General features: G+C 37.3%; 1 annotated feature.

Moving 5' to 3' along the window:
- Positions 24,303-25,502: an enhancer, noted in NCBI's record as "MED14-independent group 3 enhancer chr3:28992829-28994028 (GRCh37/hg19 assembly coordinates)". NCBI's record gives its function as "activates an origin of replication core promoter dependent on BRD2, BRD4, P300/CBP and CDK7 cofactors, and independent of MED14, by STARR-seq in HCT116 cells {active_cell/tissue: HCT116}" and the evidence as "EXISTENCE:reporter gene assay evidence [ECO:0000049][PMID:35650434]".

Consider the following 72,089-nt stretch of genomic DNA (forward strand, 5'->3'; position numbering starts at 1 on the left):
CTATTGTGAACAATTATTTTCACCTGGGATAGAAGTCTCTTTCATTAATTTCTCAGATGTGATTTTAGTTTTTGATTTTTTCCCTCTATCTGATCTCACTTATGCTAGATCTTGCTATAATTGCTCAAAATTTCTTGCCTATAGATAGCATTCTTACCTGGTTTCCAGGGCCAGGGAAACATTTTCCCCATTTTTACTTTCTGATATTAATTTCAATAGCAATTGGAGATGGAGAAGCTCAAAAATATGCATTCAATTTACTACAATGAACTAGGCCCTGAAAACATGACTTTATTGACTGTACCCTTTTCTGATGTGAGAGTAGATCCTAATCTATTTATATTTAATATTATTTCTATTTTTTACATTCAATTTGTTTCTAAATTTTGCTTTAATAATTAAATTAATTTTTTATCTATAACTTTATCTGTATATCTCGAAAGTTTTCTCTGTTTTGTATTTATTTCCTCTTAACTCTAGGAAACTCAATAATACACCATTTTGAGACAGCTTATAAAGTGACACAAAAAAAACAGAAGATAAAGGGAGAATAATGGTGGCTAGTTTTAGATCAGAAAACTAATCCGTTGGAAGTGTACTTGTCTCCTGGTCTCTTGCCTCCGCGTAATTCAAACTGAGAACTGTGGAGGAGGACTTAATAAAAGGTGTAAATTTCAATAAGACATTTGTATTTCTGAATGCCTATAGTGTGTATCATTTCAGAAACTTACAAGAATCAAATCTTTAGCTTATAAAGGAGACAGGGTTTGAGTTAAATTCAAATAATATTTATTAAATATTTATTATGTGCCAAACAGTGTACCTAATAAAAATAAGACAGGAAATAAAATAGATAAGACAAGATTCTTGTTCTCGGGCCTATAGTGGTTTCATGGAAAAGCAAAGACATTCAGTTTTGAAACTTCACAAGTATCAAAATGTGTTAGCCAAAATCTATCTGTACAATTTAAAAAATTAACAAATGAGTAAGAAGTATTGGTGGCTGATTGAAATGGACACTGACCAATTGTTTGAAGGATGGGTTGTGGTCATTACTATACCAAATTAATGGATTCTGGGATGGCTTTGTACAGCCTCTTTTATTTTTACTCTATTTACTTTCAATTACTCAAGTAACAACTGCATATATTTTCACAAAATTCAAAAAATAAAGAAATATTTAGAGTAAAATGGATAGGTTTTTGCTTTCTCATTTCCCTCTCTGGAAGTAACCACTTTGTATATACTTCAAAAATGTTTATCTACATAGAAATATGTGGCTATATTTTGTGTTTTTTAGTAATTCTGGAAATTGAACCACATTGTATGTTTTGTTCTGCAAGCACCTTTTTTGTTAACTTAATAAATCTGGAGGGTCTTTCATGTCAGTAACTACAGATCTATGCTAATATTTTAACTGCAAATTACAATTTTATGAGCTAAATAAATGAGTGTCATTGGGAAAGTTGTTTACTCAGCAGTACAGAAAGAGACCATCTGACCAGAATTGGGATTTTGCAAGACTCTTAGCCTCAATTTGTCATCTTCTGATTTGATGTCTTATACACATTTTTATGTGTGTGTATAATGTATATATGTATACATATATATATACACACACACAAGCATATCATATGTATGCTTTTCACTTCTTTAATAGCACCTTTTTAATAACTAGGTGTTAAGTAGACTGGCAGGGATTAGAGTTGGAAGGAAGAATAAATCATTCCTGTCTTATGGGATTCGTTTTCCTAGGTACATTGCTAAAAGTCTGATAAAAGTGAGATTAGGGCCCCCAAAACTGTGATCTGGGCTATTTTTCATGGCATAATATTATCCCTGCCACAAATCGTATATTTGTAAGAGTCTGTGTGGTCCTAAGTAAGGCAGAGACAGGAGTTTGTGGAGTACACACAGCTGTTAGTCAGAGAGTGTTAGAAGATTTTGTACCTGCTGGTGGTAGCAATCTTGATCTTTTTTCCTCTGCCTCCTTTATAAAGCTTTTTTTTTTTTTTTTTTTTTTTTACTTCATTCTTCCTCTCTCAAGCTTTCTCACTTAACCCCCAAAACAGCTTGATTCACAGTTGTTTCTGTCCACCTGATCCTACCCCAAATGGAACAGATGAGCCTGGCTGACAAGTGAGTTTTACTTCTGTCTGCAGCATCAGCTCATAACCCTTAGGGTATTTTGCCATCAAATTTTAGTCATATTTATGTGTTGGAACCTAGCTACCCTGAAAAGAGATCCATAAAGGAACCAGACGTGCTTTATTACATGACAAGTATTCCAGGGAATACTAATGGTGGAAGGTAATGCACTGAATCAGAAAAGAAGGGTTTTCCCCAAACTTTGGTACCCAGTGGTTCCTTTTAAAGTTGAAGTTGTGCTCCACGGAGAGGTAATAAAGTCATCTCTCAAGGACTGATACTTTTCTAATTCCAAAATCCTTTCCTCGGTGTATAATAATCAAAAGCAGAGGCCTGCCTTCCTGGACTTCACATTTTTCCTTTTATGGAAAACATTCAGCACTTTCTTGATGGCTTCATGAGCAAATAGTCCTTGAGCCATGACCTGAAGAATTTAGCTGGATGAATTTTTAAAATTAATGAATATTCAACTGTTTTATTCAAGGTTTACAAGAAGAGTGAAAAAAAATTCGGGGGGGTATTCATATAACTATGGAAACCTCGCCGTACTGAGTGAGGGCTGGGAAAAAGAGTCAATGACAGCCAGAAGTCCATTGAAAGAATCTGGGGGACTGCATCTTCCTCATAAACACATTATGGATTGTGGATTCATCTGCTGTGATGGTTAATATCCTCTCACCACTCAATTTCTCTTTTCTCTGGGCTGTTCTCACCTCCATCTTAATTGCAGGTTACATGTTTCTTAAGTGTTTTCTTTTGCTGCTTAGAGATGTGTGTCATGTCTAAGCACTGAGGGTGAAGCACATGTTACTCTTGCCATCTGAAACTGGCCCTGGTATGGGCAGCATTGAGATCAGAGGGCTAATCTCCACCTCTAGTAACCTTCCGCTGAGGCCTACTTGGCTGCTGGTGTTTTGTGTTACAATCCAACAGTCTCCACCATCTCCACAGTTGTGAGATCACTCAGCTTCTTGGAATAGTTTGCTAGTCAAGAGCCAACCTTACCCCTCTATGAGCATCTAGTGGTGAAACTGGATGATGGTTACTCTCAACTCATCATCCTAAGAACCAATGACTGTGCCAAGCATTAAAAGTGCACTCACAAGAATTTAAAATATTCAGAAATTTACTAACAAGGAGTTGATCCTTCTTTACACCTGAATAGGGGATGGCTAAGAAGAAATAAGAAAAGCATCGAAGGTGAAAATGACAGGAAAAGGAAGATTTTAGAGAAGAGTAATTTCTTCTTTTATCTACCACTTTGAGAAAAATCATAAAAACAGCAATTTCCTTTTGAGGATAGAAACTGCTAATTGTACCAGAATCTCTGCATTCCTGATTTTAAATATGTCTGAGATTCTGTTATGCTCTTTTAAGAGAAGGAAGACACAGACACTTTAATACCTTAATTTGAAGAAAAACTATTCTGGAAACAAATTTGGATTCTTGCAATTGAAGAATTAAGTAAAGTGAAGTCCCTTCATCATCCCCAGCATCATTTCCTATACCTTTCTGGAATTTACTAGTATTTGCAATTATAGGCTTAGTTCCCATCTTTAGTTTCAGAGCCAGTTCTCTTTGAAGGATGAAGCTCTTCTTTCTGCCCTCCACTGTGGTTGGAGAGGTGCATTAAGCCCCCTTTCCAAGTATACTGCCCTGAGAAGGAGAGTCATGAGGCTCACCAAAGACAAACCTGAGACTCATTAAGGCAGAATCTCAGTAATTCTCACTGTCCTGCAATGACCCAGTTCTGATCATAGGATTCTATAGCATAAAGGTACTTTGTTGGCTAGCCTCTGTAGAACTTTCCTTCTTTCTCATACCTGTCCTGAGTTCCTTTGTAAAGATTGTAGTCTTCAGAGTCTCCTTATTGCTTTAGCCTGGTTTTACTTTGCTCTTAACAGAGCCCCTTTTGGCAAATGATCTAGACACGTCCCATAACTCAGCTACCTGTCTGATTTTCTGAAGTTTAGTCATTTCCTCTGTTTTCAGACATTGAGCCTGGTCCAACTTCTGAGACCCCTTGCAACATATTAGACTAGATGTTGCAAACTCACATAGAGACCTCTGAATGGAGAGGGCTGGGTAAAAACCAAGGTGGACTGGAAAGAGCGTGCTTCATTTAAAGGAGGTAGTCACAAGTCATATCTAGCTGATAGCTGCAATTTCAAGAGAAAAAAAAATTATCTGAATTTTGGTGTGAAATTTCCTGATTTGAAAATGTTTGTGGCCGGGCATAGCAGCTCACTCCAGTAATCCCAGCACTTTGGGAGACCAAGGCAGGTGGATTGCTTGAGCCCAGGAGTTTGAGACCAGCTGCAGCAACATGGTGAAACCCCATATCTACCAAAAAATATAAAAATTAGGAGGGTGTGGGGAGGCATGCCTGTAGTCCCAGCTACTTAGAAGGCTGAGGTAGGAGGATCGCTTGGGCCTGGGAAGAGGAGGTTGCAGTGAGCCATGATTATACCACTGCACTCCAGCCTGGGCAATAGAGTGAGACCCTGTCTCAAAAAATATATTCACAACTAGTTCTTTTTATTTTTGAAATAACACGTGTGCCAAATAAACTACGTCTGCAGCCTGACCTATGACACCTGACCTATGACTATATATGTGTGATTTCTATTTCAGACCATGTTCTTAAATGCTGGAATAACCCATGTGTCTGTGCTTCTGTCTAGGTGGATAAACCTGTGCTGTCAGTCTTTAAGCCCAGGACATCACCTCACTATCTATTTTAGCCAAATAGATGGTTGGTCTCCAGGACCATCCTGCTTCCCCTGTATTTTCCATCTTGTTGTGTGTTGGGTATCAACATGTTTCCCAAGGGGCATTTCCTTGGCAAACGTGATTTTTCCAGCCCAGGAAATTATTATTAAACAACTCTAGTTTACTAAGTACTGTGATGTTGCTTTAGGATATAAATATCAAATACCTCTAACACATTGCACTTGTTCTCTAGCTGTAGGGAGGACACAACCTAAAGTGATCCTCCAATAAGTAATATCTTTGCATAATCTGCTCCCCTTGAGAATAGGCAAAACCTATGACGGACTTGCTGCTAAGCAGTAGAATATAGCAAAGGTGATGGGATGACAGTTTCTTGATTAGATTGAGTTAAATGGCAGAGGTGGGGGGTATCATAATGCCATGATTGCATTATGTTATAGAAGAGGCCCTTTTAGCAGACTGGAAAAGAAAATCTCCTACTGGCTTTGAAGAAGCAAACCATCATCCTGTGAACTTTCTACACAAAGAGCCATGTAGCAAGGAAATGTGGGCAACCTTTAAGATTGCTAGTAAGAAGTTGAAGGCCCTAGTCATACAATTGCAAGGAAAGGAATTCTTCCAAAAACTTGAATGAGCTTCAAAGTAGATTTTTTTCTGAGTTAAGCCTTCAGATGAGACTACAACCCTGGTCAATACTTTGAATACCACCTGTGAGAACTTGAGCCAGAGGAACCACCTAAGCTGCACCTGGACTCTTGTCCCATGAAAACTCTGAGATAATAAGTGTGTGTGGTTTTAAAGCATTAAATATGTGGTAATTTGTTATGCAGCATTAGAAAATACAAGCAGTTTAGAGCCTACCATGGAAAATGCAATAGCCCATATGACATATAAAACAAGGTGGAGAAGCATTTACTTGCTTGAATTCATTTTAGGAAAAGTACTTGTTTGGGGGGAATAAAAGTAGAGAGACTTTGTTGAATGAGCCCCAGGGCTGCCCCCAAGGCTACTGTACAACCAAAAAGATGATGGTGTTTTTTTATTAAGAGAAAGATGTATGCTTATGGGTATTCCAGAGATCATCAAGATTTTGAGTGCTTCTCCCCCTGGCACATGCTCCCTTGAAGTTTGCATCTCACTCTTGCTTTGCTCTGATCTGTATCACATAGGGAAGATGGCTCTTTGAATCTGCTTCTTGCTGGATACCACTAATAGGAGGCACTGGAAGGAGATTGGAGTGGAAGGGTGATAGGGGAATGAGAGAAGTCAGGGACTGTCTTCTGGTCTTTCTCGAGGTCTGGTGGCATCTGAGGCATGAGACGCAGTTCCAGTTCCAAAGGGAGTGGCCTTCCATTGTTTCTAGAACTTCACTGAGACATATGGTAGCCACTAATACATATATAGTTATAAGTAGCTATACAATGTTAAAATTTTAAAGTTCAGTTCTTCAATCACATTACTCACATATCACTAGAGGCTACCACGTTGAATGATGCAGATATAGATCATTTACATCATTAGAAAAAGTTTTATTGGACAGTACTGTGCTAAAGAGTAATCCGGTCCATGGGCTCTGGTAACACTCCCTCCTGTCTGCCATTCTAGCCTACTGGTCGATGTGGTTGCTTGGTGCTATTAATTGCTATGTTATCTCACTGTCCTCCCTGTTCTCAGCATTTCTATCACCCGTGTAACCAATTCCCTGCATTAAGAGGGAACTGTGTCCTAAATAACCAACTGATTTCTTTTCTGGTCAAACTTTCATTGAGACATCAGAAGAGGAAAGAATAGGATAATCAACATTCCTATATTAGCTACTTATTGTTATATAACAAATTTCTCCCAAACTTAGAAGATTAAAACAACAATTTATTGTTTCATAGTTTCCGTGACTCAAAAATCTGGGTAGCTTGGCCAGGTGCAGCGGCTCATGCCTGTAATCCCAGAACTTTGGGAGGCCAAGGCAGGCAGATCACCTGAGGTCAGAAGTTTGAGACCAGCCTGGCCAACATGGTAAAACACTGTCTCTACTAAAAATACAAAAATTAGCCAGGCATGGTGGCAGGCCCCTGTAATCCCAGCTACTTGGGAGGCTGAGGCAGGAGAATCGCTTGAACCTGGGAGGTAGAAGTTGCAGTGAGCCAAAATTGTGCCACTGCACTCCAGCCTGGGTGAGAGAGTGAGACTCTGTCTCAATAATAATAATAATAATAATAATCATCATCATCATCATCATCATCATCATCATCATCATCATCTGTGTAGCTAGGTGGTTCTAGCTCAAGTTCTTTAATAACATTGCAGTCAAGATTTTAGCAAGGGCTGCAGTCTTATTTGAAGGCTGAACTGGAGGAGGATTTGCTTCCAAGATCACACATGTGGTTGTTGTCAGGCTTCAGTTCCACACTGGCTGTTGGCTGGAACTCCTTGCCATTTGGACTTCTCAATTGATTGCATGAGTGTTGTGTCGCATGGCACTGGATTACCCCAGAACAAGTAATCAAAAAGGGAAAGAAGGAACAGTAAGAGGGAGGCAGAGAGAGATCAAAAAAGAAACTGATAGTGAGAAAATGTTTAAAGTGGAAGATGTCATCTTTTATAATCTAAATTTAGAAATAACATGCCCTCATTTTGACTGCATTTTATTGACTATAGAGATCAATTCTGGTATAGTGTAGAGGAATACATAGAATGAGAAAGCCAGGAGACATAAATCATTAGGGGCCATCGTGGAAACTACCTGCCAGAAGTGCTTGAGAGAGGTGAGTGGGTTTGATGTATAGGGAGATTGTTTAGCCTCTCCATGACTTAAATTGTGAAGGGAAGAAACCACGTAGCAAAAGGGTAAAAGGCTGTCCTGGTATAGAGGAATTTTATGGGAAAACACTAACATTTCTATGATGCTATGTCACTTTTGAACTGTATGCAGCATTCAGAAGACTATTTGATTACTGTTTCCATTTAAATCTAGGACATGATAAAAAGTATAAAGATGTTACAGAATGGTACTTACTTTGGAAAATAATTTGAAATCATTAGCCCACTTAAAATCAAGATTTGGGGCAAATGTCTTAACATTTAGAAGGAATTTTAAAAACATATATGGCTAGTGCAAAGTTGATTATAAACTTTTGGGGAGGCTGGTTCAGGGTTTGCATTCTTGCTTGATGGTTTAGTAGTGGATGCTCAGTAAGCTTCAGGTTGCTCTTGGCTACATAGAAGTTTTCTGCGAGGAAAGATTTAGAAAGCACAAATCTTTATCTGTCAGCTGACAGATTATGAAGTCAGGCGCCTGTGTGGATGAGTTAGGATGAAAGGAGAGAGCAGTTTCATTTCAACTCTAGCCTGTGGTAAGGAGAAGGGGTGGGCTGTTGAATGCCAGCTTGTTCTTTTCTGATGAATATAAACCTAAAGAAGAAAATGGCATTGATACCCATGTGTTCAGCTGTATCACATGCAGTCCTTGTCACTTCATGAATGAGAGACATCCCATCTTCTCTGCAGTCAGTTATGTTTATGTTTAGCTGAACACAGCCTGCCTGGAAAATGGCCCAGTTCAAGAAAATTGTCATTTTGAAGAAAAAGTTACTACACACTATTCACAATAAAGAAGGGAATTTCTAAGAAGCATTTTTATCTTCTTGAAAGCAGGAAGTGACAGAGAATGAGAATGAGAAAGAAAGAGAATTGTAGCCGAAGTAAGCCCAGGATATAATTTTTGAAAACCTAACAAACTTTAGTGAATAGCTTTTTTTAAAAAAAGAAAAAAATTAAATCAAAATGCATTTTTATGTTTGAAAGTTTCAAGCTGTAAAAATAAACCCTGGAAGTAGATTGCCTGGAGTAAGATTTAATTAAACACTGTACAGTAAATTAGCAGAATTTAATGAGGATCAGCTTTAGTTCCTAGAAACTACAATAGGTAGAAATATTCATTTTGTCATATATTTTAAAATTCCACTATCTCATATCCAAACTGTAGTTTTAGAAAATAAAAACTAAACAAAGTATTACCAAGAAGAAGGCAATTTATTAGGGAGATCATGTATTGCTGCTGGGATTTGAGGAGGGTCTTACTTCAAATACTAAAAGTCAGAAGAATGCTTTTTGTAAAACAAAATATATTGAAAGATGAGTTGAATTTTTGAGCCTGAAGCAGAAGGGTTATCTAGTATTATATTAATACTTCCCTAGGCTGTGGCTTAACTAGAATTTCAAGGAGAGCTCTTCCTTCCTTCCTCTTTTCCTCCCTCTCTTTATCCCGTTTTCTCATCTTCATTTATTTTTTCTTGATCTCTTTCTAAACAGAAAGACTACTGTACATCATAGTTGAGAGGTAAAGTTAAAGGAAGACAACCAGTCATACATACAACAAACCTTCCTGGAACATAACTACGTTATTGTTGTTTTACCCCTGCCTATAATTCACCAAGCACATGTCCTCAGTATTACTCAATATGCATCATTTGTTTTGCCTAAGGAACCACCTGTACTCAAGAGTTACAGTGGACTAGAATACATTCACTGGGGGGAAAAAAAAGTTCTCAGACAACTAGGATCCAAAGAAACCTCTCTGATGGGACTTTTTAAAAGTGAAATGAGAGAACTCAAATCACTTTACAGAGGGAGCAATGTGATAGAATGGCTAGACTGTGAATTTGGGGAATTACAAGTGGGTCTTTATTGTGGGTGCATTCTTAGCACTAAGAAGGATGCCTGAAACATAGTTGAGCCTCCCTAAATGTGTGTTGAATAAAATTATGGATGATGCTTTGCACCATGTGTGTGGTTTACATGAGTAAAAAATTAATGCATCCTCATGTGTCTTTCCTTAGTTGTAATAAATTTTAGAAGTAGAGATTTGTCTTTCTGACTTCAAAGATTAAATTCCTGGAAATCCCATAGTGGGAAAAGTAATGATTGAGAAACTTCAAATTGAAAAGAAATCAAGGATGTGAGAGATTTATATGCAAAAACTGTAATGATGAAACAAATTGAAGGCACAAACAAATGGGAAAATATCCCATGCTCATGGACAGGAAAAATTAATATTACTAAAATGTCCATGCTGCCCAAAGCAGTATACAGATTTAACACAATCTTTATCAAAATTCCATTGACATTCTTTACAGAAATAGAAAAAAAATCCGAAAATGTGTATGGAACCAGAAAAAGACCCACAATTTCCAGAGCAATACTAAGAAAAAGTTGGAGGCATCATACTTCCAGATTTAAAATTATGCTACAAAGCTATAGTGATAAAACAGCATAATACGGGCATAGAAACAGAAACACAAACCAATAGAACAGAATAAAAGCCCAGAAATAAGTCCAAACTTATGCAGTCAACTAATTTTTTACAAGGACACCAAAAGGACACAAAAACAATAAATGGTGCTGGGAAAACTGAATTTCCACCTGCAAAAGAATGAAATTAGACTTTTATCTCATACTACACACAAAAATTAACTCAAAATGGGTAAAATACCTAAATTTAAGATCTGAAACTATACAACTCCTAGAAAGAAATAGGGGAAAAGATTCTCTATTTTTTTTTTTTTTTTTTTTTTGAGACGGAGTCTCGCTCTGTCGCCCAGGCCGGACTGCGGACTGCAGTGGCGCAATCTCGGCTCACTGCAAGCTCAGCTTCCCGGGTTCACGCCATTCTCCTGCCTCAGCCTCCCCAGTAGCTGGGACTACAGGCGCCCGCCACCGCGCCCGGCTAATTTTTTGTATTTTTAGTAGAGACGGGGTTTCACCTTGTTAACCAGGATGGTCTCGATCTCCTGACCTCATGATCCACCCGCCTCGGCCTCCCAAAGTGCTGGGATTACAGGCGTGAGCCACCGCGCCCGGCCGAAAAGATTCTTGATATTAGCCTGGCAATGATTTTTTTGGATATCACACCAAAAGATCAGGCTACAAAAACAAAAATAACTAGGACTACATCAAACTAAAAGCTTCTGTGTAGCAAATGAAACAACCAATAAAATGAAAAGGCAGTCTACAGACTTGGAAATCGTAACTGCAATCCACATATTTGAAAGGGGTTAATATCTAAGATTGATAAGGAACTCTTACAACTCAATAGCAGAAAAATAACTCTATTTAAAAATGGGCAAAAGACTCAAACAGATATTTATCCTATTAAGTAAAACAAGATTGACACAGAAGTTAAAGGAAATAGGATTTATTTGGGAAACAAAGAATCAGAACTCAGGTCCACTGAGTAAGGACAGTCCTGAATTGTGTCCTGCAAGGGAAACACAAGTGAGGTATTTTATGGGGGATTTTCGTGAAAAGTTATTTTCAGAGGCGGTTCACTGGCTTGGCAGAAATCTTAAATTGTAAACTATTCTGATTGGTTAGTTAATATACTCTCCGCTGAGAGACACTGAAGGCCAAAGGATACTGACTTTAGTTGTTATTCGTCTATTACAAGCTTGTCCCACCTGCAGCCTTGGGGCCACATGTGTCCCAGGACAGCTTTAAATGCAGACCAACACAAATTTGTAAACTTTCTTGAAACATTATGAGATTTTTGTACGATTTCTTTTTAAGCTCATTAGCTATTGTTAGAGTATTTTACGTGTGGCCCAAGACAATTCTTCCAGTGTGGGCCAGGGAAGCCAAAAGATTGGACACCCGGTCTAGTGAAAATCCTGTGGTTTGACTTTTAGCAGGTGTTAGTTCAATCCTCCCACAATCTCCTGACTCCCCTTAAAAGCATTAGCCTTAATTACTTCATTTTCTTTCACACTCAAAAGAAGATGTAAAAATGGCCAACAGATATATGAAAAGGTGCTCAACGTTACTAATTAAGAAAATACAAGTTAAAGGCACCATGATATATCACCTCACACCAGTAAGGATGACTATTAAAAAGACAAGAGATAACAAATGTTGACAAGAGTGTGGAGAAAAAGGAATGCTAGTGCACTGTTGGGAAGGTATATTGGTGCAGCCATTGTGGACAAGAGTATGAAGCCTCCTTAAAAAATTAAAATTAAAACTACCTTATAACCCAGCAATCCCTGTTCTGGGTATATACCCAAAGGGGATGAAATCACCACCTCAAAAAGATATCTACACTCCATGTTTATTGCAGAATTATTCACAATAGACAAGATATGGAAACAACCTAAATGTTCATGGATGGATGAATTAATGAAGAAATATTCAGCCTTTGAAAAAGGAGGTCCTGCCATTTGCCACAACATGGATGGACCTGGAGGACATTATTCTAAGTGAAATAAGCCAGACACAGAAGGAAAACTTGTGTGATCTCACTTATATGTAGAATTTGTAAAAGAGCTCAAATACACATATATAATGAAATAGTGGTTACCATGGGCAGGGGAATGGGAGTAGGGAGAGGCAATGGGGAGATACAGGTCAAAGGGTACAAAATAGCAGATATGTAGGAAGAGCAAATCTAGACATCTAATGTATAGCATGAAAACTAAAGTTAATAAAATTATACAGTATTAGGGATTTTTGTTCAATGGATTTTAGCTGTCCTTATCAGAAAAAAGTATGAGATGATGTCTTAATCTGCTTCACTGTGGTAACTATTTTAGTGTCTGCATGTATATCCTAATATGTAAATCTCAAATATGCACAATATTTATTCTAAAAAAACAATCAAGATTTTTATTTTATTTTATTTTATTTTGAGACGGAGTCTCACTGTGTAGCCAGGCTGGGGTGCAGTGACGTGATCTTGGCTCACTGCAACCTCTGCCTCCCGGGTCAAGCGATTCTCCTGCCTCAGCCTCCCAAATAGCTGAAACTACATGCGTGCACCACCACGCCCTGCTAATTTTTGTATTTTTAGTAGAGATGGGGTTTCATCATGTTGCTCAGGATGGTCTTGATCTCTTGACCTCATGATCCACCCACCCCGGCCTCCCAAAGTGCTGCTGGGATTGCAGGTGTTAGCCACCGCGCCTGGCCAAAATGTGCACATTTTAAGGTGTTTTCTCCCCTTAGTGTCTAGAATATCTCCTAAATATTGAATGCCTTTTGGATTTCTTTGGAAGTTTATAGCACAAATGTTTTTGGCCACCTCTTTCTATGTCCCTCCTGTAGCCTCTCCTTGGCCTTTAAGATGCAGAATAATGTAGTTGTTGAGATCTTCCTGATATAAATTTATGCCAAGTATACACATCAGCAACAATTGTACATATCACTGCTTTCCTCCTTCCAACAGGTATAAGGACTTAGTTCTCAGTCCTGGGTTTCACTTCACTGCATGCTGCTTTGTGCAATAGTTAGCAAGCATTTTAGGGGACTGGCTAAGCAAAGTTTCCAAAAATAAGAGAAATCTAGAGGCAATGAACTTCTCCAAAATTTTGAAATTAAAAACATCCTCAAAACCCAAGAAGAAACTAGTTTAATTTTGTCAAACATTATACCTAACATATAGGGTATAAAGTTGTTGTTTTGAATTACACATATCATGAGCAGCTTATAAAATTCTTTTTAGTAAGTATCAGTCCCTAAAATCTTAATATGACCCGGATTTAACCTCATCTTTCCTGTCTTTTCTCTTTCCAGATTTTATTAGCAAAATTTCTCCACTGATTATGACTTTTGAGTTACCCCTTCTTCCTCTGTAAACACTGTTTTTTTTCTATTTTTTCTAGTTATCCAAAACTGGAGTAATTGGCAAATCACTTGCACTGGAACTCAAATTCTTGTGGGTTTGCTGAGAAAAGGTTATACAGAAGTAAAACCACATATACTTGAATTTTGCATAAGGGGAACTCCAGGCCAGGGAAAGATTGTGGTTTTGTAGGAAGATCACTCTCACCCTCAAAAAGCCAAGGGCATCTTTTCTTTAAAAGAGTTCCCACTTTGTTTATGTGGGAAATTGTCCAGGGCACAGCAAGTCTCTGGCAGGACTTTGCTGGCCTTTTGCTTTCTAACTGGCTGTTGTAAGCAAAAACAGCCCTCCAGAGTCTCTGTGTTTTGGTGACATGTGCAGCTGCAGTTTTCAGGGGAGGAAAGGGGCAGGAAAGAAAAAGGAGGATATCCTAATTCCTTTCCCACCTGATGTTCTAAAATGTTGAGATTGGGTCCTTACAGCCAGGGGTCATGAACCTAAATAAAGCACAGGGTAGCCAGCAGTGCTAGAATATCCACTCCATTTTCCTTAATTCAGTCTATAAAACAGAAGTATTCTGAAGTCTGTCCATGGATTTGATTTCCTGCAGTCTGAGCTCTACTGAGAGAGAGGTGGTGGAGCTCCTTCCTCTCTGTGGTGTCTCCAGCACCCTATAAATCAGCAGCTGGCTCACAATGTGTGCCTTTATATCCCATGGCCAAATCTCTACTGGCTACTTAAGGATACATTTCTGGGTCTTTGAGATGAGAAACTACACAACAGATGAGTGAATTTTAAGGATCCTATCGGTGTAAAATATATTAGGATTTGAATTAGAATATAATGGGGGTTCAGAACCTAGACTCTAGTCTGACTGCCTGGGTTTCACATTTCAGTACTTACTAGCTGTTGGACCATAGCTACGTTTTTGTGTGTTTGTTTGTTTTTGAGACAGAGTCTGTGTCACCCAGGCTGGAGCACAGTGGTGCAGTTAAGGCTCACAGCAGCCTCAAACTCATGGGCTCAAGCGATCAGCCCCGACCTCAGCCACCTTGAGTGGCTGGGACTATGGGCGTGTACCACCACGTCAGGCTAATTTTTGCATTTTTTGTAGAGACAGGGTTTCACCATGTTGCCTAGGCTGGTCTCGAACTCTTGGGCTCGAGCAATTGGCCTGCCTCAGCCTCCCAAAGTACTGGGATTACAGGTGTGAGCCACTACGGCCAGTTTTTCTTAAAAAAACTTTCCAAGCCTCTGTTTCCTCTTCTATAAAATGGTAATAATAATAGTACCTATCTCTTGGGTTTTTGTGAGGTTTAAAAACATGATTGTTGCAAAGCCTTGGGAACAGTGCTTGGCAATAATAAACAGTAAATTTAAGTGCTGTTGTGCTTGTGGTGGTTCATAATATTGGTATTATTATTATTATTATTATTATTATTATTATTATTATTATTATTGAGATGGAGTTTCACTCTTGTTGACCAAGCTGGAGTGCAATGGCATAATCTTGGCTCACTGTAACCTCTGCCTCCCGGGTTCAAGCAATTCTCCTACCTCAGCCTCCTGATTAGCTGGGATTACAGGCGCACACCACCATGCCTGGCCAATTTTTCGTATTTTTAGTAGAGACAGGGTTTCGCCATGTTGGCCAGGCTTGTCTCAAACTCCTGACCTCAGGTGATCCTCTCACCTCGGCCTCCCAAAATGCTGGGATTACAGACATGAGCCCCTGTGCCTGGCCTGCTATTATTATTGTTATTCTATTGGCGTAACATAGATTAGGTTGTCCAGGAGTAGAGCCTGAGACAAGAATTCTGGTGCAGGTATTTATTGAGGAATTACTCTCAAGGGAAACCTGTAAGGAGTGAGAGAATTAACGTAGGACAAGGAAGAAACTAGGCAAAGATGTAGTTTTAGCAGAGGCCTCACTTCAGCCTGATCCCATGGGGACATCTTGAGTAAGAATTACAGCAAAAGTTGTCCCACTGTAAGACAAGGTGACCAAATTTGTACCCCTGAAACAATTACTCATTGGTTTTAGGTTGCCTCAAGTGCAGAAAGCATAATTCCCAGCACCTTCTGAGGGGTGGGGATGGCCTGGAAGAGGATCTGAGTAAATTAGCTAGAAATAGTAATTAATTAGGAACCAGCAGAAAAAGTCTATGGGTGCATCTCATTCATATAAATATTTCTATTGAAGTAATCATGTGCATGTGTGCCAGAAACCAGAGCACCAAAAGCACACAGGAAAAGCTGAAGGGAGAATCTTTTACAGACTTGCTTTGGGCTCTTTGGATGGAGATTAAATATACTCAGTTTGGATTTTTATTAGTATTTAGAATTTGCAACTTAAGGCTCTTGAACAGCCTCACTGAATCAGAATTAGTGAATGGCTTCTGGACTGGGAACTCTGGTAGAATGATTTATTTGCCTCTATTCCCTTGCTTCTTGTTGCTGTTGCTCAGAAATCATGCGCAGTGGGTTGTTTTAAGGTAGAGTATGCATCATAGTTCCCAGAGTTTGAAACCTGCTATTTTGAGGCATGAGGCTGTTTTCTTTGCTTTGTTTGCTCTCTTTAGGAATGAAAAAAAATTGGATAGTGAGGAGATGCGAACCTGTCACAATTCTTAAAGTGATTGGAATATAAAATAAAATTTTCAAGACTCCTCCCTACCTACTGCTGTGGAACCTCCTTCCTCCTTCAACTTCGGAAGCCATTCATTGAAAGGGACCCTTTCATTGTACACCATGCTGGGCTTAGTTCTTCCATTAAATTCCTTCCCTGTGTTACTTAGAATTGAGGTAGAAAAAAAATATTTCCTTTGCCCTATGAATGTTTGACTCAGTTGAGGAAAGCCCTTTAATTAATGCTTAAATTTTGTAATTAACGTGCTCTACTTAAAAGACCAGTTTAACCTTGGATTCCTGACTCTGGAATTAATGGAAACTTTTGAGCAAAATCTTTTTCAGCCAAAACCTTCCTTATCCATATATGGCTTGTCCACTTTGTAGGCTTTTCTTTATTTAAATTCCAGACTACCCCCACCCACTGCATCTTGACCACTGCTTTCCACTGGCAGTTGGTGACTATTCACAGTGTGCCAAGTAATTTTAACATAAGCCCAATCCATGATCAATGAAGAAAGGAAGTCAGATAAGATAGGAGAAAGCCTCAGTGTTTTCCTAAGCAAATATAAAAGTATGTTTAAGTACATTATGTTTTAGAATATCTATGCCATTGCTTCTTCCCTATTAGTATGTGTTTTCAAGAGTTGGTTGTAGCAAAAGTAGACAAATAGGATTGTATCAAAAAGCTCCTACGCAGCAATAAAAACAATAAACAGAGGAGACAACCTATGAAATAGAAAGTATATTTGCAAAGCATACCTCTAAGATTAATATCCAATTAATTGTCGAATTATTGGGACTAGTCTAGAGGTGAAAACCTCAGTATCCATCGACAGATGAATGGATAAAGAAAATGTACACACACACACACACACACACACACACACACACACACACACACACACACACTGGATTTCTATTCAGCCTTAAAAACAAAGGAAATCTTATGCTGTCATTTAGGACAACGTGGAAGTAACTGGAAGACATTATGCAAAATGAAATAAGCCAAGCACAAAAAGATAAACACTGTATTATCGCATATGTGGAATCAAGAAAAAGTTGAAATCACAAGAGCAGAGGGGATAATGGTGGTTGCCAGAGTCTGGGGAGTGGAGGAAATTGGGAAATGTTGAAACAATAAAAGATTTTAAAAATTTGGTTTTAAATGCTCTACTGGCCATTGGTGAGTTAATGATTCACAAAATACCCTCAGAGAACTCAAGGCTTTAAAAAAAACACACTATGTGGAAGCTTGTAGTACGTGTGTATGTGTATGGTTTTTTAAATGAACTTTTATAATAGTTTTTGATTTGCGTAAAAGTTGCAAAGAAGTTTTCTGAATACCCCATACTCAGTTACCCTATTATTAACATCTTACATTAGTAGGGCATTTTTTATTGTTAATGAATTATTATTTTTAGATGATTATTATCTAAAGTCTATGTTTTATTAGGATTGTTTCCAATGTAATGCCCTCTTTTTTGTCCCAGAATCCCCATTCAGAAGACCACTTCACATTTAGTTATCATGTCTCCTTAGGTTTAGACTGTGGTAGTTTCTCAGACTTTTCTTGTTTTTGACGACCTTGACAGTTTTGAGGATTAGTAGTAGATATTTTGTAGAAGTCCCTTCAACTGGGTTTTGTCTTATTTTTGTTTTCACGATTGAGGTTTTGGATTCTTGGTGGAAAGATCACAGAGGAAAAATGCATTCTCATCACATCATACCAAGAGTATATGCTCTCAACGTGACTTTTCTCTGATGATGTTAAATTCAATCACCTGCCTGAGGTAGGTTTTTCCGCTATAAAATTACTCTTTCTCTCTACCCCAACACCTTTCCATACTATACTCTTTAAAAGGAAGTTACTATGTGCAGCCAACATTTGGAGGTCTTGGGGAAAGGGTGTTGTGCTCCACCAACTGGAGAGGGGGTATCTATATAAATTACTTGGAATTCTTCTGCATGGATATTAGTCTGTTCTTTTCTGTTTATTATTTACTTATTTGTTCATTCATTCTGGTTTAGACTAATGGATATTTATACATTGAGCTCTAACCCAGTATTGTATTATTTCGTTTGTTGCTCAAGTTATTCCAGCTTTGGCCATTGTGGCCATTTTTAGTTGTTCACTGATGTGCTCCTTTGACATACCCCCATCATTTTGTTTTCTGAGCACTTCCTTACTTTCCGGCACTACAGGGAACTGCAGGCTTATTTTAGATATTCCATGCCATACAATCAGCCATTTCTTTAAGGAGCCCTGATTCCTTGTATTGGAGAATGGTATTAGAAACTAAGATCTGGGCACTAGAGGTTCTCATTCCTGCCAGGATGTCATTTTTTAGGCCATTTCAGTCTATCCGGGCTTGAGAAAAAAATACACACGCTAGCATAAATACATGTATCTAAAATTATTTCTGTTAATCCATTTGTGCCTGTATGTAGCTAAATGTGAGCATATATGGATGTAATACTGTAATTCAGTATTACATGGTTTATTTTAACTTCCTCCCCTTGCTTGTCTGTAAATTCCCGTTCCAACAGAGAAAATCTCGGCTCCCACCATCCACCCCTAATTTTATGTTCAATCCAATATACATGTACAGTGGTTTCACAATTGGTAACCCATACTCCCATGAGAAACAACTTTACCAACTAGAGTATTGTTACTATGTAAAGTTCCTTTTACTTTAACCTCATAGTCTTCACTCATTTCCAAATAAGCACCTATTTCCCCCCCGCCGCCTCCCTTCAGTGTGGTTTGGTTGTCATACATTTGCTGTATAGTTAGACTCTTTTTCATGGCCTGAATTCTATCTTGGACACCCAGATTTTTTCTTTTTACCTTCTTGTAAAGACCTCAAATATTTCTGAGAATTACCTGATATTGTCACCACAAAATTGAATATAGCAATGATGCAAGCAAATGAGAATCATAAATTGACAAATATTGAGGAGAGAATACAACTTAGAGTAAAAAGCAAACAAACAAACAGAAGCACTTTCAAAGTCCTAGCTTTGCATGACTTCAAGCTAGCTGTGTCCTTCGGCAAGGTACCAAATTCCTCTAGGCCTTCAGTTTCTTACCTCTACAATTGGGTGCAGTTTCTCTGGATTGTTATGAGGATTAAATCAGAAAAGAAATATAAGAGTTTAAATGGTATACTATATTTTAAAGTACAATTATTAAATGAAATAAAGGTAAATTCCAAACTTCTGGCAAATAAAGTTTGGGTCAATAATACGGCTTTCATATATCTGGCTTATGTATGGTAGTTCTCCAACATTTGAATGAAAGGATGGTGTGTAAACATATTACCATTTATATTTCCAGGGGAACCCAAGGGACCACTTGGGGGTTTTGGTCCTATTAGATGCTTTGTTGGCCTCACTAACAAATATTTAGAGAGGTAAGATTTAAGAGTTTAAATGTTACACAAAGCCATTTGGACCTTTTTGGTTACTTCTACTTTTATGTACCTAGAAGTAACTCTTTTTTTTTGCACTCTATGGCAAGCTAATTTGTGTTGACCATGTCTCTGGGATATTAATTCTTCTCCAAGAATTAAAAAACATAATGTAATTCAGAGACATAGGGACTGGACATGCGTTTTGGGTGTAACACTTACTGGATTGGAAGGATATATGAACTTGAAGAATCTACTATATCAGTGTAGCCAAGTTGAGCAAAGTAGAGCCAGTGAAGAAAAAAAATGGACAGTCTCTCCTTAAGGCTACATATGTACATTGCACATTTTCAGAGGCACCATTCCTGTATATTAGTGTGAGTGGAATCCCCAGAATGGGCCAATATGCATGACATCTCTGGAGATGAAGTCCGTTTTCTTGTTGGTGTAAGGGAGAAAATACATTTAAAAAGCACACATACACACACACACACACACACACACACACACACACACACACAGACTACCATGCTTCCTATGATTTGACGATTGATAATTCTATAGTATATTTTATACTGCTTCATGGAACATTTTGTGTCTCTTTTTTAAGAAAAAATCATGATCTTAATGATCATGTGAACATTTTTGAAAGATGATACTTCTGCAGAATGTGCTACTGCCAACTCCCAAGGGTACTCCTGATTTATGATCTAAGCCTGAGTTTCCTCTTCATAAAATGAACTAAAGAGGCTGAAATAAATAATGTATAATAAAGCATTTGGTAAAAAGCAAGACGATTGGCATCAATGACCTGCTCTGACTCCACTTCCCATTCAGTGTTGTTCATACACTTCACAAATACCCAAATTCATCTTACCTACATCTCTCTCTATTCCTTTCATGTGTTTGACTTCTCCCCATGCAGTGTTTTATTGTAAATACCTCTTGTACTTTGATAACTACATTAAAATGAAAGCAATGTTTGTAGCAATTTATTTATACAGCTTTTTACTTTCTTTCATCTCAGCTGAATCCATAAATAAAAATGTCTTCTCTTTCAAGCAGTTGCCTATAAAGATATGCATATTTAAGAAAACCTGCAAAAGAATATGCTATCTTTATGATTTATTAAAAGAAGATAATTGAGGAGTTAAAAAATACCTTTCAGCCTACAATCATGAACTAAAGAGGGAAAATGTGTCGACTGGTATATATGCCAAGAATTGCTAGAAAATTATAGTTTTATTACTCAAGATCCTTTTCAGACAAATGGTTGGAGACAAATATTCCCTGTACTTTAACTGTGATTTATTTTACAAGTAAAGCTCTATCTATGCAGCATAACTTAAAGTTAGGATTTGAGTTAGATTGCCAGTTGTACCCAAGCCAAGCAATTCAAATTGTGAAGTGAAACTTTGAGTTGAATTCTCCAGCTTGTATTAAGATGGAAGGCTACTATATTGAGACCTTTCTATTAAAAATACAGGAAACACTTTTCTTCAGCTATTTTCCATCCCGGGTTTTCTGAAATAGACCATCTGCATTTCAATACTCCTTCCCATTTTCCCCATATGTATATCCTTTCCAATCAGAATATATGTTCCTATTTTTTGTTCAGCAAATGTAACTGCCATGTATGTTGTAAAATCTATCTTTTCCACATCTTAGTTCACTTTTAGAGACCACCCTTTTAGCAAGATTCGTCATTTCAGTAGTTTGGAAACAATAGCTTATTCAGGCAGCCACTTTTGATGGGAAATAGCATGGAATAGTGCAGGGTTTCCTAAACTGTGTTTCCCTGGGACATAGTTTCACAAAATGTTAATGAAAGTTTTATAGAGCATGGATTATTTGACTAGATACATGTAAGAATATTAAATTGAACAAAATTAAACAGTTTCTTTTTTGACAGGAGTTCCCAGAACTTTTGATAAGCACTTATGCATTGTGAATCTCAAGATAAATTTATAATTTCAGTCTTTCCAAAATTGTTATATATGTGGAACTCCCATTTTTCTTACAGGAAATTTTAATCTCCCATTTATTTATTGCTGCATCACATAACATCCCCTGATTTAAAACAATTTATTACTATCTGTCATAGTTCAGGCTTACTGGGTTCAATTGGGTGGTTCTAGCATGGATTCTTTTTTGCAGTTGCAATCAGATAGGCTGAGGATGAGTTATCTAAAGATGTAACTAGCCTACACATTTATGTGAATGGCAGTAGATGGTGGCTGTTGCCTAAGACCTCAGATGAGGTTGTCAGCAAGGACACTTATCTACATCTGTTTTCATGCTTTTGGCTTCTCTTACATTCTGTGAAGGAGCATTCTTGGACTCCCAGGGGAAAGCTCCATGGCTTCCAATAATCCAGCCTTGGAAGTCCCAGAACATCATTTTTGACACAGTTGTTTGGTCAAGCAAGGCCCAAAACCACCCTAGATTCAAGGGGAGGGGAATTAGAATCTATGTCTTGATAGAGACATGTGGACATTCAGGAAGGAAAATAATTCATGGTGGCCAACTCTGCAGATTATCCACCAGACTTTAACACCTCATGAGGCACTGAAATTCTGTGGAAAAGTTAGGGTAGTGGTGAATAGAAGTGTGTTGGGGAAATTGGTGTACAAGAATTCCCCATCAGGGAAAAATACTCTGTCATGGACATTGTTTAAAATTGTAGGTGTATGGTAATAACAAAAACATGCCAGCTTTTAGATAATTTTATTCTCATTTTAAAATTCCCTACAGAAGGGGTTGCCAGGTGAAGAACAAGATGCCCAGTTAAATTTGAATTTCAGATAAACAGCAAATAATTTTTTAGGTGTGGTATGTCTCACATATTGGACATACTTATACTAAAAAAAAATGGTTATTTATGTGAAATTCAAATTGACCTTTTGTATTTTTATTTGTTAAATCTGGCAACACTGTCTACAGATAACATATTATTTTATTGTTAGTGTTATTATTAGACTCTTCCTTCTGCCCCGCTTAACATTGCTACACCATTGAGTTTGTGGATAAAAAAAATGATGTCGCAAAAAGAACTTAGGTTTTAGAACCAGAGATATCTGATTTCAGATCCTAGCTTTGCCATGTACCAGCCTTATAACTGTAAATTATTTAAGCTCAGCAAGCCTAAGTTTCATCATCTGTTGGGACTAGTCATAACTACCTGGCAGAATTGCTAGGTGCTTAGATGAGATGTCTTCTGTAAACACCTAAACCTGTGATTGAGGTATAACAGGCATGGAGCCAAAGTTAATCTTGGTTCCTGTTTCCCTGCTAAAGCTGAGGCAAGAGGAAAATTCTGCTTAGTTTCCTGGATGGTGTTTATTTGATGAAGGATGTCAACTGGTAGAGATCTAGGTGGGACTTTTAATTCTTGCAGGTGAATGGAGTAAGTAAGATGTCATCTTGGGAGTTGAAAGTTTGATGGGAAGAAAGATATGTTTAAAGTGATGATGGCAACTGTGCTGTCAACACTGTGATCATCCCATAAGGTCTATTATGTAATCCTCTGAATTACTTACTCAACAATATTTTTATTTTGATTTTATTTGCTTGCATATCCATACTTTTATGTAGATTGTTACTCAAAATCTGTTATAGTATAATTCATTATGGGGTAAATTCCATATCTGTTATTCTGATTAACCACACCAAGAAAAATTTGGGACAAGTGAAATCTGAATTAATACAGTAAAAGCAGTATCTCTTGGATAAAACTCGAATATGCAGGGAAATATTTAATGAACACATACTGTGACAAACACTGTGGAATTCTCTCTGAAATAGGTTGTGGTTAGCTCCATGTTTATAGCTAGGGAAATTGAGGCTCAAATTGGCCTGAAAAGAGTTACAAGGCAAATAAAAGCAAATAAACTCCTCCCCTCCAACTCTTTTGTAACACCCCTTGTTTAGGTCACCAATAGCATTCATGTCACTGAGTGCAATGGACATTTCTCAGTTCTGATATTGGTTGACCTTTCAGCAGTATTCCACAGTGTTTACCATGACTCCCCTGTTTGAAAGACCCTGTTCTGTTCTCAGTAATACTTCACTCTCCTGAGTCCCTCCATCTTCTCTGGCTTTTCTTTTATTTCTTGGAGGCTTGTCTTTTTCATTAGGTATGTTTTGAAGTTCCTCAAGACTGGGCCTGAGGCATCTTCTCTTCTATTTTTTCTCTTTTACCTTTAGGGGAAAAGAAAAGTGATAGGTGATTTATTTATTTATTTATTTATTTATTTATTTATTTATTACCTATCACTAGGTTCATGGCTGTGGTTCTTAAAGATTAATAAGAGACAATTATACAGATTTATTTAATGTAAGTTTTATATGACATGAGAACCTTCAGAAATGGGGAGCCAAGGAAACAGGGAAAGCTGTACATTTTTATGTTAGGTTTGACAAAGAAGTCAATAGTAATGGATAAGTATGATTGGACAAAGGGAATACCATTTAATGATAATACATCAACTTAGCAAGGCCTATTTGTTCAGATTCTTCTCAACGTCCCTGATTCTTCAGAGATAGGGATGTTCCTTTTCTCCAGGTATGGGGGGGTATCTTTTGAATGATGGTCTTATGACCTGCTTCAGGGGAGAAGGAAGGGAGAGGATCAGAGAGTGACCTTCCTAGGTTTTATGGCTTACTTCAAGGGAGAACGGTGATAGGAAGGTGGGAGAGACTTCCTTGCTTCTGTTTTCTCAGATACCAAGGTACCACATTTTGGGATACTGTATACTGTTCCCCATCTTATCTCAATCACATGTACAGCTTCAGTTAGCACTTACCATAGTTCTCCGGGTCTCACACATCTCTCCACTGCCCACACCAGGGTTACACCTTTATTTTCATTGGTTTGCTTATTTCTTAATATCTTCATGTCTGCTTTTACTTACTGTCAGATCCTTAGGGCCTTGCATTTAGTGGTCATTTTACATAGACTTGAGGATTGAAAGAATACATGAATGAATGAACCCAGATTACTGTGACCTGAAACCTCTTTTTTTCACTCCCTACTCTGCATCCCAAAGAACTTTAGGCACCAGAAAATCCCAGAACTTCATTTTGTACACAAGGGGGCTGAAATTCAGAGAAACCTAAAAAGTTTGGCAAAGTCACATAGCACTCAGAAGCTGGGTCTAGTATTCTGCTCTCTCAAAGACTGGGGCTGTGTGCCTCTCTGTAGATTTGATCCCAGCTCACCTGCATGACTGAACATGTTCACAAGAATGATGGTTTTCCTTTTCTGGTAATGGAAAAGTGGTCTTTAGCAACTGGATTAGCATATGTTCATTCTATAATTCATCTCTGCCCTTTAGATGCAGCCAGAATCTGAGATACGTACCTGTATCACTTTCCCAGCACTTTCCTTTATTGGTTTGTCTTTTACAATGACTCAGCATTTTTCATCATGCCTTGTTTTCCGCTCTTTACTGTATCTGAGAAAAATAGCCCTTTAATAATAAAATATGATAGTTCACACAAACTTAATAGAATTCTTAGAAATTCCGTATGTCAAAGGTTTGAAGTTCTGTGTTGAAATACCAAAAATATTAGTAAAATCCTATATAGCTAATAGCTTTTTCTAAAACCCCACAAAAAGATTTCTCTCTTTCCATACTAGAGTCTGCACACATATGCTGTGGTTGGTGGTGTGGTGAGTGGTACTTTTTTTATTGATTGACAGAGTAAATAGAGTATAAAGCCAAAATAATCCACAGCAGATGACTAAAAGCATGTTAAACTTAGCTAAGAGTAAAGGTACTTGCCATTTTTAAACCTTCCTTTTGCTTCCTCTTTTTTTCTAGTGGTGGTGGAGGGTGTGGCAGGGTAATGTGGATTGCCAAAGCAAGCAAAAGGGAAAGGAAAAACATAGCATACATGAGAAACGTTAGGAAAAGAATTGAACAATATTTCCATTCTGTTACAGAGTTACATCATTATTGACTGATGGAACTGAAAAAACCCTTAGAAACTATCCTTCTTACTCCTTCAGTTTTACAGATGAAAATTGCAAAGTCCGGAGAGGTTATGTGATTTATCCAGGGTCACACAATTATTTAATGAAAGAGTTGAGTTGAGGTCATTTGATGTCGGTTTGTCCTGCAAAGTTCAGCTTGCTTATTATATTCTCTATGACATCTTTTATCAGTTCGCCCAGTCCATTGTGCCCCACCGTACCAGTATTGCCATAGCACCCTGCATTTCCTGTGCACTATGTGGTGTCATATGTGCCTCTTGTCTGCGTCAGATTTTGAGCTCCATGAGTTCTGCGATTGCACTGTTCATGTGTCAAGGAGGAAGAAGGCAAGAGGGTTATTGACATGTCCTCTTGTGTGGTGAGGATTGCTACACTTTTTCCAAATATAGGCCTCTTTGCCCATCCCTACCTATAAATTTCCCAGACAGCTCTTTTGTTCTGTGGTACTTTCATCTTACCTAATATCTAAGACCCAGCCTGTCTCATTGGTAATGCTTTGCTACCGCACCTGTCATCCTTACCTGTGTCTGCTACTCATGAGTTGACCCAGGGAAGGCTATTTAGTCTTGTTGAGGACCAGTTTTCTTTAGTCTGGGTATACAAATGGGTATACAAACAGCTGTATTTTAAGATATTCATTTAGACTATGCAAAAGGGGAAGAAGGAAGTCTTTCTGTGTGTATGCCCATTTCACAGACAAAAGAAAACTGGTCCTCAACAAGACTAAATAGCTTATCATTTATCATTTTTCTCTTGGGTCCTCATAGAGAGTGGGCTGAACTGGCGAGGCAGTAAATAAAGTGGTCTACTTGCTTCCTTACAACTTGCTGAGTAGTTTTAGTTGTTGTTGTCATGATTATTGCTGTTTTACTTTTGGTTCCTAAGATTTTTACACTTTTGCTCATCTAGAATTTATTATCTAGGATTTCCTAATGATAAGATGGATTACACCGATCGATTTTTGAATGTTGAATTCTCTTTGCATACCCGGAATAAATTCCACTTGGTTGTGGTATATATTTCCTTTTATATCAATACTTTAAAAAATTCATTTGCTAATTTTTGGAGGAATTTTGCAGCTATGTTCATGATAGATATCAGCCTCTAATATCAGCCAACACCATTAAAATTAGACCAGTTAATAATCCTACAATGCCACTAAGTGTTCAAATAAAAGAAAGAGTTGCACATCTCTCATTTTAAATCAACTGCTAGAAATGATTATTCTTAGTGAGGAGTGTGTGTCACAAACCAAAATAGGATGAAAGCTAGGCCTCTTGTGCCAGACAGTTAGCCAAGTTGTGAATACAAAGAAAAAGTTCTTAAAGGAAACTGAAAATGCTACTTCAGTAGCAACAAAGCCTGGATGACAGCACATTTGTTTACAGAATGGTTGACTGCATATTTTAATTCCACTGTTGAGACCTCCTGCTGAGAAAAAAAAATCCTTTCAAAATAGTATTGCTCATTGACAATGTACCTGTCATCCAAGAGCTCTGATGGAGATGTACAAGATTAATGCTGTTTTCATAGCTGCTAACACAACGTGAACACATGAATGATAAGAAAGTGAAAAGTTTTGTTGCTGATATGAAGAAAATTTTAGTGATCTGGATAGAAGATCAAACCGGCCACAACATTCCCTTATGCCAAAACTTAATCCAGAGCAAGGCCCTAACTGCCTACAATTCTATGAATGTTGAAAGAGATGAGGAAGCTGTAGAAGAAAACTTTAAAGCAAGCAGACGTTGGTTCATGCAGTTTAAAAAAAGAAGCCATCTCTATAACATAAAAGTTCAAGGTGAAGTAGCAAGTGCTAATGGAAAGGATGCAACAAGTTATTCAGAAGGTCTAGCTAAGATAATCCATTTTCCAGGTAGACAAAACAGACTTATATTAGAAGATGTCATCTAAGACTTTCATAGCTAGAGAGGAGAAGTTAATGTCTGGCTTCAAAACTTCAAAGGGTAGGCTGACTCTTGTTGGAGCTATTGCAGCTGGTGACTTTAAGTTGAAGCCAGTGCTCATTACCATTTTGAAAATCCTAGATCCTTTCTAAGAATTATGCTAAAACTACTCTGCCGACACTCTTTAAATGAAACAACAAAGCCTGGTGTACAAGATTAATGCTGTTTTCATAGCTGCTTGAAGGCTCAGATGATTATTAACATTTTTAGCAATATGCACTTTTGACACAATGCTACTGAAGACTTAATAGATTATGATGTAGTGTAGAGCTAACTATATCTACAGTAAAAAAACATAAAATTCAGTATGACTCACTTCATTGTGATATTCTCTTCATTGAGGTGGTCTGGAACTGGACCTGCCATATCTCTGATGATCATCTGTATCTAATTTGTGTTTACCTATTGATGTAAGCAAGTTTGGGTTGTGTTTCCATATGGGCTTTTCGGTGCCATCTTAATGAGAGGCTTTGTTAGGCAGTTTATATGTGTTGTTCATTCAGTCTTCACAAGAGCTTTATGGGTCAGATATTCCTACTAACTTGTTACAGATGAGGAAACAGAGTGTCAAATATTGTTTTATAATAAACAGGAAGAGTATTATCCATTGTATAGGTACTTTAAAATAGGTGCTTTAAAATAGTTCTTGATTGCTTTCCTAATCTCCTTACACATATAGAGACCTATGCTGTGTTAGCTGTATAATCTGAAAGCAAGAGATCATTTGGTAGAAACAAAATGAAATGGCTTAATGTTGGCAGGGTGTTAACTTTCAATGCCACTGAAATTCAAATGGTAGTGGTGCCCCTAGTTTTATTACTGGTAAGTAATTTTTAATTAAGTGTTGATTCCATGCACAGCTGGTTGCATCACACAGACATGCTCCATGCCCTCCTTTGGTTCTGGTTCCCAGGGATAGCAGGCAGGGATTTCCTTGTTCAGCAGCATGACTGCAGTGGGGTAAATACATCTTGGTTCTTGGTTTTATTTCCACAGCTAAATTACATGTACAGTATCCTGATGAGAGGATATTGGGCTGTCACTTGCTAAAGAGAGAAGCACAAGTAATTATGTGAACCTTGTTTGGCATTTATAAGCAACCTGGTCAATTCTGAGAAATGAACAAGACAGTAGACACTTCCATGAAAGGTGGCTGATTGATAGTCTAGCCAAAATATGATACCTGGTAATTTATGGCAATTTTCTCTAACAGGAGTAGATACTGAATTTGTTTCAAAAATGCCTCAAGAGTCTATCCTATCAAGGCATTACTACTTTTTGCAAAGCACACACTAGAAGAAAAAAATGCTTCAGATCAGAAAATAAGGAAATTGTGTGTCTCTGTGTATGCATGCATACACATGCATATGTGTGTGCGTGTTGTAGGGGGAAGGACTTAATTTAGTGAGCTATGGAATTCATGTAGACAGATTGATAAGATTACATCTTATTGCTTTGTGGAGGTTGCAAAATTATTCCCACTGCAGAATTTGTTAAAAGAAAAGGAGAGAGTGATTTAAAGAAATGTATTTGATTTTGATAAGTAACTCATGGGTAATTCCCTCTACAATATTTTAAACAAATATGCCATTAAAAGCCTGCATCTCAATCTCTTTGCACAACTTCTTTTATCCTATTGCCAATTTAAATTATAGAATAGCAATCACCTATTTTAAAATTCTCTCCATCATTTTAACTGTGAAGTCAGAAAAATGGTGCTTATTACTTCACTGAGCTGCTAGCATGATGTGAGAGAAGGAGGTATGTTCTTTCCAATAAACATCTGAGAGAATCAGGATATGTTTTAATTCTGTTTCTGCCATAAATTAATGTATAACTTTTGGAAATCATGTGCCCTCTCAATGTCTAAGTTCCTATGTTTTAAAGTAGAAGCTAAAATACCTATCAAACTTACATTAAAGGGTTGAAATGGTGATAAAGTGAGATAGTGTATTTGAAATTGTAGAGACCTTTTGGATTTTGCCCACTTTGCATTGATGTGGCATAGTTTACAAATATGAATTTTGGTTCTAAAATTTCTAAAAATTCTTTCTGGATATGGACAAATGATTGACATAGCAGTATGTTCTATGAATACTATGCCTTGCCTTCACCTGCTAAGTTTCCTACATTTTAACACATAGGCCTGAGCAGTAAGAATATGGTAACATATGTACATATATGTATTGGCAGAGGTGAGGTGAGCTAAATTTGAAGACAGAATGTAGAACAAATAATGTCTTAGAACTGTGGATGTCACTCATGTAGGATAATATTGCTCTTGACCCACTCATGGTTAGTCAAAGATGGTTCAAGGTTTTTTTTTTTTAATTATCAAAATGACTGGATTATAGTGATGGGGGCAGCATAATCACTAATGATAAGAAAACACAGTGGTCCTGCATGTTAAGTTAAAAACACTTTAATTGTATAGACATATAATTTAGTAAAATCGGTAATTTTGATTTTTGAACAATATTATGTTTTCTAAGCTTTTTTTCCCCCGTCTAGACTGGTAAGAACAGGGTGACCTAGTACTTTGTTTTGTCGAGATATAATTGACCTGTAATATTCATCCTTTTAAAGTGTACAATTGAGTGCCTTTTATTATACATTGTACAAAAATTATGTATTGTACAAAATTGTACAAACACCAACTTCCTCTAATTTACTTTTGTAATCCCCAAAGAAACTCCATATCCGCCAGTAGCCACTCCCTGTTCCTCCCCACTCTTTACCTAGCAACCACTAATCTACATTTTGTCTTTCTGGATTTGCCTGTTTTGAAAATTTCATATAAATGGAATCATACAACATGTGCCTTTTTGTGTCTGGCTTCTTTCACTTAGCAATGTTTTCAAGGTTCATCTATGTTGTATTATGTATCATTAGGTCATTCCTTCTTATGGCTGAATAATTTCTACTGTATAGATATACTATATTTTGTTTATCCATTCCTCAGTTGATGGACATTTGAATTGTTTTCATTTTTTGGCTATTATGAATAATGCTTTTATAAATACTTGTGTTCAGGATTATGTGTGAATACTTTTTAAATTTGTAGAGTTCATTTTCTTCGGATTAATTTTTTAGGTTTACAGAAAACTTGAGCTGGCAGTACGGAGTTCTATATATTACCTCTCTCCACTCACCTGCCACTGTGCACAGTTTCTCCTATTATTAACTTCTTGTATTGGTCTGTTACATTATTTGTAATTCATGAAGCAATATTGAAACAATATTATTAACCATAGTCCATAGTTTACATTAGGTTTCATTCTTGGTGCTGTACAGTTCTATGGATTTTGGTCAGATTCATAATATCAGGTATCTAACCTAAATTATAATGTAAAGAATAATAATTGTAAGACACTAAAAATCTCCATCTATTCATCCTTCTCTCCATTCCCCCAAACCCCTGGCAATCACTGATCTTTTTACTGTCTCCATAGTTTTGCCTTTTCCACCATGTCATATAGTTGGAATCATACAGTTTGTAGCATTTTTAGGCTGGCTTCTTTCACTCAGTAGTATGTGTTTAAAATTCCTCTATGTCTTTTTCTGGCTTGATAGCTCATTTCCTTTTATCGTCAAATAATATTTCATTGTAACATATTGAAACTATTGAAGGATATCTTGATTATTTCAATTTTTGGTAATTATTAATAAAGCTGCTGTAAACATTCTTGTTCAGGTTTTTGTGTGAGAAGAAGTTTTCAAGTCGTTTGGGTTACTTAGGAGTGCAATTGTTGAATCATATGGTAAGATTATGTGTAGCTTTTTTAAAAAACTGCCAAATGTTCTTCCTTAGTGACTCTATTATTTTGCATTCTTACCAGCAAAGAATGAATGTTTCTGTTACTCCATATCTCACCAGCATTTGGTGGTGTACATGTTTTAGATTTTAGCCATTCTAATAGGTGTGAGGTAGAATCTTATTATTATAGTTTGCAATTCTCGAACTGCAGCAGAGAGGCATGGGAGGGGCTGTACAAGTTATGGAGCCGGTGGGAGCCCCACCCCTTCGGAGTTGGGGCAGGAGCTCCCGGGTGCCTCTGCAGCTGCCCAAAGTGCAGCTGCAGACGAAGGCTTCCTGCTCTACCAGCAGGCAGGTGCCCTGACCTTCTGGGTGGGGCTGCAGACAACCAAACTGCAGTTATGGATGCAGACCTCCCTGTGATCTTGGAGGGGTCCAGGAGCAGGCAAGAACTGCCATCCTGGGTGCAACTGCAGCCACTGGATCCCAGGCTGAAGACTCCACGGAGCAGGCAGTAGTTGGGGACAAGCAGGCATGTTGCCCCTTCGGGGTTGGCCAGGTGGGAGCTCTCCAGGTGCAGCTGTAGCCTCAGCATCCTCCCAGTCACAGGACCTAGGCATCTATGCAGCCTCCATCCTTGGGGCCCAGGAAGGACCCCACCCCATTTCTGCAGGGTCCAGGGTGTCTGCTCCCACTGCCTGGCCTCTCTTCTCTCCCACTGCCATCTCCAAGCGGGAATGGGGCCAAGCAGCTGGGGCCTTGAATGGCAGCTGGAGGCAGAGTCCTGGGCAGAAGGGGCGGTTCCCCAGTAAGGCCCCACCTTCAGGCCAGGGAGGGCCTGAAGGTTGGGGGCTGGGCTGCCACTCCCCTGGATGGTAGTGGAGACTGGTGGTGTCTGATCCGGACCACCCATGGACCAATCAGCATGCACTGCCTCCCCTCTGACATCCATAAAAGCCTTGGGCTCAGCCAGAGCAGAGTAGATGATAAAGAGACAACAGGATGTCCAACTGCAGAGAGGAGCTACCCTCTCTGCTGATAGCTGGAGACATTGGGAGGACCAGCTGCAGAGAGGAGCTACCCTTTCTGCTGAGAATCTCAGAGACCTGCAGAGAGGTCTGAATGACCTGCCTGCAGATAGGAGCTACCTTTTCCAGGGCCTCCTCACTGCTGAGAGCGGCAGACATTGCATGGACAAGTGAGCAGAGAGGAGCTATCCTCTCCAGGGCCTCCTCTCTGCTGAGAGCTGAACACTTGATGGGAGGACCTGCTTGCCTACAGAGGGAAGCTACCCACCTTGGGTCTCCTCTGAGCTGTTCTAGCACTAAATAAAGCTATTTGGTGAGATGTCTGTTCATATATTTTGCCCATGTCTTAGTTTATTATGTTTGCTTGTTTTCTTGTTAAGGTTTAAATGCACATGTTTTTAATTTGGAGGGGTATATACCTAGGAATGAAATTGCGGAGTCATATGTTAATTCTATGTTTAACTTTTTGAGAAACTATAAAACTGTTTTTCAAAGCAATTGTACCACTTTAAATTCCCAACAGCAAAATACAAAAATTCTGTGGGATCGGTGGTGATATCCCCTTTGTCATTTTTTATTGTGTCTATTTGATTCTTCTCTCTTCTTTATTAGTCTTGCTAGCAGCCTATCAATTTTGTTGATCTTTTCAAAAAACCAGCTCCTGGATTCATTGATTTTTTGAAGGGTTTTTTGTGTCTGTATTTCTTCAGTTCTGCTCTGATGTTAGTTATCCCACAGAAATACAAACTACCATCAGAGAATACTATAAAGACCTCTCTGCAAATAAACTAGAAAATCTAGAAGAAATGGATAAATTCCTCGACACATACACTCTCCCAAGACTAAACCAGGAAGAAGTTGAATCTCTGAATAGACCAATAACAGGCTCTGAAATTGAGGCAATAATTAATAGCTTACCAACCAAAAAAAGTCCAGGACCAGATGGATTCACAGCCGAATTCTACCAGAGGTACAAGGAGGAGCTGGTACTATTCCTTCTGAAACTATTCCAATCAATAGAAAAAGAGAGAATCCTCCCTAACTCATTTTATGAGGCCAGCATCATCCTGATACCAAAGCCTGGCAGAGACACAACAAAAAAAGAGAATTTGAGACCAATATCCTTGATGAACATTGATGCAAAAATCCTCAATAAAATACTGGCAAACCGAATCCAGCAGCACATCAAAAAGCTTATCCACCATGATCAAGTGGGCTTTGTCCCGGGGATGCAAGGCTGGTTCAACATACACAAATCAATAAACGTAATCCAGCATATAAACAGAACCAAAGACAAAAACCACATGATTATCTCAATAGATGCAGAAAAGGCCTTTGACAAAATTCAACAGCCCTTCATGCTGAAAACTCTCAATAAATTAGGTATTGATGGGATGTATCTCAAAATAATAAGAGCTATCTATGACAAACCCACAGCCAATATCATACTGAATGGACAAAAACTGGAAGCATTCCCTTTGAAAACTGGCACAAGACAGGGATGCCCTCTCTCACCACTCCTATTCAACATCGTGTTGGAAGTTCTGGCCAGGGCAATTAGGCAGGAGAAGGAAATAAAGGGCATTCAATTAGGAAAAGAAGTCAAATTGTCCCTGTTTGCAGATGACATGATTGTATATCTAGAAAACCCCATCGTCTCAGTGCAAAATCTCCTTAAGCTGATAAGCAACTTCAGCAAAGTCTCAGGATACAAAATCAATGTACAAAAATCACAAGCATTCTTATACACCAATAACAGACAAACAGAGAGCCAAATCATGAGTGAACTCCCATTCACAATTGCTTCAAAGAGAATAAAATACCTAGGAATCCAACTTACAAGGGATGTGAAGGACCTCTCCAAGGAGAACTACAAACCACTGCTCAATGAAATAAAAGAGGATACAAGCAAATGGAAGAACATTCCATGCTCATGGGTAGGAAGAATCAATATCATGAAAATGGCCGTACTGCCCAAGGTAATTTATAGGTTCAATGCCATCCCCATCAAGCTACCAATGACTTTCTTCACAGAATTGGAAAAAAACTACTCTTTAAACTTCCTATGGAACCAAAAAAGAGCCTGCATTGCCAAGGCAATCCTAAGCCAAAAGAACAAAGCTGGAGGCATCACACTACCTGACTTCAAACTATACTACAAGGCTACAGTAACCAAAACAGCATGGTACTGGTACCAAAACAGAGATATAGACCAATGGAACAGAACAGAGCCCTCAGAAATAATGCCGCATATCTACAAATATCTGATTTTTGACAAACCTGAGAAAAAGAAGCAATGGGGAAAGGATTCCCTATTTAATAAATGGTGCTGGGAAAACTGACTAGCCATATGTAGAAAGCTGAAACTGGACCCCTTCCTTACACCTTATACAAAAATTAATTCCAGATGGATCAAAGACTTAAATGTTAGACCTAAAACCATAAAAACCCTAGAAGAAAACCTACGCAATACCACTCAGGACATAGGCATGGGCAAGGACTTCATGTCTAAAACACCAAAAGCAATGACAACAAAAGCCAAAATTGACAAATGGGATCTAATTAAACTAAAGAGCTTCTGCACAGCAAAAGAAACCACCATCAGAGTGAACAGGCAACCTACAGAATGGGAGAAAAATTTTGCAACCTACTCATCTGACAAATGGCTAATATCCAGAATCTACAATGAACTCAAACAAATTTACAAGAAAAAAACAAACAACCCCATCAAAAAGTGGGCAAAGGATATGAACAGACACTTCTCAAAAGAAGACATTTATGCAGCCAAAAAACACGTGAAAAAATGCTCATCATCACTGGCCATCAGAGAAATGCATATCAAAACCACAATGAGATACCATCTCTCACCAGTTAGAATGGTGATCATTAAAAAGTCAGGAAACAACAGGTGCTGGCGAGGATGTGGAGAAATAGGAACACTTTTATAGTGTTGGTGGGAGTGTAAGCTAGTTGAACCATTGTGGAAGTTGGTGAGGCGATTCCTCAGGGATCTAGAACTAGAAATACCATTTGACCCAGCCATCCCATTACTGGGTATACTCCCAAAGGATTATAAATCATGGTGCTATAAAGATGCATGCACACGTATGTTTATTGCGGCACTATTCACAATAGCAAAGACTTGGAACCAACCCAAATGTCCAACAATGATAGACTAGATTAAGAAAATATGGCACATATACACCATGGAATACTATGCAGCCATAAAAAAGGATGAGTTCGTGTCCTTTGTAGGGATGAAGCTGGAAACCATCATTCTCATCAAACTATCGCAAGGACAAAAAAACCAAACACCACATGTTCTCACTCATAGGTGGGAATTGAACAATGAGAACACATGGACACAGGAATGGGAACATCACACACCGGGGCCTGTCATGGGGTGGGGGGAGGGGGGAGGGATAGCATTAGGAGATATACCTAATGTTAAATGACGAGTTACTGGGTGCAGCACACCAACATGGCACATGTATACATATGTAACAAACCTGCACGTTGTGCACATGTACCCTAAAACTTAAAGTATAATAATAATAAAAAAGGAGAAAAAAAAACAAAATACAGAAATTTTGATTTCTCTGAATCATTGTCAACACTTATTATTTTTAGTCTTTCAAATTATAGACATCCTAGTGGCTGTGATGTGGTATCTCAATGCACTTTTGATTTGCATGTAGTCAGATCATTTTTAAAACTTCATTCTACCAATCAGTGATTTTGTATTGGAGTCTATTTACATTTAATGTAACAAACGATAAGATAAGGTTTACATTTGCCATTTTGCAATTTGTTTTCTGTATGTCTATTGCCTTTTTTTCTTATTGTTCTGCATTTCCTCTTTTACTATCTGCTTTTGTGTTAAATCAGTTTTTCTACAATACTATTTTAATTTCCTTGTCATTTTACTATGTACAGTTTATTTTGTTAATGGTGGCCTTGAAAATTATAATGAACATACTAACATATAACAATCTACTCAGATCAATAGAAACCTAATTTCAATATTATAAAAAAAATGTGATTCTATATAGCTCCATTCTCCCTGCCGTCCTTGGTAATATTGTTGCCATACAAATAACATCTGTATAAATTATGTTCTTAGGGCTGCTATAACAGGATACAATAGACCAAGTAGCTTAAACAACAAACATTTATTTCTAAACAAGAAACATTTATTTCTCACAGTTCTAGAGGCTGGAAGTCTGAGTTCAGTGTGAGAACCAAGAACTTAGCATAGTCAGGTTCTTGGTGAGGGCCCTCTTTCTGGTTATGTCCTCACATGGTAGTCTTTGGTGAGTGCATGCAGAAAGCAAATGATCTCTAGTCTCTTTCTCTTCCTCTAAGGACACTAATTCCATGATGGAGGTTCCACCCTCATGAACTGATTACCTATTAAAGGCCCTACCTCCTAATACCATTACATTGGGCATTATGGTTTCAATGTATGAATTTTGCATGGGACACAAACATTTGGTACATATCTACTGATCTATACAGATTTATAATTATTGTTTTGTGCACTTTTTATCAGATAGAAAAAAAGGAAGTGTAAAAACAAGATATCAATTTATATTATCTTTTCTATTTGCGTAGTTACCTTTACTGGTACGTACGTTTTTTTTTTGTTTTTTGTTTTTTTTTTTTTGAGACGGAGTCTCGCTCTGTCACCCAGGCTGGAGTGCAGTGGCGCAATCTCGGCTCACTTCAGGCTCCGCCTCCCGGATTCACGCCATTCTCCTGCCTCAGCCTCCTGAGTAGCTGGGACTACAGGCACCCGCCACCGCGCCCGGCTAACTTTTTTTTTTTTTTGTATTTTTAGTAGAGACGGGGTTTCACCGTGTTAGCCAGGATGGTCTCAATCTTCTGACCTCGTGATCCGCCCGCCTCGGCCTCCCAAAGTGCTGGGATTACAGGCGTGAGCCACCACGCCTGGCCTACTGGTACTCTTTATTTCCTTCATGTGAGTTTAAGTTACTGTCTAGGGACCTTTCATTTCATTCTTAAGGACTTCCTTTGGTATTTCTTGTAGATCACATCTGCTAGTGACTAGTTCTCTCAGTTTTTGTTTACCTGGTAATGTATCAATTTTTCTTTCATTTTTGAATGATATTTTTGCTGGCTATAAAATTCTTGATTAACAGTCATTTTCTTTTAGCTCTTTGAATATTGTATCCCACTACTTTATAGCTTCCATGGGTTCTGATGAGAAATCAGCTATTAACCTTATTGAGGATTCTTTGTACATAATGAGTTAATACTCTGCTGCTTTTAAGATTTTCTGTCTTCATAGCTGATAGTTGGATTGTGTATGTGTTTGAGTCTTTAAGTTCTTCCTACTTGGAGTTAGTCAAGGTTCTTGAATGTGTAGGTTAATATTTTCCATCAAATTTGGGAAGTTTTTAGACAGTATTTTTTCCAAATTTTTTCTGTTCTTTTATCTTTTCCCACTTCTTTTGTGCCCCTCCACTCACTTATCCTGCCTCCACTGTCTATCTTTCTACTTTCTACCTCCATGTATTCGAGTATTTTAGTTCCCACATATAAGTGAGAATGCGCCAATATTTGTCTTTTTTTTGCCTGGCATATTTCACTTAACATAATGATTCTAAGTTCCAATCATGTTGCTGCAAATGACATGATTTCATTCTTTTTTATGGCCAAATAGTATTCCATTGTGTGTGTGTATACATACATATATACATCACATTTTCTATATTAATCTATTGATGAACACAAGTTGATTCCATATCTTTGCTATTGTGAACAGTGCTGCAAGATACTTGAATGAAGGTTCACTTTGATGTATTGATGTTTTTTCCTTTGGGTAGTGATATAATGTGCATATTTGTTCCCACCCAAATCTCATGTTGAATTGTAATACGAAATGGTGGAGGTGGGCCTGATTGGAGGTGTTTGGATCATGGGGGTGGATCCCTCATGGCTTAGTGCTGTCTCTGTGACAGTGAGTTCTCACGAGATCTGGTGCTTTTAAAGTGTGTGGCACCTCCCCCCACATTCCCTCTCTCTTGCTCCTGCTTTTGCCATTTGACATGTTTGCTCCAACTTCGTGTCTGCCATGAGTAAAAAGATCCCTGAGGCTTACCTGGAAGGTAAGAAGATGCTGGTGTCATGCTTTTACACCCTGCAGAACCACAAGCCAATTAAACTTCTTTTCTTTATACATTATTCAGTCTCAGGTAATTCTTCATAGCAATGCAAGAATAGCCTGACATAGGTAGATACCTAGTAGTCAGATTGCTGGATTGAATGGTAATTCCATTTTCAGTTTTCGGAGAAATCTCTATACCATTTTGTATAGTGGCTATACTAGCTTACATCTCATGAGCAATATATAAGAATGTCCTTATCTCCACATTCTTGCCAACACCTTATTTTCTGTCTTTTAAATAATAGCTATTCTGACTAAGATGGCATCTCGTTGAGGTTTAGATTTGCATCTTTGTGATGACTAGTTATGTTGAGCATGTTTTCATATACCTATTGGTCATTTGCATGTTTTTTTTTTTTTGAGAAATGTCTATTCAGGTCCTTTGCTCACTTTTAAATGGGATCGTTTGTTTTTCTTTCCATATTGAGGTGTTTGAGTTCCTTGTATATTCTGGATATTAACCCCCTGTTGGATGAACAGTTTGAAATTATTTTCTCCTGTTCAACAGATTGTTCATTCTGTTAATTGTTTCCTTTTCTATATTAATTATTTTTAGCTTAATGTAGTCTCATTTGCCTGTTTTTGTTTTGTTTCCTGTGCTTTTGAGGTCTTAGTCATAAATTCTTTGCCTAGACTAATGTCCAGGAAAGGTTTTCCTAGGTTTGCTTCTAGTATTTTTATGGTTTTGTGTCTTATGTTTAAGCCTTTAATCCATCTTGAGTTGATTTTTATATATGGTGAGAGATAGAGGGTCGAGTTTCATTCTTTAGCATGTGACCATCCAATTGTCCTGGCACTATCTATTGAAGAAGGTATCCTTTCTTCCAGTGTAAGGTTTTGTTGGCTTTGTTGAAGAAAAGTTGGCTAAAAATACGAGGCATTTTTCTCCCAGGTTCTCTATTCTGTTCCCTTGGTCTATATTTTCTATCTTTATATGAATGTCATGTTTTGATTAGTATAGCCCTGTAATGTATTTTGAAGTCAGATAGTGTGATTCCTGCAGCTTTGTTCTCTTTGCTCAGGATTGCTTTGGCTGTTCAGGCTCTTTCATTGTTCTATATGAATTTTTGCATTGTTTTATATAATTCTGTGAAGAATGATGTTGGTATTTTGATACAAATTGCATTGAATCTACAGATTGCTTTGGTCCATATGGTTATTTTATTGATATTAATTATTTTGACCCATAAGCATGGGAAGTTTTTCCATTCGTTTGTGTCATACTCAGTTTCTTTCATCAGTGTTTTGTAGTTTTCCTTGTAGAGACCTTTTATCTCCTGTGTAAAATTTATTCTCAGGTATTTTATTTTTATTTTTTGGAGCTACTGTAAATGGTAATGCATTCTTAATTTCCTTCTTGGCTAGATCATTATTGATATATATAAACACTACTGGTTACTGATTTTTGTGCATTGATTTTATATCCTGTAACTTTATTAAATTTGTTTATCAAATGTAAGGGGTTTTGGTGGAGTCTTTTTATTTTTCTAGATAAAAGATCAGATCATTAGCCAAAAGGGGTAATCTGACTTAGTTCCTACTTTAGATGCATTTTATTTATTTATTTGTTTATTTTTGTCCAATTGCTCTGGCTAGGACTCCCAGTATTATATTGAATAGGAATGGTGAAAGTGGGCATTCTTATCTTGTTCCACTTCTTAGAGAAAGGCTTTCAACCTTTCCACATTCAATATAAGTTGTAGGCTTGGCATATATAGATTTTATTATTTTGAAGTATGTTCTTTCTTATACCTAGTTTGTTGAGAGGTTTTATCATGAAGGGATGTTGAATTTTTAAAAACATGCTTTCTCTAGATCTGTTAAGATGATCATATGGCTATTGTCCTTCAATCAATTGATGTGATATATCATTGTTATTGATTTTCATATGTTGAGCTATCTTTGCATCTCTGGTATAAATCCCACTTGATCATCCTGTATTAACTTTTTGATGTTTTTAATGGATTTGGTTTGCTAGTATTTTGTTGAGGATTTTTTGCATCTCTGTTCATCAGAGATATTGATTTTTAGTTTTCTTTTTTGTGTGTGTGCTTGTGTGGTTTGGGTATTAGGATAAGGCTTTATAGAATGAGTCAGGAAGAATTGCTCTTTGATTTTTTGGAGTATTTTCAGACGGATTGGTATTAATTCTTCTTTGTACATTTGGTCAGATTTAGCTGTAAATCTATCTGGTCCTGGCCTTTTTTTTTTTTTTTTTTTGGTGGGAGAATTTTTATTACTAATTTAATCTAACTACTTGTTATTGTTCTGTTCAGGTTTTCTGTTTCTTTCTGATTCAATCCTGATATGTTGTACGTTTCCTAGAATGTGTACATTTCCTCTTGATTTTCCCATTTGTCAGTTCATAGTAGTCTCTGATGATCTTTTGTATTTCTGTGTTATCAGTTGTAATGTGTACTTTTTCATTTCTGATTTCATTTATTTGGGTCTTCTCTCTCCTTTTTTTGATTAGTCTAACAATGTTTATTAATTTTGTTTCTCGTTTGTATTTTTCTAGTCTCTATTTTGTTCCAATCTTATCTTTGTTTATTTTTTTCTTCAAATTTTGGGTTTAGTTTGTTCTTGCTTTTTTAGTTACTTGAGGTACATTGTTATATTGTTAATTTGTAATCTTTCTACTTTTTTGATGTAGGCATTTAATACTGTAAACAACCTTTTAGCACTGCTTTTGCTGTATATTGCAGGTTTGGGGATGTATTTCTATTTTCACTTGTTTCAAGAAAATTTTTCATTTTATCTTAATTTCTTCATTGACCCAATCATTATTCAGGAGCATGTTGTTTAATTTCTATGCATTTGTATAGTGTCCAAAGTTTCTCTTGGTATTGATTTCCAGTTTTATTCCATTGTGGTCTGAGAAGATACTTAATATGACTTTAATTTTTTAAAGATTTGTTGAGACTTGCTTTGTGGCTTGATATATGGTCTATCATAAAGAAGGTTCCAGTGCTCAGGAAAAGAATGTATGTTCTGCAATTCTTGAATACAATATTCTGTAAATGTCTGTTAGGCCCATTTGGCCTAAAGTCTAGTTTAAATCCAATGTTTCTGTATTAATTTTCTGTTAGATGATCTGCCTAATGCTGAGAGTGAGATGTTGAACTCCCGACTATTACTATGTTGTAGTCTCTCTCTTTAGATGTAGTAATATTTGTTTTCAAACCCATTCAGCCATTGTGTACTTTTAAGTGGAGAATACAGTTTGTTCACATTCAAGGTTATTGGTATGTGAGGCTTTATTCCTGTCATACTGTTGATTGTTTTCTGGTTGTTTTGTATATTGTTTCTTTTTTCTCTTATTGATTGTTGTTGTGATTTGACAGATTTCTGTAGTGGTACCGTTTTAGTCCTTTCTCTTCTTCCTTTGTTTGATTGCTTTCCCAGTGAGTTTTATAATTTCTTGTGTTTTCATGATGGCAAATGACATCTTTTTGCTTCCAGGCTCAGTACTCTCTCGAGCAGTTCTTGTGGGGCCGGTCTAGTGGTAACAGATTCTCTCAGTATTTGCTTTTCTGAGAAATACTTTATTCTCCTTCATTTAAGAAGGGTAATTTCACTGGATATAGTATTTCTGATGAACTTTTTTTTCTTCTGGCACTTTAAATATATCTTCCCATTCCCTTCTGATGTGTAAGATTTCTGCTGAGAAATCTGCTGTTAGTCTGATGGGCTTCCTTTATCAGTGACTAACTGATTTTCCCCTGCTGTTTATAGGATTTGCTCTTTATAGATAACTTTATAAACAGTCTGAGTATAATGTGCCATGGAGAATATCTTGTTGCTTCTATCTGCCTAGAAATTGTTGAGCCTCCTGTAACTGCATGTTGAAATCTCTTGCTATACTTGGGAAGTTTTATTCTATTATTTCATTAAATAGGTTTCTAATCCTTTCTTTTCCTCTTCACTCTCAGGGCAACCAATAATTTGAATATTTGATTGCTTTATGTTGTCTCTAATGTCATGAAGGCTTTGTTCTTTATTATTATTTTGTTCTTTATTTTTTTTCCTTACTGAATTATTTCAGAAGACTTGTCTTTAAGTTCTGAGATTCTTTCTTCTACCTGATCTAGTCTACTGTTAAACATTTCAAATGTATTTTGTATTTCTTTTAATGAATTCTTCAGTTCTAGAATTTCTTTTTTTTAAGTATCTGTCTTTTGGTAAGTTTTTTATTCATATTCTGAATCTTTTTTTCTGATTTCTTTGCAGTGTTTTTCAGAATTGTCTTGTGTCTCACTAAACTTCTTAAATGTTTTGAATTTTTATGTGTGATTTCAAAATTTTCTTCTTGATATCTATTGCTTGAGAATTATTATGTTCCTTTGGAGGTATCATATTTCCTTACATTTCTGTTTCCTTAGTCCTTATGGTGATATCTGCACATCTGGTGTAGCAGTAATTTCTTCTATTTTTTAATTTATTTTCATGGAGGAGAACTTTTTCTGAAAGGTGTATCTATGATATTAGTTGGATAGGGTACTTTGACTTTAATTCTTGGTGTGTGCTATAGTGTAGTCTCTGTAAGATTTATTTGGCTGTAAACAGCGTTAGTACCATCTATGATTTTCTTGGTGGGTTAGAGTGTAGTTATTAGTGAAAGCTGTGATAAAGTTGTGGTGGGGATTGGGAGCCAGCTAGGTCAGTCTTAAGTCCACAGTGTTGAGCAGTATACTGAGTGTGCACACCTTTGTGCCCCCAGGATGGTATACATTGGCACCTGTGTTGGTATATACCAATGGCTAATTATTGGGCCTCCAAATGGCTTGCTTGGATGCCAGTAGTGGCAACATTGGCCTGGGTAGGCTCTCAGGCCCCTGGGCAGTGGGCATGGTGTGAGCAATAGCTGTAGCAGTGCTAGGATGATTCTCTGGGTCCTGGATGGTGTGCATTGATGTCGGCAGTAGCTGTGATGGGCTGAGCTAGCCAGTCTGCAGGACTGCAGATGGTACCTGCAGGTAGGTATCAACTGAGGTGGTAGTGGCTGGGAGTTGAGGCCCAACCTCAGGCCTCTGAGAGAAGTGTTTAGGTGTCCCAGGTGGTGGATTTGGCTTGGCAGGACCCCAGGCTGTGTGCTGTGTCTTGAGGGATTGCAAAGCCAGATTGAATGGGTTTATGCTCAGGCCCCCCAGTGGTGAGAGCAGAGTGCTCAGGTGAGGTATGGAATCAACCACACTGAGGCCCTGGCACTGGAGAGGGTGAGACTGACCTCAGTGGTCACAATCTGGAGCAGCAGCTGGTGGAGAATATGTATCTCTCTCACGCCCCAGTCCAGAGGGTCTTACCCCCTAGCCTTGGTGGCAGTAGCCCATGCCTACCTCACACCCAGTTTATATTCTCCTCCCTAAGTGCAGGAGGCTCAACTCAGCTGGCAACCAAGTCTCAGGAGTAACTCATAACCTGCCATGTTCTGTTCTCCATCCACGCAGCACTCATTTTTCCAATATTGGCATATCTTACTCACTTCTTAACTCAGCTGTGAGAGATCTTCCACACCCAGCAGTGACAGCCTAAGTTTCTGTAATGCCTTAGCTCTGGTGCTGCTGGACTCCAGGAGAGTGTGCAGTCTCCCAAAGACTATTTGAAAATGGCACCCTGCTGTAGCTGCTTAGGTCTTAGAAAATGTGTGGAGCTCAGCATGAATTCCCTTCCTGGAGCAGTTCCATCCCACCGTCTCCCACTGTCCCGGCAGCTCCCTATGTTAGTTTCAGGCATTGGGTTCTCCCATAGCCAGTATTGTATGATTTCATGGTTGGGATGTGGGCTGCTGGAAGTCTCTCACTCACCCATTCCCCATATTAGGAAGTCGTTTCAGGCTTCCAGCTTATCCAAGCCTGGCAGGCTGCCTCTGTCCCTTCCTTTCCCCTGCTTTTAGTGTTTCCTGCCACTTCTCTGTTGAATTCCAGCATTCTCTCTTATAATGTATTTAAAGTATGACTGTCTATATACCATGTTGATTCTTGTAAGTGGAGGAAGTGGGCATGAAATGCTTATAGTCATCCATCTTGAAACCCAAAGGGAAAGAAAATTCTTTACCCAACTTTTTCACAGCAAAATTTTGAACATTTTTCAACTGCTTTATTTGCTATGTTCTTTGCTATTGCTTTTCTGAGTTTTCTGAGCTTCTGCAGTTTCCTGAAGGGGTCATGCTCCCTTTCCCACATAGTTGTTGGGACATACTGTTTCATTTCCCTGAAAATTCTTTCAGATTCTCCTTTTGCCATCTTTCTATGGATAAAAGCTTCTAGTCCTTCAAGCAATTCTTTACATATCTTCAAAATAATTTTTTTCTATTTGTTACAGGAAAGCAGCTGTTTTTTCCACATTTCTTTCATGGTATTAGGCTGTTTCTTGGTGCCTTATTGCTACAAATATTTCCCACCCTCTTTTGGCACATAATGATCATATTACTTTAGAAAAGAAAAATATAGAGAGAATATAAATACTTGTCTGTCTCACAAATGTTAGGAGGTTTTATTGACTTTATAATTCCTGCCAATTTGAGGGTAGCAAACTCTTCCCAAATTCATTCTTAATTCAGAATTTAAAAATCTCCTTCTAGATTAGGCCTTCTCCTTCCCCATCACTATAACAACTATGTCTCATATCATGCAGCAAAGACATTGTCGGGGAAAAAAGAGAAATGAGCCCTTGATCCAATATTCCACTCTGATTCAAGAAAATTCTCTCCTTGAAAGCCTTCTGAAATCTTAACACTTTCCCATACCCATGGAAAAGAACTACGTGGATCTGTGTGCTCTTGATGCTTTGAAATTAATGGAATCTTTTACTTCTATCAACATAGATTAAATGAATATCATATTTATATAAACCACTTATCAAGGGAAAAAGTGAAAGTTAAAAAATTTTATAATTTACTTTCTGGTGGTCCTGTTTAATCAAAAGCGTATGGAGGGTGTTTGTTGGCTATAATAGTGCCTAAATCTGAAGAAATGGGAAGAAATACTAACTAAAAGATATTTGATTCTATGTCATCATCATATATGCAGAAATTTCAGTTACAATCTGTGTTTATAACGTACATTGGTCAGTTAGAGTTGCTGTCCTAAGTAAATATCAAAATGAAGGAAATCAGTGATGCACAAATGATCCCAGTGAATCATTCGATTCTGTCATCGAGTCAGACATCAAAGACCTGAGCCTATAGTTGGTAGTATTGAAATGGAGAAGAAGGCTGACCAAGTACAGTTATCTGATAAATATGGTGCTGGAGTTTCAGAGAGATCAAAATCACTTCCCAGGGTAGATGGAAAATGAGAAAGATGGAAGTGAGAAATTCCAGAGAAAAAGAAAAGAAGGCTAATTATTTAACTTTCTTGTTAGAGTTTTTATTTCACATCAACATCCTTACTATTTGGGATGCCACATGTGAATGTGTTGTAGACACTCAGAATTGTAACAAGCACTGCCCCAAGAATGAATATACACAGAGTTGTTTCCTGTGTTAGACTAGGTTAGGCTATGCTGTGGTAACAAACAAATCCTAAAATATCACTGATGTGACATAGTAAAAGATCATCATCCACATTATAGTACCACGTGTTTCAGCTCTCTTGAGTATAGCTGTCTTTCATGTGATGACTCAGGGACCTAGAATTTTTCGGTGTTAAAGCTATATCATGTGGAACAAATGACTTCCACTAAAACCATTAGAAGAAAAGAGAAGCTTGCAGAACACACAACATATTTTAAGGTATTTTACATCTCCTCTAGCCATGTGTCATCGACCAAAACTCAGTGAGGTGGCCCCAGCCTACCTACAGCAGTGGTTGGTACTTTACCTGTGTGCTCTGGAAGAAGACATGGAGTCATTATCTCTGCCTCAGATTTCAAGATTTTGAGGAAACAATGCAGCATTAGCATGTGAAACGTGTGAAAGTCCGTGGAAAGGATTCATTGCCAAAATAAAGAAAAAATGTGTTGATGAAAATGTTGATGAAATATGGAAAGCAGAATAAATTAATAGTGGAATTTCAAAGGCTGTATTAGCACTACATATTCTTCATAGAGTTGTGAAGTTCTTGAAATAATAAATATGCCAAGCTTCATATAGAGAAGCCTGATATGTTTATTAGTTCAAGAAGTTTTTAAATCTTCTTTTATGTAGATAAAAAAGAATAATTTGGGCATATGCTATTAGCATTCCCATATTAACATCTAATGCATTTTGACCACAGGATTTCCATCTACTATTGTTACCACATTTGAAATCTCTGGTCTGAGATTTCATCCTCTGTAAGAGGATTGGACATAGTCTCTAAGGTGACTTACATTTCTGCCATTCAATGATTCAATGTTTTTTCCTCTTTTGTGTGTATGTGTGGGTGGGGGCATTTAATGGTAGATTTGATATAAACTTTGTAACTGACAGGAGAATTTTTCTTTGGGAAGAAAATTGTTCAGGCTAGAAATGACTGTTTTACAATCCAGTGTGCATTGTTCAACAGAATTGTATTTTTAAAGATTCTATTTGCCATCTGTTATTTCCTTTACTCAAATGATCATATATACATTTTTTTATTTTATCGAATTGCCAATTATGTTTTTCTTGAGTAACTATTTCAAAAGACAGCTCACATTCTGAGATTTCTAAAACCCTGCTTACTGTAGTTTTCATTATATTTCTTTCTTGAAATATTATTACTCTCTTGGGTTTAGAGCTTGTTAAAAATGGTATTTTGCAAAAGTACGAATCAAAGGATATTATTCTATAAAATGTGAGGGCATATTTTTAACCAAAGTTTAATCTAGCTTGTGGATATGATTTTTAGAATGTGGGTTCTCTCTTATTAGTTGTTCTGTGAACAGACATACATGGTTGGATCTGGTTCTGTATTTTATTATTTCTGTGACCTCTTAAATAAGTTACTTACCTTTCTATGCATTCATTTTGTCATCTGTAAAGTATTAATGACAATCATTAATACTTTAATTTTCTTTCTTTCTTTTTTTTTTTTTTTTTTTGAGACAGAGTCTCGCTTTGTCGCCCAGGCTGGAGTGCAGTGGCGCGATCTCGACTCACTGCAAGCTCTGTCTCCTGGGTTCATGCCATTCTCCTGCCTCAGCCTCCTGAGTAGCTGGGACTACGGGCGCCCACCACCACGCCTGGCTAATTTTTTTGTATTTTTAGTAGAGACGGGGTTTCACTGTGTTAGCCAGGATGGTCTCGATCTCCTGACCTCGTGATCCTCCCGCCTCGGCCTCCCAAAGTGCTGGGATTACAGTCGTGAGCCTTTGTGCCCGGCCTTTTAATTTTATTTCATCAGCAATTAATAGAACCATAATTTAATCTTATTTATTAATTCCTCCCCCTCCGAAAAAAAAACTCTTTTAGTGGAAATGGAAACTAGGCCAATTTCTTCCATTATATTATTAAACTTAGCCTAGTTTTCAAGGGCAGGGTTTGAGGACACAATTTTTTCTGTCACTATCTGGAATGAGTATTAAACATTACCATTCTCTTGAAGATCTAGTTATAATGATATCTGTGTTTAATTATGTATTTTGTGTATGAATCACTGCTTAACATAGTGCCAGGCACATAAGTACTTAATGTCTAAATGCTGAATAAGCGAGGATATTTATGCAATGAAATTATAGGCCCCTACTAATAAAGAAGTCATAATAAAGAAGAACTTTGTTTGAAATTTTTCTAGGATACATAAGCATATTACTTGAAGATTCATTATGTAAATTTAAAAATTCAGCAATTTTGTAACCATAGCGCTTCCGTCTAGGAAGCAAACAATCAACTTCTATGTTGATACGCTCCAATAGAGCATCATTTAAAGAAAAAAGAATGGTGAAAATGATTGACTTCAGGTAAGCAAAAGAAACCTAGAGCTAAAAACAAAATATGTTCTCCAAAACATCAAAGAGATTTCTGTCTGATGTATGGAGGATACCTAGAAATTCACAAGAAATGACAAAAGAAATTCTCTCTCAGAAATAGGAGTAGCTAGGCATTATTGAAAAACAAAGGGGCAAATGAAAGGTGATAATAAAGTAATTAGTGGTCAAATTTAAATCTTACATCATAAGTGCATTTCATCCCTTGCAGGATAAATATAGGCTGAATCTGGGAGAAATACACATTTTTCCTCACAGATCACAACCACAGAAGGTAAAAAAGGAGAAAGATACAGAGATTCTTAAGAAATAACAAGCAAACGAGGTAAGTAAGGACCAACTCAAGCAAGTCTTACAGATAGAAATTTCCTTACTATCTCCTTTCTGCCCTTTTCCCTTGGCCTCAGACATGAAGGCTTTCATAGTGAGTAACTTCTGAGGCCAGATTTTGTTTGTTTTTTTTCTTTTCTTTTCTCTTCTTTTCTTTTCTTTCCTTTCACTTATTTTGCTTGAAACTCAGACATTTCAATTTTATGGCAGGATGAATTTTTGGGGGGTGCACCACCCTTACCCCAAACCCATAAAACCTCTTCAGTTTCTCTTCCTTCTTACCCCTGCACCTGTTTTTATCATCATATTCCTTCCATCTTCTTGCCTGAGTCATGACAAGTTGTTTTCTTTTATTTTTTCTCCTATCTCCTTCGTTTCCCTCCATTCTCTTCTGTTTTTCTTTTTTTTCTTCTCTTCCCATTTTTCCCTCTTTTTTAAATCTGCAATTCTTCTTCCTCATTGTTCTACTTTCTCCTCATTTTCTTCCTCCTTCTCCTCCTCCCCACCCATAAGTCTATTATCATAATTGGGCTCCAGCTGTGGAGCTTTTGGAACTCATACATTTTTCTCTGTGCCAAGCCTACCATTTTTGAGCCTTTGGACAAGATTAGTTCATATTTCTGTAAGAGATTAGAAGAACCTTGTATAAGTTTCCTAGGGCTGGCATAGCAAAGCACCACAGACTCGGAACAACAAAGCTATATTGTTCTAGAAGCTAGATATACAGTTCTGGAAGCTAGAAATCAAGGTGTCAGCAGGACAATACTCCTCTGAAGGCATTAGGGCAGGACCCCTTCCATGCCTCTCCTAGCTTCTGGTAGCCTCAGGTATTCCTTGACATGTAGTTGACCATCTTATCCCTAAGTCTCTTTATGTTGTCTTCCATCTGTGCCTGTCTGTGTCAAATTCCCCCTTTTTATAAGGACACTGTCAGATTGGATTAAGATCTACTTTAATGTCTCATTTTAACCTGATTTCCTTAACTCTATTTCCAAATGAATTCAAATTCTAAAGTATTGGAAGTTAGGACTTCGTTTATTTTTTTAGGGGGACATTCATCATTAAGTCCACATGTAAATTTTATGGTTGTTCATTGGATTGGTAATAGCTCAAACCATATAGAAAATGATTGAAAAATGGAAAAGATTTTAAGAAATGTTATTAGAATATCATCATTATTGACATTAGAGGGGGTGGACATTTGTTTACAATTGAACCTAAGCATTGAATAGGTTATGTTCTTCTCTTTAGTTAAATAAAATCACTTAATAAATGAATGTTTAGTCTTTAAGCTACTGTTTAATCTTTACCTTAGTTTTTCTGCTGAAGAAAACTTTTGTAACTCAGTTTTCAATAAATAATAAACATTCCTGAAAACAGGATTTACTTAGAGTTAATGAAACCTAAATGTAATGAGTTCATTTTGCCCCTGTTAAGTCAGAGGCATATCTATGTGTGCTATTTTAATCTTTACTGTGAATGATTTTATTACTTTGCCCATTTTCATAAAGAGATGACCATTTCCAAGGAAACATTAGGAATCATAAAACCCACAAAATGCATACCTTAATCCTATTTTGTTATGATAGTTTCAAACAGATAGATCCTTGGAAAGCCTCAAAGAGTAGAGTTCTTGATTCTCATACTGTGGTATGGTAAACAAGTATAAAATCTGTGAGCATAGTTTAATCAAATCAAAGTAGGGAAAAAGCAAGGTCTCTGAATGGTAATGGAAGGTGTAGCAGTGGGTGACTTACAACTTCAGAACACTGAGGTCTCAAATGCAAAGCATGGGAGACACTGGAGCCTATTTTTTTCAATCTCACTGCTGCCTATATTCCAATGACATAGTGGTCACTTTGGATGAGAGATTAATAGGTGGTAATAAGACTTAGATATCAGAAAAATCCATTAAAAAGCCCCCTGCGTGCCTTACTTGAACTAACTCTCAGGACTGAGGCCTTACTTCACATAACTCTTAAATGGTTACCTTGCAGTAAACTTTTCATATCCTCTCCTATAGCTGGTGAGTTGGGCAATATTTGAAGTGTATGTGACCGAGGCAGTAGTCTTTCATCAGGTCCATGCTGGCCCACATTTTTAGTCTTCCTGGCACTAGAGCTATTAATAAAATGGCAGCTGTGTAGAATAAAGTAATAGTAATGCTGATGTATTTTGTATTTTGATGCCATCACTGAAGCCATCTTTTCATCACCTGGCAACTCTACAAATCAGTGTCACCCACACCCCACCAATCCCCCAAAGGAATGCACTTGGCTCAAAGCAACAATCCGTTTTCTCCTCCTAACACTCTGATCAGAATCAGAAGTATGACGTTACAGTATCAGTTTGATGGTGGTGTTTTTAAAAGTAAAGTAGTAACTATATTTTGAAAAGGTTGGGTAAAGTAATATGCGGGTGGTCCTCAAGTCTCTGTTTATGACTTTTTTGTGTATTTTTTCTGTAAGAGCTGAGAGATTTTAATAGATAATAGGGAATTAAATAGAATCATCATCTAATAAGCATGACGTGTGCTGTCACTGTTAATTCAAACATAATGAACAATGACTGAATAATGTTGCATAGAGAGGTCTGCCATATGCTCATTCTAGATGGCTGTGGCGGGATGCTTCCTTAAATATGGATAGTATGAGCTAGCCAACAGCACTCCAAATAATCAGATTTTCTGCTACTCTCAGACTCTCATAGGGATTTAAACATTTTCAGTTAGTTGAATCATAATAATGAATTGAGATCCTAAAGGGCTTTATAGATGTGTATGCAGTGGAAGAAAAGGAAGGAGCGGGGAGATGAGAAGAGAAGGAGGGGAAGACAAAAGAGGGAATAAAATGAAATTTGAATGCTGTTTTCCTTATACCATGAGAAACACCTTCTGAATTAGAAAGAGTATGTTTTCCACACCTTCTCCCATCTAAAATTATATTAAATTCTGCTCTATGTAAAGCTGGAATAGTAATGGCACATAGTACATTTAAGTGGACATTTCTCTCTGTACAACATTCTAATATCTAATTAAAGCCCAAATTACAATGTGTTCTGATGTGTAAGTAAAGCCAAATTGATCCTTCAGTTTTATTCCACAAAATTAATTGATGGATTTATCACACTCATTGACTAGATAATATTTGGTCTGAACAAACTGAAGGACTGCAAAATTAGTTCTAGTTTAATTGAAAGGGCTAGGTGTCTCACCCCAGGGAGGATACAGGGGAAAGTCCTTTTTTTGGAAAAGGTCTTTAGACTTTAGAAACCCATATAATCTGAAACAAGTCTAATATCCTTTCTAAAGGACACTAGACTTGTTATTGGAATGTCACATTTGTTACTTAAATCCTTGAGTAAGAATCTGAAGATCTCCGAAACGTGCTTCTTCATTTATATCATGGGAATATGGTGCAAATTATGAGATTATATAAATTTGTGTACTTTATGAACTAGAAAATGCTATAGAGCTCTGCTACTCAAAGTGTGATTTGTGGACTAGCAGCATTGGCATTACCTGGGAGCTTGTGACAAAGGCAGAATCTCAGGACCAAGACCAGATCCACTAAAACAGAATCTGAATTTCAACAAGATCTCTAGGTGATTCATATGCATATTAAAACTTGACCGTTACTTCGCTATGTATGTATTAACTTTGAGTATATTGTTATATATTATATGAATCTTCGAATAACCTAAACTATTTATTGGACATGATCTTTAGAGAAGAGAGATTATGGCAAATTAGCATCCTCCAAAAAAAGTCTGAACCAAGAAAAAAACATGCAACCCCCACCCCTAAATAAAATCCAGAAAGAATCCTTATATATCTCTTCAATGTATCTCCTTGAATGCATACATAGTAAGTCTAAACACATTAATCTTTTATTTTAACCTGTGTATGGCACGAATATTATTAATTGGCAGGATGACCATGAAAGTTCACAGTGGTCTGTAAGTCTGAGTTATATTAATGTTATAATGGTAAAGAAGAAAATGCGTTTATAGATTTATAAAAGATTTTCATCCACAAGAGTTGAAATACATTCTTTCATTACAAAATGAATGTTCTTAAATAATAAGTTTTAAACCCTAATCCTTGAACATTCTGGTAATTGAAGCCTTTTACAGAACTTTCTTTTTGTTACACCAGAAACAGCAGCAGTAGCACTCTCTTGTACTGGTAGAGTTCGGCTGAAGTATCATGGAAAATTTCAATTCCAAACAGACATAGAGGCTGGCATTTTTATTCTTTTTCCAAAGGAGATTTTGTTAACTGAGAGGAAAGGAAACAAAGTGGGAGAAAATCTTCTTTGTTTAAATTGTTTTTAATTATGAGAAGTTTGGAGAAAATATAACCTGTTTATTTCACATATCACTTTGATACCTACTTTTCTTTTGAACTGAAACTATACTTTAGTAGGTTTCATGAAGTGTAGTGCATGTGTAGCAACAATAATGCACAGTCTGAAACAAATAAGATTTGAAAGTAACCTGGTTAAAAAGCAAGTAGCAAAGCTTGTCATTTTTAATCACTGATTTAGATAAACAGTTTTTAAAATCCAGGACTAAAACTCAAGTATGACTCAGATTTAATCTGTAAAATATGAAGTAAATTAGAGACTTACTGACCATTAAATTTATTTTAAGAGAAAAGATATATACACGCAATGCTTTCAGATCTGAAATAAGTGGTTTAATCAAATCTGTAGTATCACTAAAGATTACTGGGTTGGTTCTGAGTTTTGACTATCCTACTCACTTTTCTATACATGGAATAGCTGAATCTCCCATCTCTATTTCTTTCTCAAACTCTCTGCTGTTCCTATTGCCAATTAGGAATGATTTCAGTTGCAAGTAACAGAACAGGGACTTAAACAAAAGGATATTTAATTATCTCACAAAACATGAGTCCAAAAGTGGGCATTTGGTTGTAAAGTCTCAGTGATGTCACCAAGGACCCAGGCTCTTTCTAACTCTTCATTTAGCTATTCTTAGGGTGTTGGTGTCTTCTTTTCTCAGCTGTAAAATGGCTGTCCCATTTCTGAGCATCATATCTTCACAATAAGACTCCTAGGAGAAAAGATGTGAGTAAGTGGCAGGGATGACTCACTTCACTACCTCTACCTTTATCAGGGAGGTAAGTCTTTTTCAGAAACCACCCTATAGAATTTCATTATATCTCCCTGTCCCCTGACTGGTCATTGCTACTTTTAGCTGCAAGAGAGAAAGAGAAAGCAAGTATTTGGCTTTTTTAAATCCTCATTTATTGGGGACAGGCAAGAAAAAAACAGTTTGGGAATCGTTTATGGGTGCATCACTGAAAATATCTGACACTCTCCTAGGGGGCAATTTAATTGGCCTAATTCAGAGGTTTTCTAGATATCATCTACTTTTGAGTATGTGCTGTATCATTACATCAAACTCTAAAGTGCATATGAATTACTTGGAGATCTTGCTGAAAGATTATATGATACAGTAGAACTAAGGTGGGGCCTGAGAAATTGCATTTATAACAAGCTCTCAGGTGATGCCAATGCCGCTCAACCATATAACCATAGTTTGAGTAGTAAAGTTATATATTCTGTCTGTTCTATCATATTTTAAAAATTTTGGTCTCAGTATAATTATGCCTACCCACATTCTCATCCCTTAATTCCTTCTGTCATTTTCTGTATACAGTTATGTTTTTTTTTATCATTTTTATTTTTTCACTTGTCCTCAGTCACTTTTAATGAGATAATGCATGTGAAGGTGCTTAGCACACATAAATATTAGCTACAAATTCCTTCCATGTTTTCTGTTTTTCTACTCTTTCTTAATTTATGAAAGATTGTTTACTTTCTCCCTTTATATTCCTCTTTTAAAATTCCATTTATGGCTGGATGTGGTGGCTCATGCCTGTAATCCTAGAATTTTGGGAGGCTGAGGCAGGCAAATCACTTGAGGCCAGGAGTTTGAGACCAGCCTGGCCAACATGGCGAAACCCCATCTCTACTAAAAATACAAAACTTAGCCAGATGTGGTGGTGTTCCTCTAGTTCCAGCTACCAGAGAGGCTAAGGCACAAGAATTACCTGAGCTGTGGGAACCAGAGGTTGCAGCGAGCCAAGATCATGCCACTGCGCTCTGCCCTGGGCAACAGAGTGAGACTCCATCTCAAAATAAATAAAATAAAATTCCATTTGTGAGGGAAAACTTAACTATCTAAATTAACGAATGTAAATTTAGTTGCAGTGATAGTCTCGTGTCAAAGAAAAGACAAATCTCATGTAAAAACAAATAGTAAGAGAGAATAATTTCTTGGCCATCTCTAACACTGATGGAAAGGCTGAGCATATGTTTAATGAATTGTCACAGAATTCCCTGTTCAGATGGACACTGCTTTCTCAAATTAAACTTGTTATTCCTTAATTACAGCAGTCACAGGAAATAAAGCACTATCTCTCAGGCAATATTATTGTTTTCCTGTTTTGTTTAATTATAAGCGTAGAATAGAATTACTTACAACTATGCCTCTTTGCAAGATTTCAGTTACATTGAAGGTTAAACAGACTTTTATGAATCAACGAGGCATCATTTATACTCATGATTTCATTGGAAAATACATTGTGACTCTAGTCAGCCAGCTTACATGTATACATTTAAGTGTGTTACCTTATTCCTCGAAGACAGCTTCTAGCCTGCAAGCAGTGATGTCCAATAGAGCTTCCTGCAATTATGGCAATATGCTATCCGCACTGTCCCATAGGGCAGCCACTGGCCACATGTGACACATAGCTAGTCCAAATAAAAAAATGGATTTTTAGATTTTTTCTTAGTTACTGCACATTTAAATTTAGATGTTTGTGACTGGTGACTGTCATATCAGACAGACAGCTCTAGCAGCACTGAAAGGTTGTGGGTTTTGTTTGTTTTGACCATTGTTACTGATTGGTTCTGAAGGTTAACACCTCCTTCTTGTATACCACTTATTATCTGAGAGTCCACTTAGCTTTATAGAAACAAAGTTGTGAAATATAAATGGGGCTAACCTCACTAATTTTAAATTTATATATAGTAAAAAATGCATATAAATATTTTGGCTACTGGAGGATACAGCTTTGATAGAAATTCTTGTGACAGGATAAAGCAAAGAAATCGGAGCTAGTAATAATATTTGAACAATAATTCTCTTTTCTGGGCTGAAGAATTCATTGAACTTTATAGTTTTATGTCCATCTGAGTGTAAATTATTCCATTTCCATTAACATGTCATCATCTAATTAGTGTCCATAACATAAATTATCAACATGACTTTTTATTACCATCATTAATTCATTCATTTATTATGCATACTACACCAACTTTCAAAAGGAACAGGAGCTGATTCATTCATGTCATCACTTGGCTTTGCTGGAGTCAGTTTCAGTTCCTTTTGAAAGTTGGTATAGTATTTGTCAGGATGTTTGTAACACACCTTGAATATGACTTCTTACAGAGTAAAAAATGCTAAGCTGTAAACCTCGTCGTATTCATATTTTAATATTATACCTGTCCTCATCTTATTTCTCTTAGTCTTAGTTTCCATTTAATGAGTTTTTCTTCAAGTAATTACTTTTTTTAATCTCTTAGAAAGCTTAAAAAGCTATGTTAAATTCTAGTAAATATATTTATTTACTTTAAGGTAGGGTAAAAATCCAGCATTAAAAGTAAATAAATACATTGAGATAAATACTTTTTGGAGTTTATTTGATGGAATCGAGTATATATTTATATGTATAATATACATATTTATATGTTTATATGTATATATTTGTAACCCTTTGGAATTATTTTGGAGCTATTTATCAAAAATGATACATGATACGTAAATGAACATTTGACCTAGCTATTCTACTTCTTGGTATTTTTCCTAGGGAAATAATCAAATGATATAGAAAGATATGTAAAATCATGTGCATTATACATTTATTTTTAACAAATATATGTAAAACTTAAAATAACATAAATGTGCACCAATAACATATTGGATTAGTAAATCATACATGTAAACTTGAATCTTAAGTATTATTAAATGATCACATATATATTTTTTGACACTGAGAGATGGTGATACGTAAAGAAAATCAGGTTACAAAATAGTAGTATGTGTAGAAAAAATCTTGTTTGGTTTAAAAGAGTGAATATTTATATTCGCATTAAAACATACTGCTATATTTTAATGGTGGTTATCACTGTACGGTAGGATTAAGAATGATTTTAAACTTCTTTGTTATTTTTCCCCTTAAGTGTTAACAATGTCTATATAGAAGCCTAATCATCAACTGGTATATTTTATTTTCTTTTCTTTATTTTTATTTTATTTTTTTGAGACAGAGTTTCACTCTTGTTGCCCAGGCTGGAGTGCAATGGTGTGATCTCAGCTCACTGCAGCCTCTGCCTCCCGGGTTCAAGTGATTCTCCTGCCTCAGCCACCCAAGTAGCTGGGATTACAGATGCCTGCCACCACACCTGGCTAATTTTTTGTATTTTTAGTAAAGACAGGGTTTCACCATATTGGTCAGGCTGGTCTCAAACTCCTGGCCTTAAGTGATCCACCCGCCTCGGCCTCCCAAAGTGCTGGGATTACAGGCGTGAGCCACCATGCCCAGCCCAGCTGGTATATTTTCTTACAGCCATACCAATGGTTAAAATATGGAACTATTTCCATATTGTTTGAAAAATAGCCACTATTCTGAGTCCCTCAACAAGCATGACCCTGTCTCTGCTGCCCTGGCCACCTAGACCCCTCCTCCCAGACTGCCTATATCCCAACTTATGATTTTGTTCTTAAGTTGTGACTGTATTGTTACACACTAATTCAAGTTCTAAATAATGGCCATATATAATCAAAATGGTTACAGTTTTAGAAAGAGTATCTTCCAAATTAATAAAACATTTTAAAGGGTGTTGTGTTGTGTTGTATTTGATTGGAAGTAATAGGGTCTGTCTCAAACCAGGATATTTATTAGTACCATAACTGGAAGTTGAGTTGGATGATGGACTTGGTTATAATTAGAAGTTTGATGATATGTCAAAAACAGAATATCCTATCTTGCTTCTCTGCCATCGTAATGCTGGCTTTGCTCATGGTTCCAAGGTGGCTGCCAGTGGCTTTTAAGGGTAGTTATTTTCTTATTTTTTTCCAGCAGGAAAAAGGGGGAGAAAAATCCCTCTTTCTCAAATATGACCTGTAACAATGTATCATGCCTATGGTATTATCAGTAGAATGTCTGGACTTACTGCCTAAGACTAATCAAGGTCTGTTGTCTGGGTATGGGTCTCCATTCTCTGAATCATGTGGGGGTGGGGTGGATACCTGAAAAAACTGAGTTTCACATTGTGAAGGAAAAAAGTGTGGGATAAATGCTTTATAGGCAAACAGTGGTGTCCATTTCAGCTACTTACAGATTTGGTTGTCCGGACATTTCACTCTGGTGGAAACTATTATTTCTTTATAGTGTATACATACACACACAAAGTCTAAAGCAAATAATACCATTATATAAAGTGAATGGATTGTAGCATTTAAGATCAATACGACTACTTTATTTTCAATAAATAAATTTTATAATCAGTTGAAATGTATTCATTTGACTTATAAATCACCTTCACTACTACAAGCCTAGGATTATGATACCAGTGGGATTACACACAGATACATACACACACAGTCGAAGCTGACCTTGAGAAAAGCATTTGTGTGCAAGCAGCATATTTATGAAGTGCAGGAATCAGTAATAGGGGAATGGGAAATAATTATGGCAAAGAAAGGGCAGCCAACGTGAGTTATTAAGCATGCCACTGTTACAGGCATTGGAGCAAGGAGACTTGGAGAAATTACATAATATACTGTGCCTCTGAATTATCCCACTTGAGTGAGGGAGCTGGGGAATTTATACACCAACTCCCATCATTTACTTGTTGAGGGCTTGCTCCCAGGGGTTTTAATTCTCCATCACTTCTAGTTTGGTACATATACAGGCCCAGGAAGCTTCTGAGATTCTGCTGGGAGAACTCTTGGCACAGATACAGATTCTGGCAGTTAGAAGTCATAAGAGCACCATGACTTGATGGGATCTGAGGGATATGGGTGTGGCTCTGAAGTGTCCATTACATTCACAAGCATGCATGCATTCATATGATAGGCATATATGTATTTGTGAGATTGCATATTATACGTATGACAGTTATAGTTACTATTATATTTTATAGTACACAAATGAGGAAACTGAGGCACAAAGACATTAACCTGCTCATAATTGCACAGTTAGTAGTTAGCACAATGGGAATTCAACTTCAGGTTGCTGATGTCTGGTCCTTTGCTTCTTAATTACTACACTATTGGAATCAGGATACATATTTTTTTCCCCTCAGTGAAACTGTTTTACAGCATTAGATTATTTTAAAGGGCCTTGTTACCACTGTTTTCACTTTCTTGCATGTCACAATGGGCCTTGGGGCAAATGTCATACTGCCCTCTGGGGTAGGTTATCCTGTACAGAATCGAGGCCTTTTATGGCCAATGTTTACATTGAATTTGAATTTTCATTAATTGATAACCTTTTAAAGATGGCATCTCTTTGAGCTAATGCAATCAGGAAGTTAATTTCAAATGATTGTGGTACTGTGTCACTGAGGCCACAGAGTCCTAACAAAGGTTAGGAAATGCAGACAGTGACTCTCAGCATGAGTTTTCTTGCACAGCAAATGTAAAAATTTAGAAACACAGTCAAGCACATATTGTTTATTTCTGCTTTAATACATATTCTCCTATAAACAGGCCAGGTGCCTGGGAGCATCTGCTTTATTTGACTGTTATACATTTTTTATTTGACACTTCAATATTGCCTTTGGTATTGTTGTCTAATACACTTCATTATCTTATAGTGTATTATTTCCTGAGTTTGACAGCATATTTAGCATTGTACAATACGTAAGAAGGGAAAGCTCCATTCTGAGTGCTGGTGGTTGTCATCCTTCAGCTCCATTTTGGTGTGCTGAGAGTAATTGCCACTAAACGGAAGTATACGTGGATGGGTTTGAGAAATGGGTGGGTTGGAAAATGAAAGTTGAGGGGGCCCACCTCTGCCTTGTCTGAATAGCTCCTTTACCAATGTTCTCTTTGAATAACACAAAAGTCCAGTGAAGATCTCCTCTCCATTTCCCTCCTCCTCTTTCTCCTCATCATAATAATCATGATTATTTCTACATTGTAGAGGGAGGGATTAGGAGAGTGGGTTTTGTGCTCAGACTACTTGTGCTCAAGCCCCAACTGCTTCATGGATTTATTTATTTTACTCTTATATTAAGGTATATGTGCTGGATAGAGCTGGCTTGCACCAGCTTGCAAGAACTGATTTTGCAAATCTCTTCCAAGTTCATGTTCAGTCATGTCATGTTGGTAGCTTGAAATACTTATGTATACATCACTAGCTAGGTCAAGATGTAGAGTATTACTCCAAAAATGTCCTCTCATTCCCCTCCCTGACCTAAACCATTCCCATATGAGGTTATCCCTATTTCCACTTCTATAAATATCAGTTAATTTTGCATTTATTGAAATGTGTGTAAGGAAACATCAGCATGTCTTCTTTTGAACCTGATTTCTTTTGTTCAAGAACATGTCAGTGAGTCATGCATGTTTCTGTATGTAACTGTGCTTAACTCTTTTTTTGGTATAAAGTGTGCTGTTCAACATGTTATATGATAGTCCATAACCACATGTGACTGTTGAGTACTTGAAGTGTGGCTAGTGAAACTGAGCAACTAAATTTTTAACCAGGAAACTAAACTTCACAGCACAGTGAATTGAGATGTGCGCTAAGTGTAAAATACACATTAGGTTTTGAAGACAGTATGTAAAACAGGATGTAAAATACCTTCATATTTTTTATATTGATCACTTATTAAAATGATACAAATGATAATATTTTGATTTGTGTTAAATAAAATATGTTACTGAAAATGGTTTCACCATGTATTAACTTGGGCTATGTAACAAATTACCGCAAACTTGGTGGCTTAGAACAACATGAATTTATTCTCATTTTTCTGGAGACCATACGTCTGAAATCAAGATGTCAGGAGGGTTAGTTCCTTCTGGAGGTTCTGAGAGAGAATCCATCCCATGCCTCACTCCTAGCTTCAGGTGGTTGTTGCAATTCTTGGCGTTGCTTGATTTGTAGACACATCACTCCAGTTTCTGCCTCCATCTTCACATGGTCTTCTGTGTCTTTTCCTTTTCTATCCCTTATAAAGACACTTTTTATTGGATTTCAGGCCCACTATAATCCAGGATGATCTCATCTTGAGGTCCTCACCTGTGTACCAAAGACACATTCCAAATAAAATTCTATACTGAAGTTTGTATGTAAATCTTTTGGGAGGGGCATTTTTCAATGTACTATACACATGCTTTTCATTTGTTTTCTACTTTATTTAATGTGACTACTAGAATGCTTAATATTACATATGTGGCTTGCATTGTGTCTCCATTAAACAGTGCTGCTAGATGGTATCCCATCAGGTGAGTATACTTTAATGTACCTATTCATCAGTATGAGATCATTTTTAGCTGTCATCTCTTCAAATCTTTTTCCTCTTTTCATCTAGAGCTTCAAGCACATGTGTGGTAAAAGCTTTTATGTCTTGTGTGTTTCCTTTATTCCTAAATTTCCAGGCCAGGCGCAGTGGCTCACACCTGTAATCCCAGCACTTTAGGAGGCCAAGGCGGGTAGATTACTTGAGGTCAGGAGTTTGAGACCAGCCTGGCCTGCATGGTAAGATCCTGTCTCCACTAAAAATACAAAAATTAGCCAGGCGTAGTGGTGCACACCTGTAATCTCAGCCACCTGGGAGGCTGGGGCAGGAGAATCACTTGAACCTGAGAGGCGGAGGTTGCAGTGAGCCAAGATCACGCCACTGCACTCTAGCCTGGGTGACAGAGTGAGACTCGGTCTCAAAAAGAAAAAAAAAATTAAATTTCCATCGTTTTGTCCTCTGACCCATCATCCAGTTTAATAAGGCTCTCTTCTATTGTGTCCAATCTGCAGCCAAACTCAGTCACTGATTTCTTTCAGTGATTTTATTTTCCGTGTTTAGAATTTGTTTGTTTTTTTATGCACAGATTCCAGTTCTCTAGTAAAAAAATATTGATTTTGCTGTTGATTTTGTTGACATATTAATCAGTTATTTTGGTGTTCATATCTGAGTCTGTTGTCTTTTTATTTTCCCCTTGGTCTTGCTTTTGTAATACTTAATAATGGTTTATTAAATATTTAGCACATATTTGAAACACTGTACAGGCACAGGATGACAATATCCTCCTGAGAGGGTAATTTGATATGTGGCACAGGGACATCGCCTCAGCCCAGCTGGCGGCTGAGCTAACTCAAAGCTGGGCTGTAGTTTTTATACGTCTCAGTCTGCCTTTGCTTTAAATCCTCCTATGTTTTAGCTCTTCATGTATTCTACTTGAGAACCTGAGGTGTTTACTAGGGCCTTTTTCCTATGGCATTTTTTTTAAATTTCATTTTTATCTTCCTAGCAGGATATGACTATTAACAGCTCTTCCATACCACTAGCCAGTTCCTTTCTACTAGATTCTTAGCATTTTGTCTAACACCACTTAAGAAGTGGTAAATACCTCAAAACAAAAACTTGTGCTGAGGATTGGAATCACTTCTGTTTATACACTTGGCCCCTCAACTTCTCTGTAATTTGGCAGCACCAAATGCAATTTTTGTATCAGCAGCTACATGAGATTATCAAAAGCTCTGCTGGCTTCTCTGCCATTTAGGTGCATCTGACAGGCTTGTTAGCTTCTCATTTTGTAGCAAGAATTGGCACATGACCCAGGGGGAGAACCAGTGTATAGAAAGCTGGGCTCAGCTTGAGGATTGTCCTTTCCATTATCTTTGCCTCTACAGTCCTGGCTTCCTTGGAAGGCCCTACAACCCAAGAACAGATGTTCTGCTTTGTTATTGTCTTTCCTAGTTCTCACTGAGAGCTTTGTCTTTACTCCATCAGAAGAGGAAGTTGCAAGTTAGCATTTTAAGCAGAACTTAGACGCAGTTTTATTAAAATTTAATTTCAGTCACAAGTATCACATCCTATTCTTTCCCTCACTGAAACCCCTAAATTATATGCTTTGAAATATAAATAGAAAGCTCCTTTCCTGCCCTGAGTCATCAGCCCGATGACTATCATGAGAGTTCAGTATAATGTATAGTGGAAACAAGTCTCCAAAGCAAACTTTACTAGAAACTAGAGTTGTGTTCTAGGTTAACTCATGTCACTTTGCTTGACTCTGGGATGTCTTCTTTTATACACTGGGTTCACTTTCTAATTGGCTCTGCCTACCCAGGTTGCGCTTTAAAGCCCTGAGCCTGGTTCACTCTATTACATCTAATCTCTAAACTGGCCTAATTCCTTGCCACAAATTTCAGTTTTATTCTCTAATGTTATCTTACCATCCCTAAATCTTCTTCACTTTTGCCATGCTAACAGGCCAGATTAGGATATATGACTTTAACTTACCACAAGATTCTCCCAATACTGCTTTACTAAATGGCCTTGAGTAGATTCCAGTTCTGATTTTGGACGGAACTATCTTGTGCTACCACACCTCAGTTTGTGCCAATAAAGAAAGCTTTTGAGAGCTGCATTTCATACTCTGGTACAGGTGGAAAATAAGTTTCAATCTATGCGTTAGCGCAAATTCATTGGAGATGGACTCCTTGCTTGTTGAAAGAATGTTATAGCAGAGGGATCATAGGTATCTCAAATATAGAAGGGGTGATACAGATTACACTTGTGAATTTGGGATGAGAAATGTTCCTTTTAGATTTCATCTAAGGAAGGATGAAGAAAATAGTTATATCAAGTATCTGTTATATACTAGGTGTTTCTTTCCTTTCTTTCCTTTTCTTTTTTTTTTTTTTTTTTTTGAGATGAAGTCTCACTCCATCACCCAGGCTGGAGTCCAATGGCACAATCTCGGCTCACTGCAACCTCTGCCTCCTGGGTTCAAGTGATTCTCATGCCTCAGCCTCCTGAGTAGCTGGGACTGTATAGGCATGCACCACCATGCCTGGCTAATTTTTGTATTTTTAGTAGAAACAGGGTTTCGCCATGTTGCCCAGGCTGATCTCGAACTCCTGGACTCGAGCAATCCTCCCTCTTTGGCTTCCCAAAGTGCTGGGATTACAGGTGTGAGCCATGGCACCCGGCCATTTCTAGATGTTTCTGTATGCTTTATTCCATGCTATCAGGTAATTGAATATCCAAGGATGTCTGATGTCTTAGCAGTAGAAGAATCTAATTAGCAAATACTTTCCTTGGCATGGAACTGTACATAATTTCATAACAAATGAATATTTATATTACTATAGTCAACTTACATAAATGCCTGCCAATTTTCATAGTCATGCAAAAATACTTTTTATACCCAATGCTAAATTTATTGAGGCATAACTTAAATATAGTGTATACACAGATTCTAAGTATGAAAACTGATCAATTTTGGCAAATGAATATACCCATGTTACCCATTCTCTGGCAAGATGAAGACTACTTCTGTCATCCCAGAGAGTTTCCTTGTGCCCTTCCCAATCAAGTCTCCCCCACCCGGAAACAAATGCTAATCTTATTTCTATCATAATAGTTTTGTCTCGTGTAGAATTTTATATAAATACGATTTTATATACTATTTTTTTTCTGGAGCCTTTTTCTCAGAATAATGTTGAGACTCATGATGTTATATATATCAGTAGTTTATTTGTTATTACTAAGTAGTGTTCTATAATATGAATATACTGCTAATTACCTGTTTTCCTGTTAATGGGCATCTGAACTTTTTCATATTTTGGCTATTTTAAATAAATCTTCTGTAAAGATTTGTATATGAGGCTTTCTTTTGTCAACATAGGTTCTCATTTATCTTAAATAAATACCTATAAATGAGATTCCTGGGTTATAGAATATGTCTATTTAACTTTTAAAGAAATGTCTGTACTAATGATACTCCACGTCTTGAGGTGTATTTTGTCTGCTATTCATATAGATTTTTCCTATATTGATTGTATGGTATATATTTTTCCTTCCTTTTATATCAAAACTTGTCTGTATCTTTAAAGGGCGTTTCTTATAAACAAGATATATAGTGGATCTTTCATTTCAATCTATTCTGACAATCTCTTCTTTTTAACTGGGATATTTAGTTCAACCCAATGCAATGTAGACATTAATATATTTGGATTTAAGGCTACCATCTTGGTATCTAGATTATACTTGTCTCACCTGTTCTGTATTTTCTGAGATGAATTGAGTAAATTTTAGTACTCTCTTTTTTATCTCCTCTATTGGCCTTTTAATTATGCACTCTGGTCTTTTTTTAGTGCATGCTCAAGAGAAAGAGCCAGCAAACTACATCCTGCAGGCCATATCCAGCCCTAGTTCTTTATACACAAAGTTTCACTGGAACAGTTATGCCTATTTATTTACAAATTATATATGGCTGCTTTGGGACTACAATAGTACAGCTAAGTAGCTGCAACAAAGACTAAACAGCCTGTAGAGTCTAAAACATTTACTAATTAACCCTTTACAGAAAAAGTATGCGAGGCCCTGCTCCAGAGATTAAAAATACATGCATTTTCACTCTCTATAGCCTACCTCAGAAAACATCCCACTACTCCACAAACAATATATGAACCTTACAACAATATATTTCTAATTACCAAACTCCTGCACTTTGTGTCCTTTTGTCATATGCCGTACCTCTACATATGCTATAAACCCCACAGTACATTTTTTGTTTTTGTTGTTTTTTGAGACCATCTCACTCTGTCGCCCAAACTAGAGTGAAGTGGCAGGATCTCTCCTCACTGCAACATCTGCCTCCTAGGTTCAAGTGATTCTCGTGCCTCAGCCTCTGAGTAGCTGGGATTACAAACATTCAGCACCACACCCAGCTAATTTTTGTATTTTTAGTAGAGACAGGGTTTCACCATGTTGGTCCGACTGGTCTCGAACTCTTGGCCTCAAGTGATCTGCCTGCCCACTCTCCCGCCTCAGCCTCCCAAAGTACTAGGATTACAGGCATGAGCCATCACACTGGGCCCCACAGTCATTTTTAACATTTCTACTTTAAATAGCTTGAATTTCACTTTAAATACTCTTTTAAAAAGACTTAATCTTGTGAAGTAGGTCTGCTGGAGATAAATTCTTTCAGCTTTTGTCTGTCTGAAAATATCTTTATTTCTCTTTCATTTTTAAAAGATATTTTCACTGGATATAAAATTCTAGTTTGACAGTTTTTTAGTACTTTAAAAATGTCTTCTCAGGCTGGGCACAGTGGCTCACACCTGTAATCCTAGCACTTTGGGAGGCCAAGGTGGGTGGATCACCTGAGGTCAGGAGTTTGAGACCAGCCTGGGAAACATGGTGAAACCCCATCTCTATTAAAAATACAAAAAATTAGCTGGGCATGGTACGGGCGCCTGTAGTTCCAGCTATCTGGGAGGCTGAGGCAGAGAATTGCTTGAACCCAGGAGGTGGAGTTTGCAATGAGCCGAGATCGTGCCACTGCACTCCAGCCTGGGAAACAAGAGCGAGACTCAGTCTCAAAAACAAAAAAAAGAAAAAAAAAATTTTCTCATTAGCTTCTTGCCCCTAGTGTTTCTGATTAAAAATCAACCATTAATTTAATTGTATCACTGTTTCCTGTATGTTGTCTTTGCATTCTTTGACCACTTTCTAGATTTTCCTTAATCTTGGTTTTCATCTGAGTATGTTTTTCCTTCCTATGATTTACTTCATATTTATCCTTCCTGAGATTAACCAAGCTGCTGCAATCTGTGAGTTGATGTCTTTTATTATTTGTGGAAAATTCTTGATTATCTTTTAAAATATTTCTTCTGCTCCTCTCTCCCTTTATTCCTTCTGGAATACCAATTATACACTTCTTAAACTGTTTGATAGTGTCCTCAGATCTTGAATAATGGTTCTTTTTTAACTCCTTTTACTCTTTGTATGTAAGTTTGGATAATTTATTTTGAATGTCTTCAAATTTACAGATTCTTTTCTCTTCTGTGTCCAGTCTGCTGCTAATCTCATATAAATATTTTTTCAAGTTTTATACTATCTTTTTTATTTCTAGCATTTACTTTAGGCTCATTTTTATAGTTTTTATCTCTTAAATTCTCCATCTGTTCATGCATGTTGTCTACCCTTTCCTTTATGTACTTCAACATATCTATTATAACTATTGTATGAGACTGGTGCACTGCCCGTTCATTGCACAGAGAGGGTGATCGTAGTTATTTTAAAATTCCTATTTGACTGTTCCAACATATGAGTTCTTTGGGGTCTGTTTCCTTTAATAAATTTTTCTCTTGATAATGACTCCTATTTTTCTGCCTTTTCATGAGTCTCAAATTTTTATCGAATTCTGAACATTGTATATAAAAAAAGAAAAATAGAAACCGAAGAAAATAATATTTATGTCCAGAAAAAGACGTGTCTCTTCTTCCATTGTGCTCTAGCATGTATTTGTGCATGTGGGAGGTTGAAGAGATATGGTGAGTCAACTTAGGTTGTGTTTGAGACACGTTTGAGCTTTGTTCACCACAGGCGTGTCTTAGCTCTTCTGTTCCACCCTTGGACTTTGGCAGGCCATATATATCTCAACTTGGGTGTGAGGGGAATTCTCTCTCAGCAATTTGTCCTCTCACCCCCAGTAGCATATGGTTAATGCTGGGCATGGTTGTGTGTGTGTGTGTTATTTTTTTCTCAGTTCTCTCCACTATTCTCATAGTTGAGTAGGTACAAATCTTCACTTCAGGGGATTCGCTTTTAGCCTTTCCTTCAGCAGCAGACAGCCACAGCCTGGTATTCAATCTAAGTTTAAGCTCCTTTGTGGGGTTTCTTTTAATCCTCTCACATACACCCTTAGACTTAAGCAGTCCCAGGGGATGTGCCTGGAGAGGCACTCTCTTAGCTCTCCTCCTCTTGCTCTAGTGGTAGACAGCTGTGGTACTTAGAATGAGGCCCAACTTGGCCTAGAACATTTTTCTCACTTCTCCTGGTCTGCCATAGTCTTCACTATCATTGCTTCTCAGTTCTCCTGCCCTGTCCCTAGTTTTTCTCATGAATACTCATGAAGGCCTGTGGAAAAGAACTGGTTGTGGGGAGAGGAGTGGGTGGGTCCCCTTTCATTTGGGGATCTCAGGCTAAACCTGTACATATATGGTCTTAAAATTTGCTGAAAAGTTAGCAAGTTTCTTCTTACCTTCATCTAAAGTGGTTTCTTGATATATATTTTTTCCCATTCTGTAGGTTATCTGTTTACTCTGCTGACAGTTTCTTTTGCTGTACAGAGCTCTTTAGTTAAATTGGGCCCATTTGTCAATTTTTGATTTCATTGCAATTGCTTTTGAGGTCTTAGTCACAAACTCTTTCCAAGGTCAACATCCAGATATGTGATCCCCATATTTTCTAGAATTCGTGCAGTTTGATATCTTACATTTAAATATTTAATCCATCTTGCATTAATTTTTGTATATGGTGAAAGGCATCCAATTTCATTCTGCATATAGCTATCCATATAGTCTAACACCATTTATTGATTAGGCAATCCTTTTTCCTTTGCTTATTTTTGTCAGCATTGTCAAAGTTCAGATGGCTATAGGTGTGCAACTTTATTTCTGGGTTCTCTATTCTGTTCCATTGATCTCTGTATCTGTTTTTGTACCAATACCATGCTGTTTTGGTTACTGTAGCCCTGTCATGTAGTTTGAAGTCAGGTAATGTGATGACTCTGGCTTTGTTCTCTTTACTTAGGATTACTTTGGTTGTTCAGCCTCTTTTTTGGTTTCCTAGGAATTTTAGAATAGTTGTTTCTAATTCCAGAAAATAATGTTGGTAATTTGATAGGAATAATGTTCAATCTGTAGACTGCTTTGGGCAGTATGGCCGTTTTAACAATATTGATTCTTCTGTCCATGAGCATGAAATGTTTTTCCCTTTGTTTGTATCATCTATTTTATTTCTTTCAGCAGTTTTTTAGTTCTCTTTGTAGAGATCTTTCACCTCCTTGGTTGGATGTATTCCTAGGTATTTTTCTTTTATATGTAGCTATTGTAAACAGGATTGCGTTCAAAAGACATAAGCAGACAGTTCTCAAAATAAGACTTACAAATGACCAACAAACATGTGAAAAAGTTTTTCACATCACTAATCATCAGAGAAATGCAAATCAAAACTGCAATAAGATATCATCTCATACCAGTCAGAATGGGTATTGTTAATAAGTCAAAAATCCACAGTTGTTGGCAAGGCTGTGGAGAAAAGGAAACACTTTTCCATTTTTGGTGGTAATGTAAATTAGTTTAGCTACTATGGAAAAGTGTTTGAAGATTTCTCAAAGGACTTAAAACAGAACTATGTTAGACTGAGAAATCCCACTACTGGGTATATATTCAAAGGAAAATAAATCATTCTACATAAAAAAGACACATGTACCTGTATGTTATTTGCAGCATTATTCACGATAGCACAGACATGGGATCAACCTAGAGTGGCCATCAATGTTGAATTGGATAAAGAAAATGTGGTACATAAACACTGTGGAATACTACACAGCCATAAAAAATAATGAAATTATGTTCATTCCAGCAACATGGATGTAGCTGGAGGCCATTATCCTAAATGGATTAGCACAGGAACAGAAAACCAAATACCACATGTTCTCACTTATGAGCAGGAGCTAAACATTGGTTACTCATGGACGTAAATATGACAACAGTAAACACTGGGGACTATAGAGATGGTAGGGAGGAAGGGTTGAAAAACTAACTGTTGGGTACTATGCTCAGTTCCTGGGTGATGGGATCATTCATATTCCAAACCTCAGAATCACACAGTATACCCAGGTAACAAACCTGCACAGGTAGCCCTGAATCTAAGATAAAAGTTGAAAACATAAATAGTAAGTAGTTTCTTCTTTCTTCCGCTACTCAGCTTAAAAAACGAAGCAGTCCTGCTGTTTTGGTTACTATGGCCTTGCAGTATAGTTTGAAGTAAGGTAGCCTGATGCCTCCAGCTTTGTTCTTTTGGCTTAGGATTGTCTTGGCAATGTGGGCCCTTTTTTGGTTCCATATGAACTTTAAAGTAGTTTTTTCCAATTCTGTGAAGAAAGTCACTGGAAGCCAGATGGGGATGGCATTGAATCTATAAATTACCTTGGGCAGTATGGCCATTTTCACAATATTGACTCTTCCTATCCATGAGCATGGAATGTTCTTCCATTTGTTTGTGTCCTCTTTTATTTTGTTGAGCAGTGGTTTGTAGTTCTCCTTGAAGAGGTCCTTCACATCCCTTGTAAGTTGGATTCCTAGGTATTTTATTCTCTTTGAAGCAATAGTGAATGGGAGTTCACTCATGATTTGGCTCTCTGTTTGTCTGTTATTGGTGTATAAGAATGCTTGTGATTTTTGCACATTGATTTTGTATCCTGAGACTTTGCTGAAGTTGCTTATCAGCTTAAGGAGATTTTGGGCTGAGACGATGGGGTTTTCTAAATATATGATCATGTCATCTGCAAACAGGGACAATTTCACTTCCTGTTTTCCTAATTGATTACACTTTATTTCTTTCTCCTGCCTCATTGCCCTGGCCAGAACTTCCAACACTAAATTGAATAGGAGTGGAGAGAGAGGGCATCCCTGTCTTGTGCCAGTTTTCAAAGGGAATGCTTCCAGTTTTTGCCCATTCAGTATGATATTGGCTGTGGGTTTGTCATAAATAGCTCTTACTATTTTGAGATACGTCCCATCAATACCTAATTTATTGAGAGTTTTTAGCATGAAGGCTGTTGAATTTTATCAAAGGCCTTTTCTGCATCTATTGAGATAATCATGTGGTTTTCGTCTTCAAAACAGCATGGTACTGGTACCAAAACAGAGATATAGTCCAAGGGAACAGAACAGATCCCTCAGAAATAACACTACACATCTACAACCATCTGATGTTTGACAAACCTGACAAAAACAAGAAATGGGGAAAGGATTCCCTATTTAATAAATGGTGCTGGGAAAACTGGCTAGCCATAAGTAGAAAGCTGAAACTGGATCCCTTCCTTACACCTTATACAAAAATTAATTCAAGATGGATCAAAGACTTAAATGTTAGACTTAAAACCATAAAAACCCTAGAAGAAAACCTAGGCAATACCATTCAGGACATAGGCATGGGCAAGGGCTTCATGTCTAAAACACTGAAAGCAATGGCAACAAAAGCCAAAATTGACAAATGGGATCTAATTAAACTAAAGACCTTCTGCACAGCAAAAGAAACTACCATCAGAGTGAACAGGCAACCTAGAGAATGGGAGAAAATTTGTGTAATCTACTCATCTGACAAAGGGCTAATATCCAGAATCTACAAAGAACTCAAACAAATTTACAGGAAAAAAACAACCCCATCACAAAGTGGGTGAAGGATATGAACAGACACTTCTCAAAAGAAGACATTTATGTAGCCAACAGACACATGGAAAAATGCTCATCATCACTGGCCATCAGAGAAATGTGTATCAAAACCACAATGAAATACCATCTCACACCAGTTAGAATGGCGATCATTAAAAAGTCAGGAAACAACAGATGCTGGAGAGGATATGGAGAAATAGGAACACTTTTACACTGTTGGTGGGACCGTAAACTAGTTCAACCATTGTGGAAGTCAGTGTGGTGATTCCTCAAGGATCTAGAACTAGAAATACCATTTGACCCAGCCATCCCATTACTGGGTATATACCCAAAAGATTATAAATCATGGTGCTATAAAGACACATGCACACATATGTTTATTGCAGCACTATTCACCATAGCAAAGACTTGGAACCAACCCAAATGTCCATCAATGATAGACTGGATTAAGAAAATGTGGCACATATACACCATGGAATACTATGCAGCCATAAAAAAGGATGAGTTCATGTCCTTTGTGGGGACATGGATGAAGCTGGAAACAATCATTCTCAGCAAACTATCGCAAAGACAAAAAACCAAACACCGCATGTTCTCACTCATAGGCAGGAATTGAACAATGAGAACACTTGGACACAGGAAGGGGAACATCACACACTGGGGCCTGTTGTGGGATGGGGGGAAGGAGAAGGGATAGCATTAGGAGATATACCTAATGTAAATGACGAGTTAATGGGTGTAGCACACCAACATGGCACATAATACTTACGTAACCTGCACGTTGTGCACATGTACCCTAGAACTTAAAGTAAAATAGGTAAAAAACAAAACAAAATGAAAAACGAAGCAGCCGTATATTACTTGTCATCTGGAAGAGGCTTGTCA

The sequence above is a fragment of the Homo sapiens genome, chromosome 3 (assembly GCF_000001405.40).
Source record: "Homo sapiens chromosome 3, GRCh38.p14 Primary Assembly".
NCBI lineage: Eukaryota > Metazoa > Chordata > Mammalia > Primates > Hominidae > Homo > Homo sapiens.